The following is a 72,089-nucleotide window of genomic DNA, read 5'->3' on the forward strand; positions in this document are numbered from 1 at the left end:
ACAAAAGCTGTTATTTCGCGTGTCGAAGCAAGACTGACCAGCTGCTCTGATACACATGTTAAAAACAAGAAGATGCTAATATGAGAATTCATTTAAAAAAAAAAAAAAAAAAGAAAAGCCAAACAGCATGTGATCAATCATTTAAAAAAAAAAATCCAGTTGCAAATCTCGTATGTGCGCCGGTAAAACTCTCGACTTTGCAGCATTTTGAAACGAAGAAAAACACAAAGCTGTGAAACTGCACGTTGACATCCCCCCCCCCCCCCTTGTGAAAGCGATGCGGACAGTAAAGGGAGACGCTCGGCTCCGTGCGCACCTCAAATCAACGTGCACAAACAGAAGAACAAGATGAAAAGCACTGTGTATCAGCAAATACGCACAATTCTCTTTTCTTTGTTACATAGCCAGTTTACAACATTTCCCCACTGTGATGCACTCGGGGGGGTGGGTGTGTGGGGCAGGGTGAGAGAAAGGCCATGTGGGAAGAGGGGGGGTGCAGGTTTCCAGGCCGGATCATGAAGAAAACGCTTCCAACGGGTCCAGTGAGAAAGTTCGGACCTAGGTTCTCTCAGTGATTTTTCTTCCCGTTTTCTTCTGTTTCGGCACCGGCCCCCTGCTTTTGTCAGGACAAAACAATGGCATCGGAGAAAACACCCAACTGATTAAAACTCAGAGGATATTGCTTTGAGTTTCGGCAGAAAAACATAAGGGAAGATGGGTTCTTGGAAGAGGAAATTAGTGACAGAGAGATTGTGTTTTTGGAGAATCTTTGTTTTGAAAGGGGTGGGGGAAAAAAAAAAAAAAAAAAAAATACCAGGCCAGAACTGTTTTCAAAATGGCCGCCTGTCACGGGGGACACATGCTGTGTTCCATTTTAGGGGCCTCCTCCCTCGAAAGTCTGCAGATTGAAAATGTCACGATGAAGCCGAGAATTGCAGCCTTCTTTTGCCTAAATTTGGTTTACGTGTGCCGCGTTTGATCGTGCATCCTGGCGATCCCTGTCAACTTGCAAGTGTGTCAAGTTTACTCATGTGAAGCCGCTGCAGGATGTCAATAATGACTGCTGGGGATAAACAGGCGTTACAGATCAATGATAGGTATAGCATATGAATATATTTGCCTTTTTACTTGCTGCACTGTTTGTCAGTTGTCCACCATGTATTAAAGTGGTCTTTACCAACTGGCACAGGGTTCAAGAAAACGTCTTACATTGTTGTATGTCCCACAACCGCTGACTTTACGCGGGACAATGACCTGCCCAGTGAAAAGGCAGGGAAAAAACCTTGTGCCAAATCTTCAGTTTATGGGAAGCCCCAGGTTGTGGACTGTTAAGATCCTGCAGTGGAAAAGAGGTACAGTGCAACGTTTTGAGGGTAACTTCCTTGAAAATGTGGCTTTTGCAAGTTGACTAAAATGGCCCGAATGCGGCGTTAAGCGTCTGAATGGCCCAGAATGGACGCGCATGTGGAAAGCGGACATGCGCCCACATGTGCAACCCCCGCATTGGGCCTCTGCATTGATTGGACACAATCACACGCGTGAAGTCGGCGTGCATGGTCCTCTGAGGTGACCCCTAAAATGGGACTAGCTATGCAACAATAGGCATGTTAGGTGGAAGGCATTATGGGAAGAAGGAGTCTATGCAGTCTCAGAGAGGTGACAAATGTATAACAGTTTAAAGGAGGGGAGTTCCAATACCTCAGTGAATGCATGTTTTTTAGGCCTACTAGCAGCTTGTGTGCGACAATGCTACAAACGGTATATTGCCGGAGCACTTACATCTTATTTACATCATAGAGAATCTAACGTATTCCTCTTTCATAATATAGAATCCAAACCATCATCAAACAAGCGACTGATAGACTCGCCACAGTCGCACCCACATATCACAATGTCAAAGCAAAGGGCAACATAGGGCCAAGTGATGATTCTCGTTTTCTTTTTCAGAGTGCAAATGTTAGTCAAAGCTACATTACAAAGGTGCATGACAGACTAAAGATGCACCTGTCGCATTTGCTCGGTGGATACAGATTTGTGATTTTTTTTTTCTTTTCTTTTTTTTTTGTTCCCTTCTCGGATAAAGCATTTTTCTGGGGGGAATCGACTTTTAATATTTACAAGGATAAGAGAATTTGTTTTTTTCTCCAGGACCTACATGTACAGAATATATGTCAAATAAATGATAAGCAACAATATTAATTTTCTATGTGGTGGAAAAGTTATGTTACATAAATCTGAATAACAACACAGAGTAACGGTAATACAACATGAGTAAGAGAAGAGCAGCACAATGGACATAAACATGACCTTTTCCGTGTACGATGACAGGTGTTCTTTTGTTTTCGCTTCGCTTACAGCAGAAAAGCTGGCTGCTATAAAAATATCTTGAACATACCGTACGCCTCCCACGATGAACAAGAACATATTCTGGAGATGTCTTTATTTTGGCTATTTCTGGTGTGAAACAACAAAATGAAGTGGGTCAAAAATGTGTATATAACAATGATTAAATTAAGGGCTAATATATTAATACGATCCACATAATGTAATAAATAGAAATATAAAATAAATATTTGAAACGCAACGTGAACTCCGGTCGCTAACTGCAGTGAAGGTCTGTTTGACTTAGAGCATTAAGAGGGTTTAATAGTGCTGTTAGTAGCAGGTAACTACAGCACCAAAACTGATGGGGGTGACACCACTGAGCACTCATTTAGTGTAAAATAAGGAATTCATTGACTGTCAGTCCGTCAGTCTCCCAACAGAATGACACATGACAAATACGGCGTTGGGACAAGTGAAATACTGAGCGTATGTACTTGTTCCGTTACTCCAACAATTTCCTTTTTTTTCTTCGTTCCTCTGCAAAAACCTAAGAAGTAAAAGCTGACACGTTCCATCTCAGAGGTGGCTGTGACATGAATGTATATATTTTCATGCTGCAAATCTTGTAATTGAATTCAAGTATTCTACGCGGCCATAACGCTTGTCTTCTTTTTTCATCAGTAAAGATTTAACAAATTGAGTTCATAAAAAACTAGAGGGGAGGACAGGTGCAGACGCCTCTGAAAAGGTGGGTTCAGACTAAACATGAAGAGAATTTTAGAGGCGGTGCGATTGCATATAAAGTCGATGCAAAGACATGAGAGCCACAGGCGTGTCCACGTGAGTTGGAGATGTTTCAACCGGCGCCTATTCCGAGTCCTCGGGTCTCCAATTCATGAGCGATACAGAGACGAGAACCAACGGGAGAGAGGGCTGGGGGGGGGGGGGGGGGAGTAACAGAAAGAACTGGAAGGTTGTAGCATGTTACACCATCTGTACGTTGGTTGTTTAAGGCGAATATACACAGACTGCAAAAACAAGCCAGTGGTAAAAAAAAAAAAAAAAAAGAAAATGTGTGCGAATAATGCGAGGCAAAATTTAGTCTGAACACACCTTGAGGATCTCAGTCTTTCATGCTGCATTCATGTCCCACAGGAGAGAACGTGGACATTGGCTTCGGACTTGAAAGCATTATACACATCAGCTTACGGGAGCTTAAACCTAGTTGGGAACTTTGGGGTTGGGATCCCAAACTTCCAGAGTTCAGGTGGGATGTAGATATATATATATATATATATATATATATATATGTAGATATATATATGTCTTAAAACCCATTTTCCCATCATATGAAGTCATTATGTGATCACCACGTTGGATTGACGTTGCAATGTTTGGTTTGGTATAAAACATACTTTGAAAAATAGAATCATCGAAGCTTCACAGCTCCAAAGAAGTACAACTGTCAACCTTGTAATTGTCAACCGACAGTTTTTCCCAACTGACATGAATGCAGCATTAGCCTGCATGCTAACTAGGGAATTAATTAGGTCGTGGTCTAATGGTGTTTCTCGAGCAAAGCTAACTTTCCTCTCTGTTGCCTTCACATTTCTCTTGCACTAAGTTACTACCATGCTCCAAAATAATATTTGTCATCTTTTAAAAAAAAATGGGATTCATTAACGACATACTGTAGCAGAGCTTGCTCCTTGTGGCAGAAATAGCATTTTTTTTTTTTTTCCTTTTTTGTGGCGGCCATTTTGAACATCTGCACTACAACGTTGGATTTAGAGATAAGAAAAAAAAAAACATGTCTACCACATCGTACAAGGCAAAGTGAGTAAAAGCACGTGATTTCGCCTGCAAGTGGTGAAACAGAAACCCAAAATGTGTACTTTTACTAACCAGATTAAACCCAAAATGGTATGAATGAGGTGACAGTGCATAGTTTTGCAGGGCACTAAAATGTGTGCCAAGACTATATACAGCACTCATTTAAGATTCAATGACTCATCTACCAGCTGTGGAGAAACGAAAATCTTTCATTGCGTAAATATCAATATGATAAACATATCTGCCGGCATCCTGTTGAGTTCGATGGTTAGAAGCTGATATGTTACAGGACGGGGCCAGTGTGTTTAAGGGACCTCTCGTGTGTACTTTACTGGGATGCTACACAGAGGTGTGACGGGCGTGTCAGGGGGGAGAGCGCGGACGCTGAAAATGTTCGGAGCCGAAACGAACCAAAGAAAAATCTCTAAAGAACGCTTGTTGATGCCTCCGAGTTTCTGAAAGCTGCCCTGAAGGCACACTTCCAAGTCTGTGTGGGTAAAGGGCAGGCAGAGCGCAGAGGAATACGAGCACTGTCCACTTTGTCCAAGCTTCACCCCCGAGGGGCCAATTTCTTAGAGCCGGAAACGTAAAAACAAAGGCTTGTGGTCTAATTCCACTCCCGTTGTTCCCCTGTTACTTTATCTGCAGAGGAAAGCCTACGCAGTCTCCAGACTGTGTTTAATGTGTTTCATATATTAATATATTCGTGTGTGTGTGTGTGTGTGTTTGTGTCTGGTGTGTGGTGTTGTGGTTTGTCGTAAGGCCCTCAGATCAGAGGGTGCCACTGAGTCCCCCACCCCCCGGTGTGCTGCCACGGCGCTACGCCAGCGAGTAGATGGCGTTTACGGGCGAGGTGGCCTCGGAGCTCTCGTTGCCCTCCGTCTCGTCCTTGTCCTTCTTCACAGTGTACTGGCCGATGAAAGAGCCGTCCTCGTTGAACTGGCCGTCGCCGCCCTCGCCGTAGTCCACCAGACTGTCGTCGCTCTCCTTCACGTTGCCGTCCAGCGACGTCTGGCTGCCCTGCAGGGGCTTGTTGTCCTCATCGCTGCTGCAGAGGCAAATGAAGGGGAGAGCTGAAGGTTAGGAAGGGGAGCGGGACGCCGTTGGACAGTGTCGGCAGGAGTTCGGGACCCTGTCGCGCCCCCATTGGCATGGATTAAAAGGGGAAAGTGAAAGGTTATGGGGATTGCAGGTAAAGAAATGATTTATTCCATATTTTCAGCTTTTCTATTGACAACTCTTGGTGAAGTGACTGAATGCTCAGGTCACTCAGGCCTTGTCAGATGAGAATTTTTATTTTTTATGATTCATTTCTTTTCCATATTTTCCTTAAAGGATAGGTTTGACTATTTCCAATTCTATATTAATACAGCACTGTCATACGTCATTTCTTTTAGATTGGAGGTATAGTTATAGATCACAGCATTCACCCCTCCTGACCGTACCGGCCGTGAAAGCAGTTCCTTCGTAGAGCGACTACACTGTAAGTGACGGGGACAAAATCCTCAGTCCTTGTTCCATGAAAGTCCAGCCAATGCCAGGGTGAGGCTTCAGCCAAATCAAGGGGACACGTTTCTTCTGTTAGCTGTGTTTAGGTTTATTGCTGGTGTTTTCAGCGAACAGCAAATATACATGTGATGATCAAGGGTGTATCCCTCCCCAGCAAGGAAGCACTATCCATGGAAAAACAAGATCATTTCATATGAAAAAGAATGTGACTTATATATATATATATATAGATACCAACTCAGTTTGCCTAAAGCTCAAATTATAGCTCTCAGATTCCACTTTCCATATATTGCCAGGCTGATCTTTTTATCAGTCCAGTCTGGCACCACGAACAGAACCACGTGTGGATCCGCTTGGCTGTTTTGGAATACATCTGGCCCTCAGATATGAGCAGGTATTAGCTTCGGCTGAACTTTAGAGGGCACTTTTGCACGGATCAGAGGAGAGATTCTGTCCCACATCTCTTACAGCATAGTCAAGCCTCGACGGAACTGCATCGTGACCAGCACAGACAGAAGAAATGATTGCAATACAGCGTGTAAGTGTAGGTATCAGCATAGACTCGAGAAAAGCCAAACCTATAATTTAAAAACATCGCTGCGTTTGCGTTTTATTCCAAAGATGCTTGCTGGTCTACAGCTAAAAGTCGATTTTGCAGAATGCTAGTATTCACCTCAATGTTTGAAAGGAACCCCCGTCTCCTGAGAATTACGTTCATACAGAAATGAATTTGCACTAATATGTTTTATAGGAAATGTAACATTGAATGCACCTGCAAACAAAGTGACTTCTGTACAGTATAAGAACGTCCTGGACTGGAAAAAACTCCAGGTAAATATTCCAGGCAGAAATTACATTTCCCCCAAGACGTATTTGGCAGAGCAAATAAGTAAACGTACGGTATTTTGAAGGAGACAGGGGTAATCAAAAGAGATCAATACTGTCCTCAAAAATTCAAATAAGACATTTGCATACACATGCTAAATGTTGGCCATATTCTGACATGAGATCATGAGATCTCAGCTCAGAGCATGACCGCGTGTCTCTTTACTCTGATTTTAGGGGGAAGAAAAACTTCATGCACAGGAAGAAAGAGCTTACAGACTAGCATTAGCTTTCTTGTCTCGGATCAAGCCAGTAGCATAACAGCAGGAAATGCATTTGAAGGATGCAAACGTGAGGTATTAAGGGATTTTTTTTTTTTTCTCCTCCGGCTCATGTCTGTGCACTGCATTTCAAACATCGTGTGTTGAGATTCCCTTGGAGAGGACAGAATGTACACCGCATCTTCTCAGAATCATCATGCTCCATGCTGAAACGCTCTGGGAACCACATCCATCACTTGATACATTTTACATGTTTACCATACATGTCAATAATCAAGAGTACAAGAGGGCCATGGCAGACGCATCATGATTAGGGTTGCCACCCGTCCCCGTGTGATACGGGATCGTCCCGTATTGGAAAAATAAAATGCGCGGTCTCAATATGGGACGTGCTTTGTCGCTGGTCGCAGCTAAAAAAAAGGAATTTATTTTCACAAACAAACGTATTGTTCAGTCATCCACCGTAGCGGTCTCTGTGGTCTACCAGGTCATTTGCTATTTCTGAGTTTCTGAGAATTTTGAAGCTGAAACTGATCAAAATCTCACGGGGGACGGACTCGATTTGTATCCCCCAGGCATGGGGCCGCCGGCAAGGTGTCCCTTATTACTCCATACACTGGAGGCGGCAACCCTAATCACTTTCAAAGTCGATTCAAATCCAGCAAATCTAACTCTGATCGAACCCAAAATCCAGTATTTATTTTAGCAATCCAGTCCAGAGACGGTGAAACAGTCGACGCTGTCAGAACACAGGCTGACGTGTAACAAGGTAAAGAGATGGAAAGATGTTACACATAAGATGAAGAGAGTGGGAGCATATGCTAGGTAAGCGGTGGATGAATGCCAAGGAAAGGTTGTCATCGGTTATAATGCCACCTGAGAGAGAGAATCCTTAGTGAGAGGAAGACTTAATACAGTGCAGTCTGCAAGTGTGAGGACAGTGACACATTTTCCATTGTGTTGGCTCTGGCACACTGGATTTGAAACTAAACCATGACTATGAGGTTTAGGAACTGACTGCCAAATTTTAGGGGACAGATGGTAATTGGGTCAAGGATGTTCAAGAGTCAGTTCACCCAAATGACAAAAGCAGGCTGTATTTTTCCACTGACTTCTGGTGGGATCTAACCATAAACAGTTTTACTCGCACTGGTTTTGAGATATTCATCCCTGAGACTACTGCCTCGACCCCAAATCAATGGAGGCGAATGGACGTCACCTCCTCTGGATTTTCTTGGGAAAGTCCTTTACATTGTAATCCGTCCACATCCGGCTGTTCTAGGCAACCGAGAAAGTCGAGGAGGGTCTCATTTTTTAAGTCACATTACAATCCGTTCACACATTGGCAATAAAAAGTAATTAATACATTTAAATTTAAATTGTTACATATTATTGTCTTGACACATGGTCCAAAAATGTAGGGACTATGTATAAAAAAAGGGAAATTCCAAAACGATTCACCTAAAGTAAATGTAAATATCCTTCCCTATCCTATCCTTTCCTGACAAGTGACCCCATGTGTGAATATGCCATGGTAGAAGTAGATTGTAGATGTTATAGCTCCACAAACCCTCTTAGGGAGGTCAGGGTGGATGGTTGGGCATATAAAGTGTCCAGTCCAAGAAAGGTTTCTTTAAACCTATGACTAAAATCTTTCCCTAACATTGACCAAATAGGTTTTGTTGCGCAAACCTAAACAAACCTCAGCCATAGAGGTGGCTTTTTTTTTGCAGCCCTGATAAACAATGCTGTCCTTTTGACAGGTTTACTAGATCGGGAAAAAAATGCTTATATGGATCATTGTGCTTGTTGAAACACCCTCAAATTGAACCTAAAAGTCAGCACCTCATCGTTGTTTCATTTCAAATCTGATGGGCTGATTGTACAGAACCAACGCGGCAAAAGTGTGTCACTGTCCAAGTACTTGAAAGTGTTCGCTGTTGATTAAGGTGTGGATGTCCTCATAACTCATTAATACATCAGATGCGGTGCGCAGTAAGGTCAGCAGCACAGCAGCTGGTAGACACATTGCAGTAAGTGGATCTGTGGTTGGATTCCCTTTGAGTGTGCCAGAAGTCAATCAGAAGGACATCTCTCTATGCACCAGTGGCACTGGCTAATTAAATAAATCTGGACAAGAGGCAGAGCCTTTTTTAAACTCCCTGACCTGGCCGCATTTGCCAAGCTTGCTTTCATTTGTGTGGCCGTACTGCACCAGCACCTTCAGTGAGCCGGGCGGCTTTAAGAGAGAGCCTTTTATTTCAGTGACTTCAAAATGTCTTCAGAATGAAAGACGGCAGAGTCGGGAATGATTCAATTATCTGATTAGGTGATTTTTTTTTAGGTAGAAGAGCAGAGGTGGGGAAGTAAGGTGTGAGTTAGAGAATGGAGTGAGTTTCAGATAACCTTCCTTGCATAACAAAACGTAAACTCGCTCATCTGCAGCGTTCACGAAATCTCGTGAAAATTGCACCGATTAACATGACTATAGAGTCAGGAAGTCAATCCTGTGTTTTGTATTTTTTTTTTTCTTTTTACTTAAGCCTAACTTAGATTTGTATTGGGAACTTTGTAGGAGTTTGTTATTATCCAAGGGATTAACCATGCTTTGAAATGCTTTTATTTGATGTATAAATTTCATTAGCATGTTAATACATTGGAATGGCTCGAACAGACTAATCAATGAAATTGCACTGCAAATGAGCAAAAGTAAATTATGATTTTCTAAGAGCAGGATTAAGAGGACTCAGGTGGTGATACAGGAGATTCTTTCTCCTTTCATACCTTTCAAGAGACCTTTGGACCAATGAGGAAAATAAAGGACACAGACAAGAAGTAGGGTGGGTAGAACAGAAAGACAGTCATGAGACAGATGGACAACCAGACATAAATAGACAAAGACACTGAAAAGGAGGTCTAACAACGAACAGATCATAATCCTAATGACAAATATCATACCAAATAAAGTTTGAGCTTTGAATAAAATAAATGATAGTTCTTTTTTGTTATTGTCCCTATGAGAAAAGAGCAGCACAGCATGCATTGGGGGCATCAAATTCCAGCTTGTGATAACTTGGGTCTTGTTTTGTAGTTTAGCTCACAATTCTTTATTGCAAATAATAACACTGAAGTCACCAGTTGCTGATATATGGTAATGGGACTTCACTACGACAAAGTTTGACAGGGCAAGAAACACGAGCAGTCAGACAATCAGTAGCAGCTCAGTATCCTTATTACTACATATTTTATAATTCCTAACCTTAACGTTCTTGTCTGGCAGTAGGGCTGGGTTGTAAACAAGCCACCAGTCCATCCAGATTATCTAAACCACTTCATGTGGAGGTGCTTGTGCTTCTTGACCCGTCGGACTTCTTTTAAGCGATGTTGCCGCATTCCCAGATCTCAGCAATGAACTTGTGCTGATGGCCAGCTACAAAAACTAAAGACCCAGGCTTTATACATTGGATTTATCCTTTAACAACTGCACCATAACACCCCATGTGTTTTTCATTTGGGATGAACTTCTAAGAGTTAATGACGTTTAAATTCTTCCCACTACATCTTCTGGTAAAGTCTGTTGAAGACTTCTGAAGACCCTCGCAAAGAAGACAGAACGCAAGACAAGGCGGAGAAAACAGGAGAGGCTATGCACTGGAGGAATATTATGTCATGGAAAATTCCAGGTGTTTTTAGAATTTTCTACTTTCAAGATTCATGGATCCAAGGTCATTACTTCTTTTGGTTGGATCTTTGAAGTGCTCGTTCCGTCTTTTGTCCTCCATGTGCTCTCCCGTTGTTTGTTGCCTAAATCAGTTCCTCAAGGGCGTCAAATTGTGCCAAACATAGATCGTCCTGCCCCCACTACAACCCCAATTCATTTCCCTCGCCATCTCTAACCCCATGCACCTGGTGGCGGATGCTCTTTAAATTAACCATGCTTTGGAACGCATGTTAATACACTGGAATGGCTCTAATCTAATCAATTAAACTGCACTGCAAATGAGCAAAAAGAAAGAAAAAACAAAACGTCCTATAGCAGAATTAAGAGGACTCAGGTGGTGATAAAGGAGATTCTTCTCCTTTCATACCTTTCAAGAGACCTTTGGACCAATGAGGAAAATAAAGGACACAGACAAGAAGTGGGGTGGTTAGAACAGAAAGACAGTCATGAGACAGATGGACAACCAGACATGCAAAATAGGCAAGACACTGAAAAGGAGGTCTAACAACGTCGGGAACATTAACATTTATACATATTTGCTAAGGATGAGGGTGAATACAATGAAATCTCCATAATCCTAATGACAAATATCATGACAGATGAAGTTCGAGCTTTGAATGAAATGAAACCAAAGTTATATGAGAAAAGGGCAGCACAGCATGCATCGGGGGGCCATCTAATCCCAGCTTTTTACAACTTGGGTCTTGTTTTGTAGTTTTGTCCATCATTTGTATTAGTAACAATAGCACCAAGTCACCGGATGTGGGGACAGGGGACTCCACTACAACGGCGTCTGACAGGGCAAGAAACGCGAGCAGCCAGGGAATCAGACAGACTGTAACAGCCTCGTATCCTAATTACTACTCATCATACGATTCCTCACCTCATGATTTACATCATCCAATCGTACGACGTCAGCGTTCGTGTCTGGCAGTAGGGCTGGGTTGTAAACAAGCTGCCAGTCCTTCCGGATTATCTAAACCACTTTATGTGGAGGTCAAACTGAAAGTTAGCTCACCATGAAGTGTCACTTATAATCTACACAGGAAAAAGGTGCGCGCGCAACTACAGTAAGCAAAACAGGTCCAAGTTGAAGCAGGGACTGGGTCTGTAAACTTGTGACGGATGTTTACAATAGACATTTTGGCTAATAATTTTACTGTTCGCCTTTGTTTTCTCTTCCAAATGAATCTGGCTGACCTGGAGGTTTGTTTACAGCCTGTATGATGGTTGGAGTGCTTGTGTTTCTTGACCCGTCTGACCTCGCATTCCCAGATCTCGGCAGTTAACTTGAGCTGATGGCCAACTACGAAAAAAATAAAGACCCAGGTTTTGTAAATTGGATTTATCCTTTAACAGCTATGCTATAAAGTAAATGTTTGTCATGCGGGGTGAAAAGTAAAACTGTCTTGATTATAAGAGTTAATGGCGTTTAATTATTCCCACTAAAAGTGCTGAAGATCCTCTGACAGAAGACAGAATGCAAAACAAGATGGAGAAAACAGGAGAGGCTATGCACAGAACAAAATGTTATGTTGTGTAAAAGTCCTGATGCTTTCACTTTGGAGAATCTTCAACTTTCAAGATTCATGGATCCAAGGTCATTACTTTTTTTTTTTTTGGTTGGATCTTTGAAGTGTTTGTTCCGTCTCTTGTCCTCCAAACGCTCTGCAGTTGTTTGTTGCCTAAATCAGTTCCTTAAGGGCGTCAAATTGTGCCAAACATAGATCGTCCTGCCCCCACTACAACCCCAATTGATTTCCCTCGCCATCTCTCGCCCCATGCACCTGGTGGCGGATGCTTTTTAAATGTCAGCCGGCGGAGGAAAAACAATGCAATTAACCTCTAAAAGGGTGAAAAACATGTTAGCGCCTTAGCTGGGACAAAAAGGCGCAAGACCTCCCATACTGTTTGTCTCCTTGTACGGCGGGAGCAGCTGATCCGTTAAGAGCCTGACGTGGTCATGGATGCTTCTTTGCTCTTTTATATAAAAGGATGGAGTTCGGGGTCTTCGGGGATATCGGCTGATCCACATGCAACTCAGGGTAACAGAAGTGCACAGGCAACGCTGCACAATATTACACTAAGATCTATGGAGTTGTGTAATTACTGCTTCGAGCAGCTTGGAGACACACAATTAAAAAATTAAAAAAAGAAATGACAGTCTTTATTGCGTGGCAAGCGGCCATTGTCCGTGTGTTTTAATTGATGTCGCTGTGACTGCTAATGTGCTCTATATGTGACTCTATAAGAGACTAGAGCCGAGCCAAGGCTGTGATTAACCAGGGGCCTTTTATATCTAGTTCTGAACCTTTACACAGCCCTGAACAGCTGTTCTGCATTAGATAATGCATCTTACCTGGAATATGACTTCCCTCCGCACTGACCCATTGAGAATTACTGTGTAATTTAAAAACCGAACATTTATCACCAAGGTGACGGAGGATATTCTGGGATTAATGTGTTATTACAGACCCATTGTATCTTGATGGTCTGTACATAAACGGCCATGTAAAAATGTCAATTTGGACACGGAACTACTTGACGGATGAACAAACTGTTGCTTAACAAGAAATAGTTCCAATATGTTACTACCAAGCACCAACCTCCGGGTCAGAAAAGTGAAGCCAATGCGTTAGTGCCTTAAGCCTGTATTCTTTCTAATGGCCAGCAGGGGGCGACTCCACTGGTTGCAATAAGAAGTCCGATTGTATAGAAGTCTATGAGAAAAAGACCCTACCTCTCACTTGATTTATTACCTCAGTAAACACCTTCCTAATGAGTTTGTGTTCTCAGTCTCAGTTCTTCGACACAGCATGATGTTCATTTTGTAAATTATGTTCCCATTTAGAGAAAAATAGATGATAAAGCAGGGGGTGCTTTAGGGCGTGGCTACCTTGTGATTGACAAGTCGCTACCATGGTGACCTGAGGCAGGTGCCGGGCGCAGTCAAGTTGCCGGCGCAGGTTGGAGTGCACAGTGTTCTTGGGTTTCTAAGTCAGATCTATGAATGTGTGGGTTAAACAAAGTCCCTTGTTTTATCTGTGACCTTCAGAGGTGTTGGTAGGTGTATTTGGGCTTCTTTTATTTATTTCTTTGGACATTAGCCAAGCTAATTGTTTACCTCTGCCTCCAGTATTTATGCTAAGCTAGGCTAAATACCTCATACGTCATTTCGTTTGCATTATGTTCTCGGTTAAAATGGATTATTCCACAATCTCGATTAGGTTTGTCGACATGGAGATATTTTGGTTGTTTATTGGATTAACAGTTTGACACCCAAAGGAACCAAAGCCCGGCGCTGCACCCTGTCCATCTCTCTGCTAATCACATTTAATCACTACGGTGTCAGCTACTGTCCTCTGTCCATCACACTGTTCAAATGGTGCTTTCAAATCTAATGCAGGCCAGCTGGACTGATACTGCTGACATAATGAATGAAAACTGTACCCCCCCCCCCCCCCCCTTTGACCAAAAAGCCAGCAATGCGTTAATCAGGCAGATTGTCTTGTTTGTGCTCTCCACAAATAAGCTATACCTTACCCCCCCCCCATGTTCTCCCCAGCTCAGGGGGAGACATCTGCTCCCCCCGACATGCACAGGGTCAAGAGAGATGCCGTGCCGAAACCAAAGTACCTGTTCTCGTTTTCGTTCCTGTCAGGGACAGACGACCCATTTCAGCGTTGGGGAGAGAGAGGGACGAGACGTGAGGAAACAGGGTAGACAGAGGGAGGAAGTGTAGAGAAAGAAAAGGAAGGAAGGAAGGAAGGAAGGAGGACAAGCTCCACATGATGCATGCATGTAAGTCCTTGCATGCACACAAACACACACACAGAGCTGAGTGGACACCATGGATGGAGTCTGGGTCAGAATAAGGGTAAAGCAATGACCTTGACTGTGAGAAAAGGGCTGGGTATTAATGTTAGGCTCATTAAAAAAACAAAAAAAACAAACAGGATCTCACGTACTGGACGTGGATTAATCGCACACAACAGCACAGCACCACTCAGGTGATAATAAATGCCGATCGCACCTCTTTTGCACGTTCACATAGAGCACCTTCTGAATTCTAATGACACCAGATGCTCTGATGTGTCAAAAAACTGTAATTTCACACTTTTAAAAGCATTTTACACCAAATCTGAGCTACATAATGATAGGATACGGTATGTATTTATGTCCGTACATTCCCTAGTGCTTCACATATGTATAACATAGATAGTCTGAATGCTAGAAGAGACAGGATCCTTGCTGTTATGTGTATTGATGTGTAGCTATGTGTGCTGCTGTCTTTTTAATAGGATCCAATGTCAATAATATGATTCAGAGGCTTCATTCTAAGTCTGGAGTGTCTACAATTACAGGGAAAGGTTTTAGTGCCACTCTCACACGGCTGAGTTAGAACACGCACGTCTTCGATTAAGAAAGCGGGTTAAATTCCACGTGTTTTTAGTGGACAGATACAGAAAAAGACAGACTCATTCTTCATAAAGAAGAATGGAGCCGCAGAGATCAGTGGGACCTAGAGGGAGCAAAAGACACATCACTTACCAAGACGTACTGCACAAACACATTCTACAGTATATACAGTACATCCTCACATTACAGAAATATGGCCGGCTGTATGTGTTCCATTATTCTCGCAAAGGTCTACCGAGCAGCAAAGTGTGTGCCTACCTCACATGAGGCGAGGTTTAAGAACTGGGTTGTATTGTGCCTCAGATGCCTGAGCTAGAAAGCTTTCATCTATGTCTACACTAATGCGGATAAACATGAAAGCACTATTCAAGTGGCAAACACGGTCCTGCCTGGCATATGACAGTAGGCTGACTGCAGCTCACTAATGCTACTGGTCACATGACATTTTCAAATGTATGTGCAGGGCCTGTTCGAGAAGCTTCAGTCTGGGGGTAGCAAATGGAAGCTTGGAGAGAAAAGAAAGGTGCGTTGTCAAACGTCGGAGCCCTTCGCGCCGCGATTTCCAATCCCAATTGTAAAGCACACCTGCAGGCCTAATCGATCAAGTCCTTCCGTGCCCTGAAACCGCCTTCCTCCATAACTGAAGAGTTGTCTCGTCCGATCTGAATTTCAAAGACGAAAACCCTCCTCTGTGCTCGCATGACTTGGCGGTAACAATGCTGCATCTGGCACCAGTAATAGAGCGCTTTCTAAACAGGCGAAGTCTTGGAGCAAAGGCCCTCTGCCGCCGAACAAAAAGGTCTCATATCCGCTACGATAACTAGAGGGAAATGCACACAGTCCCAGATAACTAAGCTTTCCTGCAGCGGTTGCTGTGTTTTACTTGTTTTAAGGGTATCGTGTTTCCATTTCGGTCCCACAGTGAATCTTCGCTCGCATGTTTGAAGTAAGTCACAACTATGTAACCTTGAACACTTTGTTTTCATTATAAGCCCATCGAGGTCCGGCACTGAATTCAGCCACGCTGTTTGATTATACTTACTGGTAATCAAAGGATCCCTCCTGGTCTTTCTGATCTACTGGGTCCAAGGGGAGGTCTTTTTTGTCACGGACTGAGGAGGGAAGAACAAAAGTATAAACGTTCAGCATTGATGTCATGGCTAGATTTGATACACAAAAAAGCATCCGTGTGTTGAGGTTTTTCCTGGAGTTAGTTTCAACGTGAGATCCGTCTGTTAGTCCTCGTCTGGTAACTTAGTTCCATAGATTTGCCTTAAGCCTTCGTTTATTTAACTGTTAACGAACACTGTGTCCCAAGTCCATACTTATCCCCTAATACTCTGTACATCGTATAAACTGATACTATAAAGCAAACAAATGTGGACAGTTCACTCCTTTTTGCAGTTTGTGAAAGAAATCAATGGACCATGATACGAGATGCTTGCCGAAAGGCATCAATTGAAGTAATTCACGTATACTATAGTATGCATTTGGAACACGGTGCACTTTTTGAAACACTTACAAGCCTGTTTTAGTAGCAGTCGTGTAACACTGGGTTGCCTTTGTGCGCTCAAAGGTGCTTCGGTCAGTACGGCAGACACGTTTTAGTACCAGTTTGTGCGCGAACTCATCTCATTAGTCTTTCTTTCTGTCTGTCACAGGTCACTGTTATGATCCTTATTTGACTTTCATGTCGAGTTCATCACTGGGGTGTTAGTTCTCAACTTTTACATCGTTCAGCAGTTCAGCACATACCTAGGTATTTTGCGAAACCAGTCACGCAACCGCCACCTAGACATTATAGAAACTGCAAAACATTAACACAACTCTAATTTCCGTCGTTCCAAAGCATTCAGTTATCACATGTAAGCATCAACGTCGCATTTGTCTGAACAAGAAAAATGGATTGACTGTGGTGTTAGATAACGTATTCTACAAAATCCACAAATGCACACTGTTAAACACATTATCGGACAAACATCCCATTTGTGGTGTAAGTGGATCCTGACCTGGTATATAGAGGCCCGGTGCCTGTAGTTTTCATTTTCCTGTGCCAGCTGACATTAAAAACAGACGCTGACATTTTGAGTAACCAACCGACAGCTGTGAATCCCGGGGGCCGCGTCCGAATCACTCCCCGTTTGCTGCCTTGCTACCAAGACGCTGGTGGTTCAGATGTCTGGCATCTCAGTTTAGTAATCACTTCAGAGCAAAATTGAGTTTGGTGAGAGACGTCCAATCCGAGACCTTCAAATTCTGTCGCTGTGTTGGGTTATGGAGTTCGAGCTTTGTAGAACTTTTTGATACGTTCAGTAAATTGAATCAATTCCGAACCAAATCTCAGAAATAAAGTATTTATGTCCAGTGGCCACAACATGACCCATTAATACTGTTCAGGATTGTCTGGTGTGTCTCCGTGTTAAGTAACATGAAGTGTAAATTAACTGGGGGGGGGGGGGATATTTCGGGAAGCAGTGGCCCCATCCACTTTTCCAAGCAAACGCCAGTCAGCCTTTGACAGGGTTACATTAAACAACATTGAAGCTGCAGCGTCAGGCCTTACCTGGGTATTTGCCCCCGCGACTCCTCTTGATGAAGCAGACGATGAGGAGGATCAGGATGATGAGGGCGATGGCACACATCAGGCCAATGAACCAGCCTTGAGTGGCTATGTCTACCTGGTCTATGTAGGCTGGAGACACACACACACACACACACACAGTGGGACAGAAGAGAGAGAGAGAGAGAGAGAGAAGAGTGGAAACACAGTGAGTGTTTTTTGTGGACCACGATGAGTCAGAGCTAACACATCAGGCAATCTGCTCCCATCCCACAGCGCTCAGCAGAAGTCAACAACTCGGAACCAGCATCTCATCATTTGCCCCCGAAGCTCATGTCCAGGACGATCGTTGAACATCCATAACAATAAGGCGCTTGTCTTCTTTCCCATTACACAGTGTGGGAAGCTGTAATCAGACGAGCGTGGGGTACGGAGGTGTGTGGTGTGAAGATGATTGCTACTTCCAATACGCCCGTGAAAAGATTTCAGCACGGCCTTGAAGGAACACAAAGTATTTGACAGGTGCCAGGAATCATAACACTCTGAAATGTTACAGATATTAGCAGTGAATTTGACCCAATTACAAATGTGCACATTCTAACCAAAGCTGGAGGTCTCGTGTGCTCGATCGGACAAAGAAAGGTAATGTTTTGATTAAAAGAATAATGTTAGACAGCTAGTTTTTAGCTCATATAGCGGGGGCCATTTCGGAGGTCCATATCTATCAGACAATAATACCTAATCATAAAACTGCAGTATAACTATCATCCTACCTTTGTGGAATTAACACTGTTAGATTTAGGAGGCTAACTGTGCAGTTACTGATACATCGAACTGATTTTTGTCTAGTTTCTTTAAGAGTAGACTATTGAGTGCAAGATCGAAAATTTTTTTTGGGGGGGGGGGGGGTTTGCTTAGTTACACATACGTCTGAGCCTTCAGTCCCAGGTCAAATCCAGCAGTAATGTTGCGGCTCACATGCGTACATATCATTCTCCAGGAGCTCAAAACATCGACGGCGCTCGCCATTCGGTCCTCACTCGCTGTCTCACCCTGTTAAATGCTATAATTTGCTTTGCCATTGTTGAACCTCCACAGGTAATGAGCAGACTGGCCGTGCCTGGTCAGATCCAACATTGGGTGGCGGGGAGCTAGTAGCAGCCAGTGTTTGCTTGCCACCTATTAACAAGGTAAAAAGACTGGGCTGAGACATAAAAGTGTCCAAAGCACAGTCGCTAAACTGACATTTATCGCTACGTTGGGGCCAGTGAGCACACTTTGCTTTAGTCTAGTGTTATACCTTCTATAAAACTGAGTTTAGCAGGTTGCTGTTATACTTCGCACCGACCAAGTTGGCCAGACAGGGGTGCAATGACAGGAAGCATATTGTGTACCCTTCCACTTTGTGCACGAAACCCAACTTAATCATAATCACAATTGAATAAAGTGGCGGAACGCGGAGCAGTTGTCCATCATAATCACCAGAGTGCGTGTGCATGTCTCCAAATCATAAAGATCTGGAGCTGTACTACAGTGTATATATAGCTTATGGTCATTATTATACAATCCATGAAGTATTTACGTGTCAGTGTGCAGGAGGTCACAGGGAGCGCGAACGTACCCGAGTTCCATCTCACAGAAACAAAAACGTTATTTCGTATATAGAGGGGGGTGAAATGTCTTATCCTGACTGAGGTGAGTTGTGTCAAAAGAACAAACCATAATAACTCACCCAGCTGAGTTACTGTAGATACTACTACTGACGAACTTGCACCCAGAGTAGCCCACCTGGCTGGGACCCCCCCCCACCCACCCACCCACCCACACACTCCCACCCCCACCCCCACCCGCCGTTCCCCCTGGCCAGGTGGGGTCTCACCTGCTTTGGTCTTAAAGGTGACAGATTTGCTGCTGACGCTGTTGAGCTCATGGGAGTAAACCCTCAGATGGTACTTGGCGCCTGCGATCAGATCCGCCACTGTAATGGGGGGCTGCTGTTTCACCGGTATAACTTTCACCATGTTGTTGCCTTGGAGACACAAGAAAGGGGCCAATCACACTCCAGGGGGTGTGGCCTTCGTTCCACAGTAACGGCTGTGCTTACTAGCAAAGGTCACGGCATCACGATGCTTTGCAGGGAGACTGTTTTCTCCGAGTGATAGCAGGGTTACTGAAGTGAATTGAGACTGATAACAATGCAGTGCCCATCCCCATAATAAATATTCATTCACCTCTTTACAGTAGAGAAGCATTTACATGATGTAGTTTAATACTTCGAGCAATTATACCTAATGCATCTCTTTGAGGCTCAGTTCAGCCGACACACTCTGGATCATTGTCTTCTTTTATGGCTCTGAGACTACATTTTCTCTCGAGGGAATCATTTTCCAGAGTACACTCATCTAAAAATGGGGGGTGAAAAAGAAGAGGGCCACACGAAAATAGGTTTTCCTGCGGGGGAAAGCCACTACACCGTGGACATCAACGTCTCTGGCCCATGAATTGGTCACGGTGTTTCCTGTTTCCAGCAGGTAGAACTGACCATTGCAGAACTCAAGCTTTGTTCTTGGGTAACACCGGGGTCTTAGGTGGCAAAGCATTGTTTGTCTCAATTATTCACAGGCCCACACTTTCATCTCCATGAGGTCAAAACCAAAAAAAACACACACACAAAAAAAAAAAAAAAAACAGCGACAACAACCTGCGTCTTTCTGGCGGAAATACGCGCCTGTCATGGCATGGCCGAGCTATGGGCATGACTCTGAGGTTGCAGTGGGAGGAGGAGGAGGAGGAGGAAGAGGCAGCGCGAGGTGGTGACATCATGCACCATGCTATCAGCTATTTCACAAGGTGGATGTCGGTCAACAGAACTCATTCCAAAGCCATGCTATTAACACCGGCCCTTAAACCGGCCGAACGAAACGTCTGATGCAGAAACGAGAGAGGACATGCCAGTCTTTTTTTTTTTTTTTTTTTTTTGACATACTCAGCCATGGCTGATATTTAGTATTTAGTATCATATGGTGATCTTGATGATGAAATTGATCAATCCCATATGTTGCTATGTTACCGCTGCAGAAGTGTGATTGGTGGAAATGATTCACGGGGCTTCACTCCTCTGTATGTGCGTCCTGCTGTGACCCATTTTAAATTCAATTTCCCATGAGCTGGGAGTCCACCTCCTTATGTTCCACTGCACTACTTCATGTTTCAAGAAGTCTGTTGCCTCAGTGCCTAAATAAAGAGCTGGCATTCGAATAGTGAACAGAGTCTCAACCAAGGGCAGAGTGAAAACATCGAGAAGAGCTGGAATTACCTGTACTCTAGTAGTCATAATGTACATTTCCTGAGCACTTATTGGTGTGAAGATGCTGTCAGTAAAAGTCAGCACTGTCACGTACAGATGTTTAAAATGAGAAGCACGCGAGGAACGGCAGGGATTATTCCCTTTGAGCTGCTGGGAGGGATTTAATGTGCTGCAAAATGTTTAGTTTCAGTTATGGTAGCTTGATGGGGAAAAAAAAGAAAAAAAGAAAGAAAATGCAAGTATGACATGACTGTTGTCATACCAGTTGATTAGCTGTGGAAATGTGGAGGAAACATCGAGGCATCTAACAAAATATGTTTTTATGTTTATATGGGTTTTTTTTTTTTTTTGTATTTATAAAACAGGGGGAATTATAAGATATAACATTCAATCAATCCAATCCGATTCCTGGATTGTATGACGAGCATACTGTATCTTTTGAAATGCAAATCATGCATTCATTGTGGGCACACAAAAATCCATATGAAGATATGCGCCTCCACCATGGAAGGATGTATGTCACAGTAAAGTGCAAAGTGGTCCTGCCGTTATCATGTGTTGGTGTGGCCAATGGGACATTATGGGATTACATTTACGCAGCTCATCCTCTCACTTTTACTGCCTGAAGCTAGTTATTTTAACATGAACTCATTTTACAAGAGCTGTCTGAGAATAGGTTGGAATATAAATGTGTAGCTGCGTATGCATGTACAAATTATAGTACTTATGCCCACACCCCGAAAATGATTCCCGTTTTCTTTCCTTTCACGAGATTTCTCGTTCCCTTCCTTCTCTTCTACCAAGGCATCATCTTTTACCTAAACCCTCCTCTGACAGACATGCAGAGAGTCCTGAGTCACAGTCAGGGAGACAGGGGGAGGATGAGAGGGACGATGATGGGAGGTGGGGGAGTGTCAGGGGCTGACGGTCACTCTGTCTTAGAGTCAAAGCTTTCAGATTTGACCTTGGAGAACAGGGGATGGGTGGGAGGGGCGGAGACCATTAGATCACTCTCATCGCCCCCCTCTCCTCCCTCCCCCTCTCTCTCTCTCTCTCTGTTCACATTCAGACATCATTAAGAATTAAAGCCACTGCCCAAGTTCATGAAAAATACATCCTCCCTTCTTTCCGTCCTTGATCAAAGATCACAGACCGTTGAATAGGTAGAAGGCAACAACAGAGGGAGCCTTTCAGCGCTGGACTATCCCACCTCAACCAGCGCTGGGGCTCCGGAAAAGGAGGGATGATGTGTTTCACAAAAGCAGGCTTCGAGCGTGCTGAACACGCCATCCAAAGCAAAAGCGAGCGGTCATGGAGGCGTGGATGGCCGAAAAAAAAGGGGACACATTCAAACAGCAATTCATAGACAGCAAGCCGAACAGAGCCAGTCACAGTGCTGGTCCGACAAGAGCCACTTAAAGCCAGGCAGAGCGTTTGAAAAGAAACCATTGTGATGGTGCACTGCACAGGAGGTGTTGTGACATGACGGTGATCAACATTTTCCAACATATAAAGACCAAAGAGACAGAAAGAGTGCAAGAGAGAAAGAGTTCAAATTGAGACGTTCAAATATCACATCCTTAAGTAAAAGGGGTTGATAAAAAAAAAAAATAAACAACAGAGCAGCATCTAATGTGTATATAGACACTCATTAGATTATCATTTCCATTACTTGCAAGTGGTTGCCTAGAAGAGCTCTCCATTAAGGTTGTTTTGGGAATCAGTAAGACAAGGACACATTTCAGTAAAACCCTTAAGTAAGGAATTTTGGGCTAACAAAAAACTGCCATTGAGGTGTAATTGAAGTCTGTATGAAAAAAAAAAAAAAAATTGGCAATAATTATTTAATGAGGGGGCCAATAAATAATTCTTTTGTATTTCCATGAACAGGATTGAATGTCATTCAGGGATGCAGACAAAAGGAAATAGTTTCCATCTAATGGGGATTTCTGTAAATAAAGATGAACCAAACTGTATTCGAGACTGGGCAAGAGTGCTGTTGGATTTTGTTGAAGTTGCTAATAAATGTGGAAACATACAATATCAGCTCTTTTAAAGCTACATTAATCAGGTCGGCCTTTTCTCGAACGCCACAACAAGCTAAAGATCTCATACGTTTGGCAAATTGTGGCCTCACAAAATTGGCTAACGTGTGTAGCAAATACTTGCCCATTTACGCACCCCGGAAACAGGGTTGCTGAAGCTGCGAGACTGAACCAATCAGTAGTATCTGAGGGCCTGAATACCAAAACAGTGAGCTGAAAGATGCTAAAACGCTCCACAGCTGATGGGAACTACAGAGTTAGTGATGACTCTCTGTGGGTTCGTCACTACAATCAAAAACTACATTTTACGTAGTCCTTTGACCCACTGTTCGTATAAAAGATCTCTCTGAAATAACGCCCATTGTCTACTCCTACACTTAGTACTTAGTATCATGTTGTAACACCATTAATATCTCACCACTCTGGTTGTTTTACTCTCTCATAATTAAGTCCAGATCTAGCTTTAGGTTTTGATAGCTCAAGGTGGGCTTGGTCTGGTTTCTTACTGTCCAGTGTGAACTCTAGCACAAACTCGCTGCTGCCGGCCGGGAAGTTGTGTCTCCAGCTGACGTTAGCGTAGTTACTGTTAGGCTCCACCGTCAGATTCCAGATCTCCCTCCCAGGGGCCACTACACAAGGGGGGAGGGGTCAGGGGTAAAGGGTTAAAGGTCAGGGGCAAGGGGCAGAGAGGGCACAGTTACAACAACCACACACGGGGCTCCATTTAGACCTTATGGGTGGTGCTAGCGCTAAGGGAGTCTTCCTACAAGAATGGTGGTTTTGATCGGGAATGGTCCCGATCATGGTCCGCTCAAAACCAGACGTAAATCTAATATGTTCATGGACAGAAAATTCCTTCCATGAGAAAATTCCAGAGGATTTTTCAATTCATGAAACACTTGCAGTGCTTACTTCTGGTTTAGAGTGGACTCCGATTCTAATCCAACCTAAAAACCGCAGAAAAGGGTGAACTTTGCCAATATCACAATCCTCATCAATCGAAATAGGGAACCCTCATCACTCTAAAGTGTTGAAGGGTACTCACTCCGAAACTTCACATTATTAACATCCATTTATTTAAGCAACAAAAAAAAAAAAGTTTGGATTCTCTCTTCCTGACCAGGAGGATAGTTGCTGGCTACATCCCAATATTCTGAAGTAATTCCCCACTTTTTGCGCAGCAGGTACAGCACAGCTTATCGGAATGCAGCCCAGATGTAGTTTCCTGTTTTGTCAGGTGGGAGAAGGCACTCATCTTTTGAATATCCATGAAGTGCCATTCATGGTCGGCTAAAACACTGGAAAGACAGTAAAAAACCACAATGGGACAACAGCATGTACCCAACACGTTCTGATCTGCACGCTTGGTGGCGACCAGCACAGGAGGTGTGGTGGTAGTGGTCGCCTCGGTTGTTGTGGTGGTGGTAGGAGTAGTGGTAGTAGTAGTAGTAGTAGTAGTAGTAGTAGAGGTCGTAGTTGGAAGAGTGGTAGAGGTTGAGGTGCTAATGGTTGTAGGAGCGATGGTAGTAGGAGGAAGAGGAGCGAGAGGAGGAGGAGTAGTAGGAGAGAAAGCTGAAGCCACGGAGGCGTCGGTATGCTCGACTACAAGGGAGGAGATGGGAGAGAGCAAAGGGTTAAAGACAACAACAAACAGGTAGACACACACTAACACACACACACACACACACACACAGGAGAAAGTAAATGAAGGCCTGAGCCAAAACACACAAGCAGCACTCATCACCGCCTGACGAAGTCATCATGAGTCGGGGCTGAGTGGGAATCCTCACACTGCTTCATCATCGTCCTGCATAGACTTGGACGCCAGTGCCACCAAGAGGACAAATGCTGATACTACAGCGTGGCGCGTCACACTGGGCTTCTTGGAAGAGGATGCAATCGAGTGAAAACCCCAAACTAGCAATTTGTCTTCATGCATTTAAAGGCACTGGTTTTACATGCAAAGTGTCTAATTTTGTGTCTACTTTGGCTCTGGGGGAGACTTGAATTTACTGAACTTTGTCTAAGTCTCAGAGAATAACCCCTGATGGTGACCATGATGATGCCACCTGGGGGTTACCTTGGCTTGGACTTAAAGACTACAACTTTATAATAAAGCTACTATACTTTATAATAAGGCTATAAGTTGCATTATCGGAAATACAGTACCCCCCCCCCCCCCCCCCCCCCCCCCCATACTAGGAACTAAAAGCCACAATATCTCAACCTCTGCTGCTTCCATTTTGACAATTTCTGTAATCTGTCGCTCACAAGTACCCCAACCTTTTGGAAGTGCAATACTAATATACCACTTTAAGTATTGTTCGGCCCTGGTATTGAGCTGACTGGGTTTTTTTTTTTGTTGTTGTTGTTGTTTTTTTCAAAAGGACATCTACAGACCCCCGTCACCCCTTTACAGACACCTCTTTCACACACATCACTGAGAGGAAAATACAACACATTTTATGTAGCGGTGTGTCACATTTCATCCCGTGTCCTTGTAACTGCCTGTTATTCATTTTCTTTTTGACACACACAGCCTTCTGTTGTTGAGCAATCCACCTGTGTTGTGTCCGAGTCATACCCCCCCCCCCCCCTCTCTCTTCAAAGTAACAGTTCAAATGAAGTTTTACAGTTTCTCTCTCTGCTAAGAAATAGTTCAAGATGTATTTTAGTCTAGCCCCCCCAATACGGGGCTAGACTTCACACCTTTATGAAACTTTATGAAACCGGACGCCCTACGCTTGCAGTGAAAAACCACAAACGCACGGTTGCTTCTTCTCTTCAACACGGAAGTTGAAGCGCGCTTTGTTAACGTATGGAAAATGTATTTTAAAGTTTTAAAATGTATTTTATTCTAAAGTGCGCTTGTGCAGAGGAAGACCTTCTATGGATCTCCGACCCCCAAGAACAGGGGGCAAAGGTTATAAAAGGAAGAGCAGAACAAAGGCTCGGGACTGACTGACTGTCTAACTGACGAACAGCCGTCACTCAATGTAATATCCGCGCTGGGTGGGGGTTATCGGTTATAACATCTACAAACCTCTTCACTGTTCTTCTTGATGCTCGGCCATCCCTTGCGAACTAAGTAAGCTTTTCATCTGTTTCATAGCATTGCTGTCATGTAAATATGGGCTGTTCGGAGCGCTAGACAGGTCAGACCAGTTGTGGCAGCAGTCGTATGGTCTGGCTGGACCCCGATACTTTTTGAGTACCAACCAAAATGCGTCTAGTAGTATCGAAAACCATCAAATCCTGAAAGCTAGCATTGAATTGTTATTTTTCAGGATCTTTTTTCTTTGTCTTTCTCTCTCTCTCTTTCTCTCTCTCAAACCCAACCCGTCAAAGCAGATGACCCCCCCCCCCCACCTAGAGTCCTGGTTCTGCTCGAGGTTTCTGCCTCTTAAAAGGAAGTTTTGTCCTCGCCACTGTCGCCAAAGTGCTTGCTCATGGTGGGAACTGTTGGGTCTCTGTAATAACATTATGAAGAGTCGGTCTAGACCTGCTCTATTTTGTAAAGTGTCATGAGATGACTTTTGTTGTGATTTGGCGCTATATAGCTAAAATTGAATTGAATTGAATTGAAATTTTTTACTTATTGACTGATGAGATAGTACCTGATTTCACTTATAATTTTGCACAATCCCCAAAAGCAGGTATAGACAAAATGTTGGTGTCTGTTGCAAAACTCAGGTATTACACTCGTACTGGTAAATTGCAAACACCCAGCCCTAGTCTTTTCTATTTTTACTTTTGTGACACAATGGTGCCCCCGTGTGGGGCACAGGCCCACTTCAGGTTGAGAACCAGCACATCCTTTTCCACCGATTTCCACTCTTACTGTACCTTGAAGTTGAAGTAATCTCCAGCCAGTGAAGGGTCCCACCACTGATGCACCCACCCCAAACATTTCCCTCATACAACGACCCCCAAACCCCAGCCAGCATGCTTGTATCACCGGGCTGGATGCCAAGCATATCCTCAACCCACCGTGCGAAAGAAGAAAAAAGAAAGTAGGACAGAATGATGGAAACATCAGCGTGTTCAGGAGCCATTACCAGCCAGTGAGGTGCCTACCTCAGTTCAGCCCAAAGCTTCAAGCCTCCTTACCTGTAATCCCCAGCACTGTATGTACAGCTGACCGGATGAACAGAAGCAATGGGTAAAGATGGCAGAGTGACATGACTTTTGAAGAAGCTCAGAAGCAAGACGATCAAGCCAGTGAGTGAGTGAGTGTTGCAAGCCAACATCTGATGGAGTTTGGTTTATTTGTCATCGGCAGCGCACCCATCAAGTCACGTCCTTCATCAAAATGTTCCCCACATCTTGACATTCTGATGCAAGGACGTGCATCTCACGCACACCCCCGAAACAGCCGCGTCATTATGACATTGTGTCCCGTGACAGTGACTGAGAAACACACACGTTGCTACGCAAGCTCAACGTGTGTCTCGTGGCAGACGAGGAAGAGGCAGTGATGCTGTGTGGTTGCATTGTAAAGGTGCGCCATCAGGGATTGGTTCAGGAATCAGAGTTTGAGGGTCAATATACAAGCGGTTTGAAGGAGGACTGTACAGCAGCTATCAGGGTGCGAGTCCTCGTCATGAAGACCATCCGGTAGAATATAGAATATGATACCAGAGATTTAAAATGTGTGAAATATGTGACGTATCTATATATATATATATATGCGAATCATAGACGAAGCTTTACTGCATTCAAAGCCAATGATGACCCCGAGCACGTTGAGTTGGGTCTTCTTCAATCCCTGACGGCACACGGCAGCAGACAAACAGCAGCTTTACACTCGGAGGAGAGGGAGAGGTGGAGAGATGAGGAGAGGCAGACAGGCGGATGGGCAGACGAGGAAAAGCAAGAAAAACAGCGTAGACAGCAGTTCAGTCCAACAGCTAAAAGCTCAGACTGGTCTGAGCAAAAAAAATAAAAAATATGGGCTTAATACTTATGGGCTAGGTACCTTATAAGGGGCATTTGTGATTATTTTCTACATTTTAAAATGAGTTTAAACTAATCAAAATTGGAAATTATACATTAATCAATTACAAAAATAACTATATAGTAACTGATCCTCTTTAAATTAGCCATTTTTTTTTACATTAACCTATACAAGTCTTGTATATATACCTAGCACCCTGTTTATTTGCCTATTTATCTTTGGACATACAGTGCTTAACAAATTTATTAGACCACCTGTCATAAAAATGAGAAAACAAACTGGAACAACTAAATAGTCCTTATTCACATATATTAACCACAAATCTTAATATTCTGTACGACCTCCTTTGGCCCTGATAACAGCTTGCATTCTTGCAGCCACTAAAACAAATGTTTCTGTTCAGGAATGCAAGTAAATAACTGTCATTTGGCATCTCAATCAAAAAATAATAACGTGCTTTACTATTTTTTTCTGCTTTTTTGTAAAACAGTAAATTTGAGAATTCATGGAGAACAACAATAATTACATTTTAGCATTAAAGAGATCATTTTGATTAAAGAGCTTGGCTTGCACATACTGGTGGATTAACCATTACAGAGACATCAGATATTTTGGTCATCAGCAATACTGTTAATTTAGGGCAGCGGGGGCAAACACCTCACACTGGGTGGTGGGCTAATACATTTGTTAAGCACTGTTGTTTGACAAACCAACTCAAGGCCGCGTGATATGGCTGAAAGCTCCAGAAAAGGGTAGTCATGGACCTTGAGTTGGGATCGTTTTGTCAAATGCGTCAGACAGTTTCATCAAATCATTAGTGCCTTAGTCGTCGTGGTGTTAACCCTTGTTTTAGAAGATCCGTCCCTCAATATAGTGATGGCAGGATTTGGATCATGGATTGCGCCTTCAAGCTTTTATGGTATGTTGAAAATCCCGTCGTGGAGTAGCTACCTGTGGCGTACCACACGCAAGTCTTATATGTAAACCTAATTCACTGATTATGTAAAATACAAGAACACGAGGAAGCCCTCCCCCTAGCTCTAAAGGGTGTACCGTCTAAAACCCCCACGGGGTTAAAACTAGTTCAGCAACCCCCTCTGCGGCCTACCAGTGTCAGCTGCAGGGGGTGCTACAACTGCACTTGCGGTGGACTGCGCTGCTGCTCAGTGTTAAGATGAACAGATAAAGAGGCAACATGGAGGATGGTGGCGGGGGAAAAGGCGACAGGCAGACACGCTGTGCTTCTCACTCCCCATTACCTAGACCCGTAGAGTCAGTAAAGTTTTCTGCCAATGAAAAACAAGAGAAGGGGGAGACAGGGAGAGGGGTGTAAGAAAGAGAGGGACAACAAGTGGCTGGAAGGTCGGTTCAGCAGATATTCTCACTCACCGCTAGTGGTATCTAACCAGGCTATGCGCCCCGGTTTTGAGGTATCTGCCTCGGTCAAACTTGCCATTGGAACTCTGACGTCTGTGAGTTGCAGGGACACCGTTTGTGGAAAGAGGTTTTCAAATAAAATTTTGGTCGCGTGAGGAGCACAAACCCATTGACCTCCATTATACTGGGGCGGAAGAAAACCTGGGCGTTAAAGGAACACACATATATACTATCTACATGGCTAGATACCACTAGAAGCTTTCTAAATTTGGGCGAACCAACCCTTGAAAACAACCAGGTGTAGTTTTATTCATGACAGTAAAAATAATAAAGTATGATAACACGGCGGATTCTGATCTTCCTCTGATCTGCTGTGTGTCCATCTGTGTGTGTGTGTGTGTGTGTGTGTGTGTGTTTCACAATGTCGGTGTGCTGATAATGTCGTCCGTCAGAGAAAGGCCAGCTCTTTCTCCATCTGATACCCGAACAAAGAGGCCTGTGTTTGCTAAGGGGCTTCAACCTCTCTCACTTTCTATTTCTATGTCTCTCTGTCCCTCAGACGCACACAGGTTCCAGTGACTTACAAAACCGGACTCTCACAGCCCAGACACACACTATCAAACCAACCTAGTTCCCATCCAGAGACAACAAAAAAAAAGGTCTGGAAATGGTGTAATTAAAAGGGCACAATGCAGCAGAGGGAAGGTTGAGTGTCCTGTGCCCTATTGGGAAACAGAGTGCGAGACACACCGCGTGTAAGGAAGAATTCTAATGATAACCTGGGTCAGAAGTTAACCTGTTGCACCTCTAAGAATTCTTGGATTATCTGTGTCCGGCAAGTTGATTAGTGTTGTCACTCACTCATTCTACTCATTCCGTGGCATTCAAGCCAATTGGTTCTTACTGGGTCCTTAAAAGCAGCTCACAAATACGTAGTTTCAGTACTTTCCTAAAACAGCTGGGCAAAACAAACGTTCCTTAGACAGGAATAAATACAAGAACAGCATTTTGTTTGGAGGCGCTGAATGTGAGACTTCTTGGCAAGCAAATGGTCAAAAGTGGAAAGACTCACCTTCGTTGGCGAAGTGCGGGGACTCCTCAGCATAGACCTCGCCTGTTCCCACCTGGGTGCGCGCCGACAGGTAGAACTTGTAGCGGGTGGATCGGTCCGGCAGGCGGAGGGTGAACTCTGTCACGTTGGGAAGGAAGGACTCCAACTGGGGACGACCCGCCCTGGAGCCATTGACTACACACACACACACACACACACACACACACGCACATTCACAGAAGAATGACAGAAAAGGACAGATGGGTTGGCTTGCAATCAGAATTATTCCTCTTATCATCTCATGGGGCGGCCTGGTAGTGCAGCAGAGCGCCAGCCAGTCAACTATGAGCTTCCTCCTCAGTTATTCCTTTTGACAGACAGCATTTTAAACCAAAACTTCCACTAAAGTCAGTTAGATCCTTCAGAGCAACATTTTGAGTGCATTCATCTTCACTGTCACTTCCAAATTCAGTGGTTAAGATTTGGTTCAAGCCTGGTTGCGTGTTCATTCGTGTTGCTGTGATACCTGAATGCTACGGCCCACGAACGCTTATAGCTCATACTGAGTAGCAAATCACCGCTTGGTGTTTGACAAATAGCAAAACAGCAGCTCACCTGTTTGGTACTTGAGCAGGTATCCAATCAGGATGCCGTTGGGCTCCAGAGGTTTGTCCCATTCGAGGTGGATGGTGTCGAAGCTTCTCCGGTTAATCCTGAAGAACCTCGGTGCATCTGGCACTGCAAACACACACACACACACACACAAAATCACACAAATAAATATGTAAAGAGAGAGGGGACTGGGATTTAGGAAAAGGACAGGGGAGAAAAGAAAGGTATTCTGCCCAAGCCGCTTCCATCATGGCTGAAAGCTGGGGCGTTATAATGCAGTACCACTAATGGCCACTGGATGCTGGCAACCAAAAATCCCTAGCTCCAACACTCATGAATGTGTGGCCTTTAGCTCAGAACACCTTTGTGAAACTACATGAGATGTCAGCCTCTCTTGGATGTAATAATTCGGTGGCGAGGGCTGCGTCCTCACCTCCCTCCTTGGTGGTGAATTCCACCGTGTTGCTGGGTGGACCCTCAAAGCGGTTGTTGGCCACAACCATGAACATCTTGTATTTCGAGTAGGACACCAGGTCGCTGAGAATGCCAGACGGCTCGGCCACGGTGCTGTAGAAACCTTTGGTCTTCTTCTCCTTGCTGACCGCCAGGCCCGGAACCAGACTGGACTCACGCCAGTAGTACAGCTGGCGAAGGAAGGAAGAGGTTAATGGGAGAAGAAGTGCACGGGAGGAGGATGAGGAGGATCAAACAAGAGAAACTGTCAGAGGAGTTTATTTTTAGACCAACTCTGCCGTCGGTTCTCATTACAAAAATCCAGCCAGTCTCACTCTGTACTCCTTGAACTCTCCCTGCACAGAGCTCAGGTCCACGGGCTTCCAGTGGATGTTCGCCTTGGTGCTGTCGACCTTTGACACCCGCAGGTCAGTGGGAGCGTCGGTGGGCTCTGAACACACAGAGAGGGACACGGTATGTGTGTGAATAGTCTGAAAGCAGCAATGAGAACAAATCCCCAGCTCTTGTTGCTGGAGTTTTTGTCGGCCCGGAAAGCAGCTTTAGTCCAAAAATCAGTATCAGTGTTGTCTTTAACAAACCGATGTCGCGTGTATCTACTTACTGTCCTCTCCAGAGTATCCGATGGCCACGTTGGACTCAGGTCCATGTCCAAACTCATTCCTGGCCTGGATTCGGATCTCATAAGGCACGTAGGTTTCCGTGTTGTGGACAACATGTTTGGACCCCACCGTGGTCACATTGCTCCACTCCTCCCCCGAATCCTTCTGTCTCCACCACACGTTGTAGTGCAGGTTTGGGCCATTTCTCTCCAGATCAAGCAGAGGCTGGAAAAATTTAAAAAAAAAAATAAAACGGCGGAAAGTAAGATTTTGAATATTTTGTTTTCGCTTTTTCAAATTTTAAACCAACGCTTTACAAAATACTACGACTACTACTACTATCATCAGGCTTCTGGATTTTACTGTCACGGTTCCTTCTGTTATCATGACTACATACACTCTGTGTTTTATTGCCATTATTTACAATGGCATAACAGGCACTGAGTTCAGCAGGACTCTTACAAGTTGCGATGTCTTACCTCCCACGTGATCTCCATGTTGTCCTTCTTGGAGCCCCATCCTCGTAGACCTCTGGGTATGGCATCTGGGGCTTGTTTTAACACAATAGCACAATTCGCTCAGATCGACCAACATCAGCTCCAACAAAAGTGTTTATTTTAGAGTAACCAGTTTATTTCCACGGCTGCAAGATTAGAGCATAATAATTGGCATTTCATTTCACATTTAAGAGGAGGAGGAATTTCAGAGAAGTGGCCCCCGGCTAGGAGACAACAACCTGGACCTCGTGTCATTTGAGTTTGAGACCACTGTCCTACAGGCTTGACCAGTTTTATTTAAAGAGGACATTTCCGTGACTTCAAAAAGGTCAAAACTATTGCAACAAAACGTGGGTATCGCAGTCGTCAACAAAACTATACATTTCATGGAAAGTACATGAAATGTTCCTGAAGGCAGGAAAACTAAAACACATAACCAAATCATTTTAGATGAGTGCGTGTGTGGTGCTTCTCACCAGCTCCGCTGGTCTTGTACCGTGGCGAGGGCCTGCTGGGCTTACTCTGGCCCACCGCGTTAATGGCGATGACCCTGAACTGGTAGTTGACGAAGGGGGCGAGCTGCAGGATGACTGAGTTGAGGTCTCCGGGGTAAGTGGACAGGTCCTGCCACCTGCCCGGCTCCCAGCGGTCCTCCTCAAACTGGACCAAGAACTCTGCAGAGACACACAACTGTCTTGAGACAGAGGCAGACCACTTACTCTTACTCACAGTGGAAAAGTGAGGGGGCCCAGCAGGTGTTCTGGTGGATCACCAGCAGTTGTGGCCTCTGTATTCTGGTATGTCATTTCATCCCTTCATCTCAGTTTGTTTAATGACCCAAAGCTTCCTTTATTACTGCAGATATTTTGTGTATACAGTTCATTACCATTTCTTCCCTGGGCTTGGACAAACTCTAACCCTTCACTCACACTCTCCCTAAGACGAGTGAAAGCTGAACCTGTTCAACACAAATGTAGCTCAGAGTATGCCTGTAGCACCCAACACACTTTTGAGAAATGTGACAATGAGGGGCGGTTTAATCCAGGAGAGGTGGGAGAATCCAGGTATATGAAGAGCGTGCGTGCGTATACTGACGTGAGATTGGACTCCTGTGGTCGTTTCCGGGGATCCAGGTGAGGCGAACGCTGCGGGCTGCAGGGTCAGACAGATCCAGATCCATGGGAGGGTCTGGACGGTCTGCGGAGGAACAGGGAATCATCAGACCTCAGACATTGGCAGACAGCACACACTGTAATATACTAATATAGTAATACTAATAACATTAACAAACAACTTGGAGAATGTTCAGGCTTAATATGAGATTAAATCACATGACAGCATGAATTGTGGTGCATGCATATAAAAAGAAATCCACATAGTAAAACAGAAAAAAAGAAAAAGTCTGAACATAATGCACGTAATGAAATAATATCTATTATAAAAGGAAATGATAAGATATATGAATAAACATTATGACACAACAGAGGCACACGTTGAGATAGAGGCAGAGGACAAAAAGTGAAACAATAAAAAGACAAAGAAAAACAAAGATTTCCACCCGAGCCATGTGTTACCTGGAGGCAAGGCACTAGAGACTGAGGGGTTGAGGGAGGCTTCCTCTGTGGGGCGGGGTCAGGGACCAGGAAGTGGGGTATAAAGGTTAGAGTTTGCAGGTTAGTCTACCAGCCAGTCGACAGCGAGGGAGAATCAACTGTTAATCTGTCATTTAGCACACATTGTATTAATATCCAGTCGGCTTCACTCAGTTTGAGCCGATCATGCGGGCCTGGTTTTGTTTTTTTTTACAGATGAGACTCAGGCACTGATTACTTGATGAGTCACAGATATGAGGCCAGTTTTTCCTCAAAATTAGAAACAACGGGGAACCCAGCAGGTCCGCTGAGAGTCATATTTTCTGAGGACATGTCCTTAATCTCAAAGACGTGGACGTTTGAGCCATTTCTCAAGGTGCGTCCCCGTCTCCGAGAGTCTCTAAGGGCTGCAGACATGTCTTCACAAAATGGTAACGTCGGTTTAACGACGGCCACGCTTTTTTTATTTCATTTTTTTTTTGACTTGCTGTCATTAATGCTAAAGTGTCACATGTCAAAACAATGGCCGCGCATGATGCCCGAACTGCGTCTACGGGACAGCTCCGCTACAGCACTTCCTACACGGCTCTATATGCTATCTCAATATGCCGCATGCAACGCAACAGGTGAATCGACAGGAGTAAGTCGAGTTAAAGCTTGGCTAGGTTAAGCATTTTAGTAAACGGCAGCAACAGTAAAACATGCATGATTTCCATTTGAAGGCATGGAGCTGAAAAATAGTACAGCGTCAAAACTGAAGACATTTACAGTGGAAGGATTTCTGAGTGAGAAAATATATAAAACACCAACGACAAAAATGAAAGCATTGTTGTGCGCGTGTCAGAGAGGGACAGAAACGTCATTCTGAGGTGCTGGCGCAAGCTACTTTTCCTTCACTATGTTTCAAATGGGAATATTGGAACTTTTACGTCACTGCATTTAACCGGCAGCTGCAGTTGGTAGTTTCTTTACGGGCAAAAGGTTTTACATGAAAAATACATGAGCTACCGTGACATGTATGGGTTCAGAGAAATGTTTTTCGACCCCTTTTTTTAGTACACGGGGTCTTATGGTGCAACTCGCTCCAGCGCCGCTCTGTACGTGAGTGTACCTAACACAGTGAGGCGGGCCGAGGCCGAGTCCTGGTCTATCTCAGATTTAACAGTGCAGGTGTACGTTCCCTCGTCGCCCTCGTTCACATTGGGGATGGTCAGCGACTCCTCGTCTTTCCGCAGTCTGGGGGACAAACAGAGACGGGGGTGGATTACGTTCGAGTGTTTCAACGCCACTGTTTTCGTTCAGCCGCGAATCACAGGCGACATGTTTGTGGCCCACATTCGGCCTGCCACACCCCCACCGTGTACACAGCACGGAGAGACATGCTCTGTGCCATAAAGCCATCTTCCTCCCAGTTGACTCCAAATATACTGACATCTCACGAATGAATGTGCTTATCTGCCAAATACTGGACTTAATATTAATAATAATAATATTACCCTGCCTTATAGGGTAGCCCACCATGTAACTAGACAACAAAAGTGACAATTATTAACGCTGAGAATTTACCGAAAGACGGCTAAAAAAAAAGGAATTGAATGAAAATGAATAAAAGAAAGTCAACTTCCCAGCTGCTTAGGTATTTCACTTAATCACAGACAAACCAGAGACTAATGATCCACTCATGCTCGGGGGGGGGGGGGGGGGGGGGGGGGAGGAAGGAACAGCAAACATTTACTGACGTTAAAGTGCTAACTTTGCTTGGATTAGCCTTGGATTCTTTTTTTCTCTCTCTGTTAAAACACTGACTGGCGCTTTAGGGTCCCTGTAGGACGCAGTTACCTCCATCCCAGGCTGAGAGGCTTGTCATCCTTGGTCCAGGCCACGGTGACGGGTAGGCTGGGATCAGACTTCACCTTGCAGTCAAAGCGAGCCGTGGAGCCCCTGATGGCCGACTGGTGCTCCGGGGCTCGAACGATGCCGGTCGGCTCTGAGTCGGAGTGAGGTTGAGGAGGAACCCATGCACACACACACACACACACACACACACACACACATACTACGTGAACGTGCGCATTCAGAGGCATCCCGGGAAAATCAGTGAAAGGTGAAACACCAGTGTTGTACGTCCACCCCGACCTCCTCTGTACAACTTCTGCGCAGTATAAGAACTTTTTCTTGGGTGGATCGCTACAGGAAATGAAAAAAAACTGAAATGTAAAATGAAAAGTTGCCTCACCACCTCTGCAGATCAGTTCACCTGTTTTAATTTAATTTTCAATTCAGAATGCAAATGTTAGTTATTAAACAGAAGATGAGGCACTTTCGTTAAAGGCACAAGAGATCTGAATGTGAGTCCCGACAGCGCAGGCTGTTTGGCACGAGGAAGGAAAATAATTTCATGTTTCACATGTTCCGTCTGTCGTGCAATGGGAATCCACAAACCCTGTTGGAGCTGATTGTTGCACATGTAGACGTGCGCATTGTGTAGTCGCAAGACGATTACTTCGTTTTTCAGGTTCATTGTGAGCTTGGATGCTGAGTCGTAACAGGAGTCTGAGTGCAGCGGTGATGTAATGTCTGACCTTTGACCTCCAGGCGGACCTGGTTCTCTGCCGTGCCCAGGATGCTGTTGGCCACACAAGTGTAGGTGCCCTCGTCCTCTGCTCGGGCCCGTTTGATCACCAGGGTGCCGTTGATGTAAACGCGGTACTGGCCGCCGTCCAGCCCACTGCCCTGTCCGTTCTTAAACCTGTACGCAAAGAAAACACACGGACATGGCGAAAGAACTGAACATATGAACGAGCAAACTGTCTTGCTCAAGGACGCGTGGATGTGGGTTTCCAGTATTTTTTCCAGGATTCAAGCGAACAAAGAAGCATTAGAAGCTCACCAGCGTAAGTCCGGCAGAGGGGAACCGAAGAAGGGGCAGTCCAGGGAGGTGCGGTTGTTCTCGATGACTTTAATCAGCTGGTTTTTAGGGCCCAGTATCCTGGGAGGCATGTCTGCAAAGACAAGAGGGACCGATTCATCACTTCAAGGACTCTTCATGTCGCAATCAAATCAAAACAGACATCTGGTCTTTTAGTGAAAAACTGTATGTGTCATACTTCTTTCTCGCAGCAGACATTTTGACTTTGTCATGGCAGGGAAAGCACAGGTCTTAGTAGTGACATTAACAATGGCTCGGTTCTATTAAAGCTGTGACAGTGCGACAAGCGGGCCAGCACCCTGAAACTGCGGCAGCCGAATGGAATTCAGCCATCGCTCGTTTCACTATTTACACCTTTGCTGTTCCTACTGTGATATGTCAGAATGTCTCCTGTAGTGGTTTGAAATAATTGTTGCTAGTAACATACAACTAGCTTCTTTTAGCTTAGCATCTTGTATCATCTCTCTTCAAACTTTCTTTCATAGGAACGTGTTCATGAAATCTTTAATATAAGTTACTTGGTTTTCTCATTCTCCTGACATTTAACATTTTTTAACCCCCCCCCCCCCCCCCCCCCCCCCCCATGTTTTATGATCCCTGCGTTGTATTTATTTGGATCTTTATCTGTGCTGTTTTATCTACTGTTTATATCTTTCTCTGTCTTTTTTTATCCTCTTTTTCTATGGTGTTATCTTCTTACCAAAAGTGCTATGTAAATAAAGTTATCATTATTATTATTATTAGTATTATAGCTACACATATATATGGAGAAAAGGTCATTTGTACGTGTAAAACTGTGCAATCAAAACCTGATTATACAAAATGTGTCGAGATTCTTGCAATGAAAGGTGTTTGTGGAGATGCAAAGCAAGCAGTACCAGCTTTCGTGGATGATAACCCTTTCAGGTTCAGGTTCAGTGAAATGCAGTTTTACCCCCCAAAACACGGTGGCTATTCATGCAATACATCCCCCATATTCATATTTGATAGATTATATAGATTTCAGGGCTGAGAATGGAGCCAAGGCATACAGAAAGACGTGTCACACTGCCAGCCGATGTCGGACACTGCTCTGTTTACAGACTCACCGAGGACGCTGACGAAGGCGTTGGCCAGCAGGTAGCCGTGCTGGTTGGAGGCGTTGCACTGGTAGACGGCGCTGCTCCCTATCTGCACCGAGCGAAAGATGATTGTGTCACCCAGCACTGCCTGTCTGCTCGGGTTTGGGGGAGAACCTGGTGGGGGGGGGGGTGGGAGAAAAATGAGAAATTATAAAAATGAAAGCATCATCAGTGATTCATTCTCCAAGTTTTGGAGCTAGGCTTTTGACTCAGTGAGTCTTGACTGATACATTAGCACCAAATACAGCAGTGTCCCTCTATCTGAAATGCGTATATTACTTATTTGATATGCCAACAAGATCATAAAGTCTGAAGAACCTCCCAGCAAATGGGCAGTCCATGGTATGATCATTTTGTAATCAAGTGCTTTAAATCATGTTAAAAATGTGCCAGCTAAATGGCCAATCATCATAATGTTATGTATAATATAATGCCCTGAATCTAACCTAACAAGCTAAGCTGACAAATGTGCTGAATAGCAAACAAGACAGAAAGAGTGAAAGAAAGAAAGGTCTTAAAACATGAACTATACATACTGTCTATCGGCTGGCCATTGATCAGCCACTGGATGTTAGGTTTAGGGTTGCCGTTGGCCCGACACACCAGGCGCCCATTCTCATCCGGGGCTAGCACCAGGTTTGTAGGTTTGTCCAGCCAATAAGGAGCCGCTGCGGAACACAGGGAGTCGGGTTTTAGCGGGATGGACTCGCGAACACAAGCCACTGTATCTGCATAAACACGCGGCCACCGTGACCTCCTCACCTTTGACCTGAACAAAGATGGAGTGGCGTATGCTGCCTAAATGATTGTTGGCCATGCACACATACTCCCCAGCGTCCTCCTCCGACACGTTGATGATCTTCAGGGTCTTGTTGTAGTTCTCAAACTTCACCTTCCGTCCCGGCAGGTCGCCGCCCTTCTTGAACCACTTGATGGTGGGCGTGGGACTGCGGAGGAATGGACACGAGACGTCACCTCGTGGCGCTATCGCCATTCATTTGCATTTGGTTGCAGCGGCAGGAAAACTGCAGGTTCAAGTAAGTTCACGCTGCCACCATGCGCTAATCAAATCAAGATAAGCAGACTAAGCCACAATACATTCTATCGTTAAAGAATAGAATGATGACTTATTAAAGCAGCTCAGACCGGCTATATGATACACAAACAGATACGAATACAGTATGTGATCTTCGGTAGGCCAGTCCCATTTTAAATAATCCCAGACAAAGCTTGCAAATGAACAATTGTTTCTTTTAATTTCATTGTTTTCAAATGTATGTTATGGATGTTTGCATCTTTGTGTTTTTGCATTTTGTTGTTTTCCAGCATCCAAATATTTATTTTGAACTAAAAAGTACATTTTCCAAATTTATCCCGCGTGAATGCGCTAATTGTTTTGCTATCTCTTAGCATCTCATATATACTTTATATATATGATGATAAGAAACGCCGTGATTCCCCAGAGACTCCATGTTCACTCCCAGTCACGCCCACTTTTTAAGCAAACAAATTAGGTCCCTGAACGATTTCATAAAATCCTCACTTTCATAATCTGTTTCGCTTGTCACATTAGGGAAGCTGAAGGTGCTTTAAACATCAACAGCAAAACGCCTATGAATGACATATGTTGTCTATTTTTGCAGTGTCCTAGCACTACTCACTAGAATTTATATTTCATCTTGTGTGTGTGTGTGTGTGTGTGTGTGTGTGAGCTCACAGTCCAGCAGCGATACACTCCAGCAGCAGTTGCTCGTCTCGTAGCACCATTTTGGAGCTCTCGCTCCCCGAAGGTGAGAGGAAGGTCGGCGTGGACTCGGCTACTTTGCGGCCTGCAGACAAGGAACAAGGAGGGGTTTACACACACACACACACACACACACACAAACGCATTCAGAATCTAATCCAGGTGCACTACAGTCTATGTCTGTACCGTGACTCACTTCCTACAAGGAGCTAAACGTCCTCTTTGTGGGCACTGCCACATGAATCTAACACTATTATTCTGATCATTTCCTTGTGGCTGTGTTCCATCTCTGCCAGGCTTTTGGCTCTCTGCGCAGTCTGTTGTGAGGCCAAAGCAGCCTGCAAATGCGTTTAACACCCTCTGGCTTCTCTCACAGGAAGACATTAAGAGATGCAGAAACAACAACAGGGTCATTGATCTTGCTTTATGTTTGCCAAGGGAAAAGAGATGGCAAAGATTGCCATTGAAAGCTTAAATAAAGCAGCCCAGTTTTTCCGCTGTAATGAGATTAGTTTAACATCAGACTGAAGTATATTTAAGGTCACGTAGTTCACGGCATTAGACTTCAGCCGCATGTTTAACCCTCCCGTAGGGCGTCGCCAACGCAATAAGCCGCCGCAGCATTGTGACTGGTTGCCTTGCCAAAACTAGAGCCTTGAGAACAGAACCTTGGTGGTCTTTGGAGTTGGCTTTTAAGTGGCAAGGCCTTTTATAATGCTCACATGGAGTACAATGACTGGGAGGGAGGAGGCATGAGCCATGCTGAATGTAAAGGTGCTTTTATACAATAATTGGGGGGGGGGGGGGTCGGCATTGACATGTCGCTTCAGTTGGTTGGAACAAGCTTTTGAACACAAACTGTGAATAAAACATTTGAGCGTCAATGAACCAATCAGTCAGTTCAACTAAGCAGTCTGGGATGTGAGCAAACTGCCAAGTGCTGTCTTTGTTTACATGTCGCAACACCCACACACGTGGCATGTTAATCAGGCGTGTAGCTGAGTGTAAACTCACTTAACCCTGTTTTATATACAGCCAAGACACCCTTTCTTCCTTTAACATAAACTATACACTAGGAGTACTAACTAGCTAAGAGTGTTAAATCATTATTATCATGTTACCAGTCTTTTATTTTTTTTTATACTTTACATTTGGGCTTGCCATAAAAGGCAAACTTTTTAAAACAGATATAGTGTCGTTCATGTTTCGCAGATTTAATCTATTTCAACTGCTTCAATCTTTTACGTTTTGAATAAGAGTTCACCTGCTTATCAGTGTTTCCGCGTCCGCTGCCACTTCAACTGTTTTCATGGCTTAGACACAACTGGCACTTACACTGCTTTCGGCTGACAGTTCAACTACTTTCAGTGTTTACATACTACACCGCCCATACTATGCAAGCGATAATTCAACGGCCTACAGGGCTTCAACTTGAAACTAACATTTCAACAGCTTTCAGCTCTTGTTGTACACTTCAAACGACACTTCAAGCCCTTTCAAGTGCTTCAACTTAAACTGCAGGTCCCAGACAACATCTCAGCCTTATCCCCATCAGATTTCTTTCGGGCAATGCCTCCCGAAATCTCGTCAGATACTTTGGTGAATACAAAGTTGTCGTAACCAACAGAAGCGATGGCTAAACCTATGAAAATAAGAGCCAAGTTGTCATAAAACAGAATTATTCTTTAAATGATAGACTGGAATACCAGTTTACAATAAGAGCTTAGAGTTACGCTTTGATTTGGACGAACTCGTGGGGAGAGTGGGTCGACATTCGGCTCCAAAAAGGCTCGGGCTGACCTTGTACTACATCCAACTGTATGCAGCATCGTAAATGATGATTGACTGAATTGATAATTGTTTGCAGCTACTGAGTGAACCAATTCCCCCCCAAAATTGTGGCTTTCGTCACTAGTTTTTCTGACTCTTTGATCATTGCTTTTTTTTAATTTTTTTATTTAACCTTTATTTAAACAGGTAATCTCAATGAGACACGGGGTCTCATTCTCAAGAGAGACCTGGTAGAGCTCTAGACTTCAGTCATCAGAGAGCTGCAGCCTGCTGAGAAGTGTGTGGGATCAAATTAGCGTCAGCATCCTTTGTGATGCAGATCTGCAATGGGATTAAAGCATCTGTTAGCGGTTAGCTTCTCCAGTGGCCGGCTGAAAGACAGGAGGCGGTGGGAGGATCTGTTATTGTTAGGGACACTGGGAGGAAGAGCGACAAAGAGGAGGAAACATACAGAAGAAGGTTAGCGGTAACAAACGCCTGAGTGCTTATGTACACAGTCGCTATAGTGGGAGCTACATTGATGCAGTGAGCGCCCTGGAAACATGGTAACCACCCTGCTGATGTCTGTGTCATTAGAGATTAGTGATAAAGTAGCTAGCATGTGTGCATGAGTGTGTGTGTGTGTGTGTTTGAGTGGTCGCGTGTGAGCATTTCGACAGCCTTTACAGTCCCCATCACTCCCCCAGAGCAGAAGTAGGAGGCGGCGGACCCATTTCCATACATATATGACTATTAATGACGACTGCATGAATCCAGACTGAATATTCATCATGTGACCTAATCCCTCCTCTGTGTCTTCGGTCCCACTGGGGACTCCGAGCCGCCGGCCTGGTCTGTCACTAGGAGCATCTTCTCCCTTAGGATCCCATCTACCCCTGGGCTTCGCTCCCGCCCCTACCCCCACCCCCTCCCAGCTCAGCCAATTGCACATATGCTGCCACTTTGGCTGATCTGTTCCCTCCAGCTATGGGCTCGTTCAATAGGTGTATGGCATAATAGACACACAGATTCAATTCTCTGTGTGCAATATTCTTGAATTAAGGGTAATTTGTGTGTTAATTACTGTATGTTTATTCATTACCTGTGATCATTTAACCCTGATTGAAAGGTGGAATAAACAGATTACGGATTAAGTGAGATGAATACTTATTTCTACAGAGTGTCAGTGTATATTAGGGTCAGAGAGAGACGTCCCAGCTGCTCCAGCCTGTCATTCTCCTCTCCTGCAGTGGATATGATGCCATTTGATTTATTCCATGTTTAATGAATTGCTGACTTACTGCCACAGTGATTGATTCGAAGAAATTGGATTCTGCCGCAGCATTTTGCATTAAAGTGTTTCTGTTGCTGTCAGATGTATCGGTGAGTTTCAGTGGAGAGTTGTCGTGTGCCAAGACGGTCAAGAGAACATATTTCATTCCGATGGGAAGTAAACTAAACTTTTGATCCAGGAGGACCTTTGGGTGAGGAACAGTCAAACACAAAACACCGGCAGCTTCAATCAGCTGAAACTCATTTCTTCAGACACTGGTATTAGTACTTAACTGTAGTTTAAGGACAAATTCAGCAATGTCCGTCTAGTTTGCAAAATCGGAAGGAAAGACCAATGAAGGCCCAATAAGTGGTACATTTGAGCCCTGATTTCACTCAAAATACAAAATAAACCTTCTGTTGTGATCTCCAAATGGGAAAAAAAAAAAGTACGTCAATTTTAAATCAGCCAAAAAACAAACACCATATCTCTAAATTCAGTCAGCCAAACAGCCCGGATTTAGTGTAGCGATGCCAGTGATCTGAGAACATTTGATTGGGACGTAAGAAGCAACATTGCAGCTCACAAGTCTTGTGTCTTGTCTTGTCGAGGTTATATGATCTTCGTTAGATTGGTAAGGGCAATCTGAATGGTCTAAATGCAGTTTCTACCAGGACTAAGATTAAAACTCCAGTAGACATATACTGAATGCATGTAGATTTTGTGATTTTTCTCTCTTGAAAAGGGTCCAATTTAAAATATATTTATTCATTTTACACAGCAAAAGCATCGGAAAAAGACGTTGTGCCTTAAAGGAAACACAACAACCCATACTCGCCTTCCCACGCGAAACCCCGCGGTGGATTCTACACCTGTAGCGGGCAGTTAGGAGGTTAAATCAGAGGTCAGCGGATGACTTGATTGAGCGTCACTGAGCTAGCAGGTTAGTGTGCGAGCCATGTTACCGTGGGACACGACTAAAGAGGCGGAACAGGAAGCGGAGCTGTCGAGGCAGGAAGTAACTCACCACCATAGGGGTCAGTGGCATTGTAAGATGTGTCATTATACGGCTCCTCTGAAAACACAGGCAGACACAGTGGCTCATCAGTCCACACGAAAAACACACACTCACAGAACCCGTCGACCAACGTGTCCTCTCTATTGTGCAGCAACCTGAGGAGATATCAGTGAAGGTTATGATTTCATGCATCTCGTGTCATGTCATGACGTCGCCTCTAGATGGGGATATGTCATACTCCATTTGGGTTGGATTGGTGTGTGATCAAAACCAGTTCATACCCTGTTACCGCATGGATGTTCAATAAATGACTCCTGAAGGTTTGCAAGTCTTTGTGTTTGTGTGTGTGTGTGTGTGTGTGTGTGTGTACGTGTGTGTTCTACTCACTGGTCACCACTTTGAGTGTGAAGGGGTTCTTCTGCTGGATGGTGTGCGTGAAGATGAAGCGAGCGTTGCAGCTGTAGTCGGTGTGAGCGTCTTTGGCCAGAACGTTGGAGAAGTACAGGTCCCCGTTCAGACCCATGGACACTCTCTTATCCTGAGGGATCGGAGACATGACTGGAGGACAGAGGGAGGACAGAGGAGTCAGAGCAGTGGTCGGGGTTTTAATGTCAAACTGAAATATAAACTTAAGATCTGAAGAATATTCACATTCCATGAGTAATGAAACAAGACTTCAACATGAATGTGCTGAACACACATTATTGTTGTTGGAATAATACTAGTTTTCACGGCGTCTCTATATTTTATGGGTGTGTAATTCCTATTGATTCAAATTGAATTGTTTCCTAGGATGTTTCCCGGAGACAATTATGAAACAGCCGACCCCAATCACACACCGCACGCACTGACACGCTGCATTACTTCTTTCCAGAAAACTTACAAGGATATTATTAGCAAATGATTCCAAAAATTTGGACCCGTAAAATAAAGCGTTACTGAAGGAACAACTGAGTGGGGTTCAAGTTTGGAATCTCCAGCACTGTAAAAACCTGGGGGAAAAAAGTGCCTTGAACATCCAATGGGGTACCCGAGGAATTTAGAAATATATTTGAGGCGCTTGAGAAACCCTTGAAGAACATGCGTGAACATATGATGAGGTTACTCAAATATCCAAACGGGATACTCAAAGAACCTTTATTACACCGAAGGTGCTTCAGGCAACCTTTCCCTAGGATGAGGTTCCTGGAAGAACCCTCCACAATTTATAAGTTCCTGCAGGAACCTCTGACCACCACAGTGTGTTCCAACAAACACCATTTCTGCAGCTCACAGCTTCTGAAGAAACCCTTTGTAATTCAAGCGAGTCCTCAATCACCTTGGAGGGTTCCGAGAAGAACCCAGTGCCTAAAAGGGTTCTTCTAGGGTTACCAAATGACCCCTTTTACTCCTGGAAGAACTGAGGTATCTGCGACCAATATTCATGACTGCATTGGTCTACTGCCACGTTTTCCTTGGACTGGAAAGGCAATTGCAACAAAAATAAAGTAATAAACTAAAAGAAAGTCTCAGATTGCATACATGTAATGAAAACAGGAGTACATATTTTCAGGTGGGTGTTTACCAAACTGTCAGGGTCTAATGAAAAAATGGGTTGCATTATGAAACATGTAGCATCCGGCCTTTTTGGAGACTGATCCATGCTAGGGACCTACCAAGTCTGGACATCTCGGCCTCTACTGCTTCGGCTTAAACCATTCTTTTATTAATCTCTTTATTGCAAGTCCCACAGCTTTATTGAATCAATACTATCTGGACCTTTTTTGTTCCCGCTGCCATAGCAGCCCTGAACATACTGCCTCGCTGACACTGTTTTGAGCTGGGGATGCCAGAAAGGGCATGAAAGTATACATAAAGATTTTATGTATAGTCTATGTCTGTATGTTGCTGTGTTGCACTGGCTGTGAAAGCAAAGCTCAATGCCAAACTGCTTCAATAACCCTTTAATTACGCAGGCTTGTGTTTTATATATATTGTAATTGGCCACCCTGGCCACCATCACCAACTGATCTCTCAAGTCTTGCATGAAGGGCTGCAAATATCATATAAATGTAAAAGCAAAGATCCCTTTAAGGCCACGCGTTAGCTTGTAGATCGCTGGATGCGTATCTATATATATATTTATCTTTACATACAACTCAGTTCGACGTCTGTTCAAGTTAGCTCAGGCTGACGTGTCATCCCACAGTCGCCACAGGCAAGCGTTGACTTGCATCGCGCCCACACAGACGCCGAGACAGACCGCCATCCACCCTCGGTAACTGCACCAACTGACGTGAGCCGTATGGTCGTCAAGACAGTGCCCCGGGACCAATCAGCAGCCAGGCTGTTGGTGCGTTACAGTGTTGGGCTACATGACACGCTGATATAATGTACTGCGGTTGATCCGAGTGTGTGTGTGTGTGTCTGTGTGTGCTACAGGCTTTTCGCTGAGTGGGTAAAGTTCACTTAAGGTGAACTGGCTGGACATGATCTCTACACGGACACACACACACAGTACTGTAGCGTAGTCCACTTGGTTGAGAAGGACAACACGTGGCTCAAGACTGAAAAAAACGCTCCTAAAACTGAAAGAGACAAGAACGTGAGGGATGAAAGACCAAATTAAAGCATTAAGCTTAAGAGGTCACTGGAGACAAACTGCGATGAGGAGAGGGAAATAAAGCCTGTCTCTAGGTGACCTGAAAGACCGCTAGCCAACAAATAAAGTGCGTCTCTCAGCACCTAGATTGTTCTTCTTGGGGGATGCCGACTGACGTGACTTGAGGTGGTTGTAACGATGTCACCCCCAAGAATGACGCAGTCGACCTCCGAGCCAATGAGGTGTTCAGCTTTAAAGGCAAAAATTCCTTCAAACAAAGTCGCATTTGAGGAACACGAAAGCCAAACGGGTCATGATTCCCCTTCATTCCCCCCGTCGCTGTGAAAGCCAGTAAACACGCAGTTGTCTCTCCGTGAGATGATAGAACTGCACCCGATAGTGGGTGATAGTGAAGACAGTCGGCGGGACGCGCAACATATAGAGAAAGAGAAACACAGTCTGTGTGCTGTGTGTGTGTATTTGAGTGTAATTGGCGCTCACTGCTGTTCATCCAGAAGGTGAACGGAGGAGGCAGGCCCGGCGGGGGGTTGCAGGGTAGAACCAGCGGGCTGCCTTCGGTCACCGACACTGGCTCCAGCACCTCTTTAGGCCATAAAGGAGCCTCTGACGGACAGGCAGGGGGAGGGGGGGGGAAGGGGGGGGGGGGGGGTGGAAAAGAGGAGGAGAAAGGAGGAAAGAGATGAGAACATTGTTATATGGCAAGATGTGTAAGTAAATGCAGTATCTCAGCTGTAAGACACCATAATGCTTTCTTTGTAGCCTATGATGGTATTTCAATGTGTGCATTACGTCCAAATATTATTCTGTAATAACATTAAAGTGTGTGTGTGTGTGTGTGTGTGTGTGTGTGTGTGTGTGTTCTTGTGCTTTCTTACTGGAGACCCGGAGCAGGATTTTGTTGGACAGAGCCACTCCAAAGTCATTGCTGGCAAAACACTGGTACTCTCCTTCGTAGTCCTCCGGTCGCCCTCCGCTGCGGAAACCGATCTCCAGAGTTCCCGAGCGTTTTCGCATCGTCACCCTGGGATCTTTCCCGATGTTGAAAAACTTGCCGTTCCTTCGCCATGAGAACCTGAGCCAGACGACAGCGAATCAACCCAAGGGTTAGCATTACAACTTCTACCGATCCCTGGAATTGAAGTTCATTATTATTAATTCTGACTTTATTATCCGTAGCACTCTTAATCCTCCTCGAGTCCAGGGCTAATAAAAGACTTGAAAACACACTACCTGGGTCAAACGAGTCCAGGTCTAGCCATGCAGGTTAGGGGTCATTACGTATACACATATACTGTGTATCGAAACTGTGCTGCCCGGCTGGTAGAGTCTAATATTTGGGGGAGCTAAACCTCCCTGCTCCACGGACATCTGCAACTTAGCCTTTCTTTTTTTATCGTGGGTTTCTTTTCGTTCCAAATAAATGTTCTGAAGCAGCCATTTAGCCTTTTAATTGTTAATTATTGAGCAGAATAGGGACCAATCGAAAATGGTGAAGGAGTCTCGGTAGAATATTCATTTTAAGTAAGGCAATCCTACCCAATGTAGACAGTGGGAGAGGTGTCCATCTGTCTGAGTCGTCACTTATACGCTTTTAGAAGAGGTCTTAAAATTGGTCTCGTGCATTGCTTCTAGTAATGGAGCGATGGAAATCCCCAGGTAAGTAAAAGATTTGGGTGTTGTGATGTGTTCCAAGTAGATCTTATTACATTTAGACCCCGGTCCACCTGTCGTCCCGCGCTCTCTCTGAAACACAGTTCCTGTACATCTATTTTACACTGTAACCTTCCCGTTTGAATTTCAAACATCTGCAGGGGAGGTTACATATCGAAGAGTAACAGCCCTTGAGAAACAGCAGAAGTGACTATTGAATTAATAATGAATGAAAACAGTATTCCTTATAAAAGAAACTGTGGCATGTGATGAAAACACCGGCGCGCCTGTTAAAGAGGAGACAACGCAGGCGGGGGAAGCATGGCAAAGGTTATCTTGGCATGGGGGTATGCCCACTGGGATTTCGCCGTGTTAACGTGGACTGTTAATCGTTTCAACAGCTGGAAAATGTGTAAAAGTCCTCTGCTTGTCATGTGGTTGCCATCTTACATTGCTCAACGCCGCACGTGTGTGTGTGTACGTATTAGCACTGCCAACCTAATCCTGTTGCATGTGGCGTTTCCAGAGGGCGCCCTGATTAGCGAAGAACACGGAATATGCTTACGTAACCCGCCTCTATATTTAGTGGCGAGCGGGGATTTACAAAAGATGCTTCCTGTCATTTTCAGGGCGAGTTACAGTTGAGCTGAGCCTGTTTGAGGTGCAGCACAGCGCTGAGCCTGAACAATGGGCCACTATTGAAGCACTGGAGACCGGAGCTGTGTGTGTGTGTGTGTGTGTGTGTGTGTGTGTGTGTGTGTGTGTGCGTGTGTGTGTGTGTGTTGTGGCGTGTGTTGCGTAGTGAGAGACTGATTGTGAGTGAATAAGTGAACGATCCCTCTCGCTGAATGTTTCATGAGCATGAATAGTCAACTGAGTGCATTATTGGAGCACAATGCCTGTCCTGGGAAGGGGAGAGCCAGTGTGTGTGCGCATGGGAGAGTGAGTGCCTTATTGTGAGGTTGTGTAAGTGTGTATGTGTGTGTACACAAGAATCTGGGTGACTGTGCGTGTGCGTGTGTGTGTGTGTGTGTGTGTGTCTTACGTAAAGCCAATCTGTCTCCAAATAAACAATGTACCACTGTCCTGAGCTGGTCATACCCCCCAGTGATGTAACCACTGGAGACCCAGTGTGTGTGTGTGTGTGTGTTTGTATTACAGGCCTGCTTCTGAGTGTGAGTTGTGTGAATATTTCAATGCATGTGAGGTGTATGTGTGTGTGTGTCAATAAGATCTTTTTGTGTGAGTGCAGAAGAAGAAGAAGAAGAAGAAGAAGAAGAATGAAAATCTGTGAATGATTTATGCTCTAGCAACTGACAGTGGAAATATGGATGGTTGGATTCATCCCAGTCGTCAGTCACCCCCCCCCCCCCCCCTCCGAAGAATGTGCTAGTTTATGATTTTACAGTAAACAGTAGATCAGAAGACAAACACCACTTAATAATCAATCTAACACATGCGATTATGAATAGCAGAATTCTTTTCTTTGTGGCCACGAAACACAACCGAGGCTTGTGATTTTGCGTTCCGCAGCACAGTCCCGTAGGCCGGATTTGGAGGCGTACTTTAGGCATTTGGATTACACGTAACCTCTTTTTCAACCGGGGCTGCAGTCAAGACCACTTCGGTCGAGTCAGAATCAGAATTTTAATCCGTTCTGTCCAGTCATCTGATCACAGGTCACACGTTGGTGCCAGGTGTGAATGGAAAAAGCCTTCGGATAACTGTATTTTAACATTTAGTGGGTTTTGCAGGATCTCCTGTACACATTTCTTGGCAAAAGCCGTACACATCCTTATTGTGCATGTTTGCAGCAGTGATAGTAGTTTACTGCTGACGAGTCTACAGGCAGGAGAGAGAAAAACAAAGCACGGGACGCACAGGCTTTAATGGGCACGTTGTTTTCTAGAGAGGTGGGGAGAGTTGGACAGCCAGACAGAGTGATGGAGGTAATGGAAGGACAGCGTGGGGGGGCAGCCGAGAGAGAGCAGCAAAAAGCACAGCAGACTACTTGTCAGGGCAGGCGGACAGGCGTCACACTGAGTTTACAGGGCTGTTGGGGGGCAGGAAAGGAGCTCTGGGGTAAGACACCATTCAACTGAATAGGGGAAGGGGGTCACTGAAAAAGGAAGGCAAAAGTGAAAAGTGACAGACAGACAGACAGACAGACAGGGGGGGGGGGGGCAGAGTGGCAGAAGAGCACATCCGAGTGGCACTGTCACCCCTCATAACTCTCACTCGCCAGAGAGAGAGAGAGAGAGAGAGAGACAAGAGGACAAGGAGACATCAAGGACAGACAGAGCAGGGTGCAGGGAAGAGAGAGGACAGAGAAAGACAACGAGGGCCTGAGGGGAAAGAGTGAAGGATGGACAGTGGAGAGGAGAAGAGGAGGAGGGTGGACAAAGCATGTCATGGCAACTCTTTTAAGGGTTGATTAAAGGGTTAAAGGGTGGATTCACCCGAATGAAATAACAAACTGCCCGTGATGAGGTCCGCCTATTATCTAAGAATTATGGGGACACTGTTTTGGGAAAAAGAGATGTAAACTGTCGATTTATTTATTTTTTTATTTTTTTATTCAACAGTAAAATATATGAATTTGATTCCAAAAATTAAAGTTCACAACGTTCCCTAACCCTGAGACCCTCCGTGTTAGGCAATGAAATCAAAAGAGAATTTCCATGCTCAGATTTGACAGCCTTGCCTAGAAATGAAACCATTATTGCAGAATAAGACTTGAATTGTTATTAAGTTGAAATGTGGGAAGAAGAAAAAAAGAACAATTGTGGGCTGGATGCTACTTGTATATGTATTGTATTTATAATGTGTTATTTACTGTATAGCCTTATGAAGTTATCATCCGCTTGTGTCTCAGTTGCAATTGGATCTGCCCCTTGAAACAGAAAGCAATGAGCAGAGGACGGATGTGTGTGTGTGTGTGTGTGTGTGTGTGTGTGTGTACTGCTTACGTTGGCACTGGGTTGCCCTTGGCCTCACACTCGATGATGATGTTATCTCTGGGGTCGACAATGTAGTCCTTCACCGACTGCTTGACTATAGTGGGGGGTTGCTTCACTGTGGTTGGGGGGGGGGGGGAGGGGGGGGCAAAGAGAAAGTTACAGGAATAAGGTTGTGTACAGGTTACACACACGCACACACACATTCACACCGTACCAGTTTACGTGAAGCTCTTTTCTAAAGATCAATATACTGATTTCTTGTGTTACAGTAATAAAGCCCAATGGAGAGACAGTAGAAGGGGGGGGGGGGGGGGGGTCACTGGTCCTCAAATGCAGTGTTCAAGCGGATGTTTCCAGTTAAACCGGTTGTCAACAATTAGAGCAAAGTATATTTGCCAAATTGAATTGGTTGTCGTAAGGAACCTCTTCAAACTCACAGCCAGGCTTCCGTCTTAATGAGAGCAAATAAACCTATCAACATTACCATTTTACCTAAAAAGCTGCTTAACATTCAGGGATTCCCGCCCCACAGTTCTTTTCCTCTAGGATGGAAAGGGCTCTGGCGCTTTAAAGGATAAAGCTGGTATTCTTCTATCTTTTTCTTATTGTCAATAAATCCCATTAAAAGAGAAAACACGCATTAGACTGTCTCTCAATACTCCCTGACTACCCTGCCCTGCCTGTGTCTGTCAGCCCCAAGCCAACTGGTTCCTACTGAAGACGTAAATGTTTAAAAAAAAAAAAAACGGTTCAGTCATTTCCTAAAACTGATGACTGAGCTGATGACTGTCGTTTTTAGCACTTTTAGTGGCGGATTAATCCACATTCGGTGCTCCGGTGAGTATTTGGGGCAGCAGGATGGTGTATGTGTGTGCTCGTTGACGTGATTTTCATAGTTGTGAAGCTCTACGGAGCTCTATGAGATCAGGCTTTGATACATACAGTGAGATTTCTTTTTAACGCGATTTGTTGACAATAGCACGTTATAGATAGAATATTGCCTTACCTTTAAAACCATTTCCAATTATCCCTTTTTGGTCATTTTTGCATATATTTTACCATAAGGCCATTATCAGCCTCGCTCATCGGTCAGTAAACCTTCCCTCACATTCTGATGAAAGCCTCCCCAGCTGTGGTCTACTATACGTATTTTTTTGCTGGCTTTGGATCCAACACTGTACACACAAGTACACACACGGCACATACTGTACACACAACACGAGGCTCGGAGGAGCTGCCAGATTAAAGGAGAAGCTCGGCGGCCGGACAATAAGAACCAATTCCTGCCGAACAGAGAGGACATGACGAGATGAGAGGGCGGGTTTCCCTGTTGTTGAGGCTCTTCCAGCTAATCTCATCCACAACCGAAAGAGGGCTGTATTATGTATATCCCTCGTGTTGCCGGGGCGACTGCGCGCGTACTTTTATATAGTGTGCTTGGTTGTGATAAAAGCCAGGCTATGGGAGATAATTGGCATGGAAATGACTCCTCAACACGATGAGCTTATAAAACATCCTCCAAGGCTCACATTCTTTGAACTACCGCCGAGTTGTGATTGCTGTATTGCTATATATATATATATATATATAAAATATATAATGCTGGTATTATAACTGTGTCTTACAACCAGTGATCTGTTGGAATATACCAATCTGTCATTCACCGTCATTCATTAACAAAGGTTGGGGATTTTGATACAAGTGATACGGATTGCAAAGTGTGCGTCCCCCTAAATCCAACTGGTCAGCTAACACGTGTGTCCCACTGTAATGTCGGCTCAAGTTAGCGAGTGCTAGCGAGGGTCTGTGAGCTACCCAATGAGCTGGCGGGACAGAAACGTTAGCGTGTTAAAAAAAGAAACACTTACGGTCTTGCAGGATCTTCGCTGTTAGTCCAACGTGAAGCCAAAAAGAGTGGGGGGGTGGGGGGGGGGGCAGAGAGAAGGATGGACACATTGTACCGTGACTGTTAATCATATTAGAGACACATGCACATTTATAGCACTATGTTACAGCTTTGCATTCGTCATGTTATGTTATGTTATGTTATGTTATGTTATGTTATAGCGCAGTGGTTCCCAACTGGCGGGGTCACGAGTAGGTGGTTCAACTTCGTCAAATATATGTCATATATGTAGGTGTATGTAGACTTTACTTTTACTATTTTTCAATCTAGTTGTTTTCGGGGGGGGGGGGGGGTAACCTTCCCAACGTGCCACCCAGGGTGTGTGGGGGAAGGGAGGGGGGGAAGGGGAACTTTGAAGACTGGAGGGGCAAATAAGAGCCCTTTGTTGGGCAGTTGATGGATGTCATAAATGTGCATAAACAAGGGTGTCATGCTTGCACACTTTCGTTTTAAAACGATCGATGTCCAGTGTTACAGAATGACTCGGAATGTATTGGAAAAAATTAAAACAAAAAAACAAATGTAGTGAATTTCTAATTTCCCTGGAAATTCCCGGAGAGTAGTGGCACTGCTACCTGCAACTTTACGGCACAGGTGGAACACCAGTATGATAGAATGTGTTGAAGTCTTTGTTACTTACACTGAAATACAAAAAAAGAAATGTATCATGCAGTGAAGTGCTGGTCTGGGTTAAAAAAAAACACTTTTCCTCTCTTTCTTATTTGCATCATCTGCAGCTGTATTTGCCCTGCTCCTTTAGTCGGACCTATTCATGTTATACTGCAAAATATATATATAGTTTTAGTAGTCTGAACAAGCTTGAATGAGTTATAACTGCTATTGCAATGTTTCTTTAAATGCTGTTTTAAGCCTCGGTTGTACTCTGTTTCATTCAGTTTCCAGCTGTACTTAAGTTATTTTAGTTTTGCAGCGCAACGGTTAGTAGTCGTCTCTTCACAGCAACCGGGTTTGTCTCCGATGGCAGGCGGGTGGGCGGGAGTGGGTGGATGGAAAGAAACAGAATGGGTATGCGTTTAAGGGAAAGGCTGCACCAGTTGAGAACCACCTGTTATAGCTTACAGGTATGTTGTATGAGAGAGAGAGAGAGCTGTGAGCTATGGAGAGAAACTGAGGACTCACCTGTAGGGAGTTCCCGTGCCGGTAAAAGACGAGCGGCGAGGAAGAGAAAGACAACACAAAAGTTAGGCTTTACACTGCAACACGGCGTCATACGCTGTGTTCCAATTGCAAATAACTGATTAGTGATGGAAGGAGGGAAACGTGATCACATCGCTTGGCTGTATTTGGGAGGCCAGCACATGAAGCTTCAAAGGGCTCTTTGTTAAGATTTGTCTACGTGATCCAGATGTGTTCGTTTAAGTATGCACTGAGGGGGTAACTGTGCCGTCATTTTGGTTGGTTCATTACTTTCAACCCATTTTCCAGGAGAACTAGAAACAGGGGGCAAAAAAAATAAACAATCGCGGTCCGAGACGATGCCCTGACACACTGTTCCAGTTTTCACACCTGACTTTGTGACTTTGCGCCACACATTTTTGCCCACTTGGGCTTTAGTCAGGCGTTAACGAACGAATGGGGAAAACTGAAGTAATTTATTTGAGGTGAAAGAGAAAATCATAGACAACATTGAGGATTCATGTGTCAGACTAAACCTACCCACCAAATACTCAGAAGTCTGCTGTTGATGTAGAGGTGTCTACCCTATATATGCAGGGTTTTTTTTTTTGGATGTTTAAGGTTAAGGGACAAAAAGAAATCACTTGAATTTACATATGTTTGTGTGTTCACAACGTGACTGATTTCTGAAGGAATGGCCCCAACAGCCTGATGAAAAGACGGGGATTGGAGACCGTCAGCTAGTGTAACGTAATGCAACACTGAGAAATGTTTCAACATTCGTCTCCCACCTCCTCATTTCTCGTCCCACCTCCCGAACGCTGTCCTGCAAATGTGCAAAAGATATTTAGCAGTGATCTGGACTCGCCAGGCTGCTTGTGATTTAAGCCTCCTCCCCACTGACAGGCACGCACGCAGTGGCGAAGCGACCCCGATGTCGGGAGCTTGACCTTGCGTTTGTATGGCGCTCGCAGATGAGCCTCGGTATAAAGTGTGTGCCGTGTGTGCACATATACGCATGCTTGCATCCCATGCTGCGATGCACTGTCATGTGGGTTTTGCCCGCACTTAATGTATATATTTGATATATATATATATATATATATATATATATATATATATATATATATTTGCCAGCTACAGCAAGACTCCACCGACCTATTTACTGAATTTAAATAGCATTCATTGCATGCCACATCATCATGTGGAGATGGAGTGTGTGCGAATGTGTGTGTGTCCTGCAGGGATCTGCCAAAGGCACTCGTCAATTAAAGTCAGGAGTGCAGTTTGCTTTGAAGCAGACGAAGAGACATAAGGAAAAAAGAGGTGGGGGTGGGGTGGTGGTGGTGGTGGTGGTGGTGGGGGGGGTCATGTAGCATCATTTTGCCACACAAACGGATCACTATCAACTAAAACTGATCAGTACATCTACCAAAAGGGAACCGGTGGTCTTTATACATTTAATATCTAATGGTGCAATTTAAAGTCCCATATTAAAATTTAACATTGTTCTTGTGTGCAAGTACATTGAGAGCTACTGGATTGCAAAAAAAGAAAAAGAAAAAACTGAACTGAAGTATTTTGGAAAATGTTAGTACAGCCAAGGATTTGGAGCTTAGAACCGCTGCAATTACAGATGAGGTCTGGAGCGCAGGGTTATTAAACGTCGCTTGTAATAAGGTACAACAACTGACGTTTACAAAGACAACTTGATTCTGATGAAGACAAGCAGCTTGTAAAACGTCTCACCCCTCCAGATTCAAAGATTTAGTCTTTGTTTTAATGAGGACTTTCTCTGTTTATTCCCTGTTCTACGTTTTCATTTGAGGGATGCTGTAAATCCCATCGTGCGCAGAGGCCCATAAGAGAAACACGACAAGCAACAAGAAACAACAGCGCGTTGGCACATTTGATTCCTAAAGGTTTGTATTTGTTCAAATTCTTGCACGCTCAAGTCACACGTCAAACCCCGACAGTTGATCACAGTGTGACGAATACATTAAGGAGAGGTCACTGGGTTATAAGGGTATTATCCAAAATGGTCTGTGTCCGGTAGGGTGTGCGCGCATCAGATCAATAGAGCATCATAAGTCCGGGGTTGAAAGGTCAGGCTTATAAAAAACAGGGCGAGAGAGATGGCGCCATGGGGGGGGGGGGGGGGGGAGAAATAGAAGACAGAGCAGCTGACAGCCGACTGCTGCTGCTGGTGTGTGTGAGTGTGTGTGAGCGTGCGGTTGTGTATGGAACACATAAGCCAGGTGTCCTTGGGGCTCTGTCAGTATCAAATCATTTGTCATTGTGCAACTGTGAGACATTTCGTCTTTGCTGTGAGAAAGGGGTTTAACGGCAAGATCCAGTCAGGCTTTTCCACAGGACAGAGACGAGAATATGTGTGTGACTGCGGGTCGCGCGGGGGGGAATACGCGCGAATACGTGCATGTTGAAATCAATGGAGACCTATCATCTTTGAATCTGCAGCGGGGGAACCACCCAGAGCGACACGCTACTACCCAGGGACAGGGAGCAAGTCCTTTCTCATGATAATGAAATGTTAATGCGATCGCTGCTCCAGCTCCGGCAACACACTTAAATTTTTTCATATTTTAAAAATGAATGGATCGCAGTGCTTTGAAACCAGCGTTGTTGAAGTTGGAGGACATTTTCATAAATATATTAAATCATGTCAAATCATTTTTGTCTTTTTTATTATGTGATAAGAAGTTTAAAACCGGTTTAAAATGTCATTTGTTTGTGTTAACTTTAAATTGAGATGGACAAAGGTTTACTCTTCGAATGAGGCCTCGCCCAGTGCAAATACAGTTAATGCCCACAGTTTCACTCTCAGACGGCCCATCCAAATGCAGCAGTGCTTACGAGCCGTTAGAGGGCCGCGATGGTAAGACTGAGATTTGCATGTAAAAACCTCAACCTTAAAGAGTTACTGCTCAAACTGCAAGACAAAAAAAAAAACATCAGAGAGCCAGATCGTTGATCTTTCAGGCGACTAATGAGGCATCGTGATCCCCCTCCAGCTGCGCGTCAAACGACAACCAATTGGGCAGAAATTCGTCCCCATTCTAAAATTAGTCTGGGGGTGATACATTAACAAAAAAAAAAAAAACAGGCAGTACAGTGCAGAGCTCCATTGACTACTGTGCCGTGTGCGCTCGTGTTCTCTTTATTTCACATGTTGTTGGCTTCATCAAACCACTCTTAGCTCACATTCTTCCGAAGGATTAAAGTCTCTCAGCTGGACACTGTACAAGAAAGGCTGCCAACAGAATGACGACGCATTCGCCACTTGGCCTTTATCGGAATAAAGGCCCGGGACAAACGCTCAAAAGCATTTTGCAGGAATTGTCACGAGCAAGGGCACGTCTGGGCGAGATGCGTATCCTACTACACCCACAACGCCCCCCCCTGTTCGTGGCCTTTCTCTCTCTCTCTCTCTCTCTCTCTCTCCGCCATGTTTCCTGTCCGTATCTTCAAAAATATTGTCTCACTTGCAGTAAGTTCTAAAATTATCTGCCCTTTCCTCAAAAAGGCTCGGAGCTACGCCTTTTAATTTGACGAGGCGAACCGCAGCAGCTTCCTTGTTCTCTGTCAGCTCGTGTCAGCAGTGTACAGTTTTTAAGAGTTTGTGAAATAAATAAATGAACGTGAGCTAAAAATGGTCGGCAGAATCTGACACCGAGTGGAGAATACCTAATGACTGCCATCCTTGTTTGTCCCAACTGCTTTTATCCAGACAGCAAGTGAACGGGACCCATCTGAGTCTATCTATCTCAGCCGATTTCCCTATAACCAAATCAGTTGTCGTAGTTTTTTGGCATTTGTATCACCACTTCCTGTGACATATTGCGTTTAAGTGGATTGCAGAGTGACTTACGGTCTTGTGGGACTTCGATGGGTGCCGCCTCGCGCCACAGTAGCAGCAGCAATGACACGAGAGCCAGGGCCACGTGCCCGCCCTGCCCCGACATCTCTCCCCCTCCAATTGGCCGGCCTCGCCCCTCGCCTCTGCTGATTGGCTAGATGCTTCTCCTGACAGCCACGCCGAGGACTCTGTGAGACACAGAGGCAGATGGTTAGGATGAAGACAGCGTAGTAGGCCGTACTGTACATCTACAGTACAAACTGTTAGTGTGTGTGTGTGTGTGTGTGTGAGTGTGTAAACTGTGTATGTATTCTGGCACGAGAGTGTGTGTGTGTGTGTGTGTGTGTCGACTCTGGCCTACATTTTACAGCTGAGTCCCTGTGCGGCTCCCTAGAGAGAGCAGCCCAGAAACAAAGCCAAGGAGAAGCTCTGTGGCTCTGATTCATGAAGTGGGATCAGGCTCGCAATCACAAGCCGCTTCCCGGAGAAAAGAAAAAATTAGAATGGTTGAATCATCTGCCCAGAAAGGATGGCGGAGGAGTGGACTACTGGGCTCATTAATTTCATCATTCGAATGCCTTTCGCTACAATATATGTTCTCATAATTGTTGAACTTACAGTCACAAAAGGGTGTTTCTCGACTTAATAGGACGGCGAAATACTTCCACATTACCACTTACTTCTCCACGGAAGCTAACAAATTGAATTAACCCATCTTACATGTGAAATTCTTCATGTAAAAATGTAACAGAGGAACAAAATGGAACTCCACCGAAAGCAAATACCACCATAAACATGAATGTGTTTCCGTCATCATCATCATCATCACTGATTGAATATGGTTGAATATGACGTGGTGCCGATGCTTCAGTGTCCAGCGTTAAAGGTTTTTAAGGGTGGGTGACTTTTTAAACTTTGGAGAGGCCCTGCCATCTGTCTTCCCGGCATTCACTCCCTGTGAAGCCCGGTCAGATGATGACGTCAAATGAGGAGGGGGAGTTTGTTTGGCAGTTGGCCCGTTTAGATGCCGTCAGTGGAACGTCCACATCCAGAAAGTCCTTGTCTTGTAACGTGGTGGATGACAGCGCGGTGCCATTAACTTGTGGACTGATCTTGTCAATTTAGTCTCAAAAGCAAGGTAGAATTCTTGCACTACATTCATTTGGGATTAAAGAGATTCTGTACGTTTTGGATCTTGTTCGAGTCTCAGTCACAGTCACGGGTCGTGGTAGGTTTTTGTTCGTGTTATCTCAGCTCCACCCACGCCAAGCTTCCTTGCCTTTTGTCCAAATTAGGACTTTCTGGCCTCAGTAGCTGGCAAAGGTGGCAGCGGTGAACCTACATAGAAGCTTTGGGTTGACCCTGCAGGAACCTGCAGGCCGGTGTCAACGTGGACACCGCTTCCGTGTTTTTTTCTACACTCGGTGGTCTACTTCCTGCCACATCACTTCCATTATTGGGCGCCTAGCCCACAAGCCAAGGATTTCTAATTTACTCCCCACCACCTCCACATGACAGCCAGATCTGTGTACCGGAAACCACGCCAGGACCACCTGCCCACTGTTAATCCCTGTCCCCCATGCTGCCGTCCCCCACCAGGATCAATCCTTCTACTCGGCCTCAAATCACACCAGAGCTCAAAGCTATGACAGCACGATAAATTCATAAAAAAAAAAAAAAAAAACATCAGGTGGGAGTGTGGGGGTGGGGGTTTACCATGAGGCTGCCATTTCAAATCTCCAGAAGAATATGGGAAAATTGGAGGGTGGAGAATGTGACGTGACACAAAGGAGGTGCACTGGGCACACTCCGTCCACCGTCTGAATGAAAGTTAAAGAAATGTATAATTGAATTACAATTGACATAAACAAAGGGGGGGAGTCAGTTTGTTCGACTGTTCTCGACTTGTTACTGCTTGTCACACAGCGATTGGGCTGTACGTTTCTTTGGCCAGCCGGATGAAAATGCTAACTTCTGAGCTAACTCTGGCTCATTTACGTGTTTTTCTTTCCTGTTTTCTGTTTTCTGTTGAAGCTGTTCGGGAAAAGTTACAAAGACTCCCTTAAAAAAGAACAAAAAAAAAACGTTTTTGATAACTATTATTTAGTAACTGTACAATTATTTCCTGATGATCATGCAAACATTTTTGTTGTCCAAAAACACAGAATTTAGCGTCGGCCTTTATCTCTTCAAGAACTATGAGCTGTGAAATAACAGACGGATTTCTCAACAGAGGGGACACAACAGCTTTTTGGCCTGAGGGCAGTAGTCAGATTTCACCCAAAACCTGCAAACACCTACCACACACACACACACACACACACACACACACACACACACACAAACACACACATGCATAAACCATCTGGTGGTATGTCAATCCAACACTATTGAGCTAAATAGCTAATCTGCCCCTGGGGAGCTGATACCCCAGCGTTGGCTGGCATGAGGTGCCAATCACACACACACACACACACACACACACACGCAACATGCATGGATGCAGACGCACAGGGAGGTACAGTACATGGTCACACATGGATGAAGACACACCCTCAATCCTCACACACACACACACACACACACATGCATAAAAGCACACATATCTCTGCAGCCCAGCTGTTGTGAAACCTGACCAGTGACTCCCCATCTCTGTTAATTACTGAACTCTTTTCGGCACACACAGGCACTCACACACACACACACACACACACACACACACACACACCAAAGAGGAAGAACAGAGGAGGGAAGGGATTAGGAAAAGAGCAAAGCCACACAGCCCAGTACGAGCCTTAAGACAGGAATCTGCTTTGAATTGCAGATCTGTTCCCGGCAGAAGCCGAGATAAAGGGGAAAGAAAAGGAAGAGAGACGGAGAAGAGAGGGAACGGCAGTGAAAGCACTGAAATAGGTCAGCGTTTCTCTCCACGTGTGGAACCCTCTCTACACCACTGCAGTGCATTATAAATGATCGCACACAGTGATACACTGAGTGCACATGCAGGCGAGAAAACGGGCCAGTGAACATCACATACTACATGCTACACATTGGAAAGAAAAAGCAGCTATACTACAGGCTATGCATCTATACAGGGAAATAACGGTATATTGGATGTACGTACACAAGAGTAACCAGTTTAGAGGTTTGTTTCAACGCTGGTCATTCTCAAAGCTGCAGTTATTTATGGCGCTGTAATGGATTTGATATGTTATGGCCACTCCAGTTACATACAGTACATGAGAGAAAACAGAAAATACCTTCCAGTGCAACAACCAGCGTCGAACCCCGACTGTCCATTTCAGACAATGCAGCTAAAGGTTGGCATAGCCGGGTAAGGCTTAGGCTGTAAACAATCACGCCAAGCTGGTCGGGAGGTAAATATAATGCTAATGCTAGGCTCAGTTCTAAATACGGCGGTGTCTCATTTAGACTTTCAACAGCCCCTGCTCATCAGGTTTCCCAGCACAGCCGTGAAAACAACACCGTGAACACCAGGTGGCTCAAGGCTTTTTGATTTATTGACTCCAGAGGCTTTAATTCTGAGCTTTATACGTTACAGAGAGAGAGGGGGGGGGGGGGGGGGGGGGCGAGGTCAAGGTCCGAAGTTGGCAGCCGATTGACTTTCTGACAGAAAGGACTGAGGCGGCTTTGTTGTGAAGGGCAACATTTTCCAGATGGTTAACACGGGGCGCTCTTCCCTCCTGTTTATTTCACTTTAATTTCATTTTTAGTCAGATTACGGTGCCTTAAATTCCTGACGTTAAAATGGCCAGGAGACATATACAGTGGGACTACACGTTCAACTCCGGCCAGTGATCGCTTTTGTTGTTTCACAACCTGCAGTGGCGTTTGATCAGCAAGGGCCGGAGACGGACTTCCAGGATCAGGAACGTCATCAAAGCGCCACACAACAGCATAAATGTCATAAATGTCGTCAAACGAGAGGAGAGGAGGCAAATTCTTGCATCCTAGCCTTTTCCGTTGGCTCTCGAAAGGCGTCCTAGACTCCAGACTACACTAGACTGTGCCATAATACACCGGATTAGCCTATTTTTATTTCTGATGTCCCATGTTTGACAAATCAGGCCATTATCGGGGCTGAGATCCAGGCGTCAGACCTCCCCCAGCAGGTGAGACACATGGTCGCCTACACTCTGCTCTGTATCTTAGTACCAAATCGGGGAGAATCGAGGTTAGCTTGTTTCTTAATCTGGCACTGGTTGACATTGTTTTCAAGGGCCCCCGTCATCGGGCAGCACCAGCAGAGCAGCATTTCGTCCCTCGCTTGGTCGGTCACGAGGAACTGGTGCAGGTCCTGGTCACAGCAGTGGCTCAGAGAAATGAGGGGTCCGTGCGTGTGGGTAAAAGTTTTTTTTTTTTTTTTACAGGGTAGTCTTAGGGGGCACAAACATTCATGCGCGGGTCCCGCCCCCAGCTGACAGCACGCTCATGTGTTCGGCTGGAGGCCAACCAAAACACAACCAGGTCAGAATGAACTTAGTTCGGCCTGAGGTCCACACACCCCAGGCACGCATTATCATCACACACACACACACACACACACACACACACTGAGTACTTCTCCTAACATCACATTAATGGGTGCGTCATAGAAGCCATTAGACAAACGGGCGAGACTCCGTCTGGCCTCTCCCGCTCGCCTCTCGCGCTACAGGCTCTGACAGAAGCAGACCGCCCTGTTGCAGGCCATTTTCTAAAATGAACACGTTCATTTGCATGAAGTGTGTACAGTATGTGTCGTGTATCGGTGAGCGCTGCTTTAGTGACCTTCCGCCAGAAGCGCGCTCAGAGTGGACACATAGAAGAACGATAAATATGTTAACCTACTTCTAGAAACTGCGGGGGAATTAGCGCACGCTTGCCAAATCAGACCGTTGATGCACACTTAAGACTGTAGATATTAGGTACCGTAAAGTCTGCTGAAGTAAATTACAATTTCCCAGAATGAATTTCTTATCATAGCCCTCGCAGGTTTCATATTTCTTAAGAGAGGCCACTTAAAATGCAAGAGCTAAAAAAAAAAAAAAAAAAAAAAATCCTGGCCATAAAGTGAACTGTGAAGGCGAACGCGATTAGCATGATTGAGGCCTGGTGATTACAGCTGCAAACACAAGGCCTAATCAGCTGTTGAAGGTTTCCATTTGGGCTCATTTTAGGATTATTTCCCTGGTTTTCACAGACTTGCAAGGAATTAACCATTTATATTAAAAAAAAAAAAAAAAATGGTTAAATGGTTTTACAGTTAGATTTGGACCAAAAAGGGATCTGCTCTTTTACTGAAAATGTAGAATTTCTTCAAACGTTTATATATTCAGCCGTGCCCGTTCCCCAATCCAGCGCACACACACCAACTGCCACTGTTCTATTGTTTCCAGCACTGGTAGCTTCCATAAGAGTCATTTTGGATGATGCTGAGTGCTAATGGTGCACAGATATGTGCTCTTCTGGGACAAACACAGTGACATTTTAGTGTGTGTGTGTGTGTGTGTGTAAACATGTCCCAAAACTGGAAACCCCCCCCCCCCCCCCCCCCTCATTTCACACTCGAATCCCACTTAATGATTGTGCGTGTGTAATTATGCATGTGGAGTGCTATGAATTTTAATGCCCACGCCTGCAAACAGAGCAGGCCTCGGATCTTTGCGAGTGCACGGACGCTTGTGTGTGTTTGTGTGTGTTTGTGTGTGTGTGTGTGTGCGTGCAGAGCTGCATCCTTGTCCTGCTCTCGTATCAGCTCCGGCGTCCCTGCTCCTATGTCCTCAACGCAGCTTTTTACGACTCATTTATTTATTGGATAAGCGCAGTATACACATATGTCACCTACAGCCACCACGATTTCAGTCTGTGAAGAATCCCAAACGCTTTACCTTCTTGCTGTAAAAAAAGATTGTTCTAAAAACAAACCCTGCACATGTCTCTTGGACAACTCTTGTGTCTCTCTGAGCCAGCAGCAGAGCTGGAGGCATTAACACATTAACCGACCCCTCAATCATTTTTCCCTGACCTCCACATGTTCCCCCAACACGGCATCACCAGTTCTGTTCTACAAACACCCCCAAAAATAGCCGTCCACCCATCACACACAATTATCCTCAGCACCGCAGTACTCTCATAGCTACTGGGGAGCACTGCACACACTCATAAATAAATACTGCAGGTACAAAGCAAGCCGGCAGTCAAAGTAAAAAAAAAAAAAAAAAAAAAAAAAAAAAAGCGACGGTGAACACATGCTGTTTCCTGCTAGATGGTGACAATTTCCTGTTAAAACTGCAACCACTTACACTAAAAAACACGGGCAGATCGTCACCTCCGCTTGTAACCAATAAAAGACGGGTCTGCGGCTGGTCAGGCGTCCACGCTGTGCGGTCAGAGCCAGCAACAGAGAACCTTTTCCGAGGGTCTCTCCAATCAGGAAACGTCAAAGGCAAAAGGCTCAGTCGGTCCTCAGCTGGAAAGCTTAAGGCTCACTTTCGAGTGTAATATTCACCGGCTGGATGTCACCTGTTGCCAGATGGAGTTTTATCCCCCAACTCAGGTGCTTTGTATTTAATTGGGGCTGGGGTCCAAATTGTTTGCTGGGGCAGGTTGGGATCGTCTGGGCGAAGCGTTTCCACCAACGAAAAGGTGGGACATGTTCCAATCAATCAGCCCCTCCCCTCCTCTGAGCAGTATGATTCAACAAGTGTCGTTTTCAGCTCTGACAGAAACGTTTGTCTGATCCCGGTTTTTACTCTGTCATAGCTCTGTGATAAAAGACTTTTAACATAACATTACCTGAGAGACTTTTATTTGTTTTTGATTCCTATTATTTATTATACTGATAAAGACCTATTTATATGCACATATATTTATATATATATATATATATATACACTGATTTAACAGAAACACGGTACTTACGTTCACTTGACGTGGACACTTATCGCCTGTCTGTCCGCCCCGCGCTGTCGTGACCTGATGAGACACAAAGAGAAACGCTGTTGCAACCTCTTGACAAATGGCGACGTGCAGTTCACGCATCAGCATTAAACAGGAGGCTTCACACCGAAGTTCAACAGACGGGGAATCAGCGTCCACGACGCCAAGCAACGTCTGTGCTCACGCGGGAGGTTGCGGGGTCAACCCTTGACAGGCCGCGGGTGGAATACTGAAAACGTTTGCAGCTCAGGTTTGTGGGGCAAAGAGAGACAGTCTGCAATAAAAGAAGTCTGAAGAGGAGACTCCAGTCAGCTCGGGAGTCTTTGTTAGTCTGAGACGATACAGTAGAGCAGACAGCAGCGCACGCACACACACACACACACACACACACACACACACACACACACGTCTCAAGACTGTCTGCAGCAGTGTTGTTTTATGAACTATGTGTTTGTGCTTTTGTCTGTACGCCAGCCACTGCCCTCAGGATCACAGGATGCTCTTTCCCTCTTTCTTTTTGTCCTCCGTGTCTGTGTTGTTGCTGCTGCTGTTGCTGCTGCTGCTGCTGCTGCTGCTGCACACACTCACACGTGCACAGAAACACACTCTAACACAGTTTGCCTGGAGGTCTGGCGGGAGAGTCTCCATGGGAATATAAAACACGCAAAAACACACTGTATCTCCAATGCAGGGTTTTTTTTGTTGTTTTACTTTATTTCTTTGTATCCGCCAACACAACAACACCACACAAAGTCATTGTCAGCACACACGAACGATCGATTTTCTGTTACGGTATGTTTTCGTGTCGTTATGGGCTGCTTGTTAAACATTTGTTTAATAGTGAAATATATCTACCGTTTAACAGATGACTAACACAAGATGTTACTGAACATTAAAACGGAATCTAAAACACATATGTTCTCTGCATGAATCTACTGAGGCCTGTCTCGGTAACCTAATGTAATGGGAGGTTACGTAATGTGCGGATGCGGTTGCTTGAATCACAGCACATCAATAATGCACAATAGTAAGAGCTCCTTTTGTTTGGATTAGTTCGTTTTGCGGCGGAATTTATTTGTGAATTATGTATGAATGTAAATGCATCTATCAACGTATATATATATATATAAAAAAAGCGGTTGAACTTTCAAAGTGTCACTATTTATAAGCTCTTACATCATCCTTAACTTGATCTGATGGCTAAAGAGTTCATCCAATATGTGTTGAAGCAGTGCACCGGACCCCCCCCCCCGCCCTTCAGACTACAGTATGGCACATTTTGAACATCTGGGGGAGAAATGTTTAACTGGGTTAAGTGCATTACCAAAGGGCACAGTGGCAGTATGCCCTACTTGAGGAGAACGTGCTGCGGCGCTGTGCAACATACACGCAGCAGAGACTCCTCGTCATCTTGATTAGCTGCGCTCGGGAACCCCCCCCCCCGACGACGTTCTCTTTGAGCCCAATCTGACCTGACCCCCGCAGCGGCACAACATCAACAAAAAAAAGAAAAAAAAAACAAATGACGAGTGGCTCACTGTTTTTTTTTGACCGCGAGTTTCCTGCTGAGTAGTTAGAGGAAGTACTGGACTACAAACACGACCCCCAGCTCTCTCTCCACACCTCCTCAGCCCCCAGCACGGCCCACATTCTGATTGTGGCCAGTGCGGTTGAGTGTCGGTCCCATTTAAATTTGAACCGTGGCAACGTCATGTCATGGCTGGCCAGAAATGGGGCCACATGGCAATCATGAATTAAGCTTGAAACCTTCGGGGGGTTCATGGTGCGGCGTCCCTAAAACAAGTGTTTGTGTTTGCATGTGTGCATGAATCTGATAAATGATCGTTCGTTTAGTTAATGAGCCCCCCCCCCCCCCCCATGGTCTCAGAGACGATAGGGTCACTCATGAGATGGCCTCGCACATAAAAGAAATGTTGGGAAGTAAGCATCGTACCTCAGCGCTGAGTTCGGATACCATTTTGAGTACTTTTACTTGAGTTTTAGTATTTCCACTTTGTACTATCGTACACTTCTATCAGTTGATGATTCTCACTTGACCAGCTGATTCTCACTTCAATCAGCTGGATCAGCAGGATACCCGCCGTCTGTGAGACCAGGAGCCAGCTGGTTTGTGGGGGCTCATGTGTCGCTTGGTTTTTTCCACAGGACTGGTCTTTCTTAATCTGGTGAGAGTGTCGTAAATGCCAACAAACAGTACTGCAGTACCTTCTGCTATCATAAAACACAGTGCAAAACGCTAAAACGCTAGCAGGGAGCAAAAGGGGGTTCGTTAATAAAATGTAATTAGTCCTAAAAAAAAAAAAAAAAAAAAAAATCAATTACTTCACTGCAATCAGTCAGCTGCTTTAATTCGCTGCTCTCTCTTGAGCTCACGCCATCATCTTTAATTTAAGCTCAAAATAAGCACGGGTTGTGAAATAAATGACTCTCAGTAACTTCCTGTGAATCCGGTGTACATGCGGCCTTAACGTCATTACGGCGCATTAGCACTGATCTCAATAGATGGAGCCTCCATCGTATTGTCCTGCGGAAGTGCAGACCGTCTTGCTACGTCACCGCATGCATCATTTACAAGTGAAAATATGGACATCCTGGATTGTCTATTGTACGCTCTTCAGTCATCCCAGTTAATTAGTTCATTGAGCTTGTCGTGCTTGCTCTCCTTGTGTTTTTTAGGTATGTCTATTTCTATGTGTGTCCATTGAGAGCAATGAAAGACTGGAGTCACATCCTTGTGCGTGTAGACACATCTGGCCAATAAAGCTGCTTCTGATTCTGACTCTGATTCAAAAAATCACAAAATAGATTATTGAGGGCATGAAACCAAAGGTCTTTAAGGAATCATAATAGCCTTCTCAAGACCTTTGTTACAAAAGCATGGATTTTTTTTTTTGGGGGGGGGGGGGGGGGGTTAATTTTTTTTAGCTTTACAATAGTTGATTTTTCATTTTCCAGGCGTTTTGCTGTATTCAGTTTGGCCTAACTCTACCACCAACAGTCTGGTAATCCCTCTCTGTGTACTTTGAGTGTTAAAGGAGCCCCCCCCGACATTTTGCACAGTTATGTCCAGCCTCTGGGTAAGATGACAAACGTGCCCTAAAATGTGTTCCTTTAAAAGTAAATGACAGAGGAAGTGGCATGTGTCCAGCGGTAAACTAGGCGTGTTTCCACACCGACCGTTCGCAGCAAAGACCGCACTGAATGTGTGAAGTGAATAAGGCAAAGACTGATGCTGTCGACGCTCTCCATCAAACACACCCCGGCGTGGCTCTCTGACCTGATTTCGACAGCCTCGTGGGAGAATAAGGAGTGTGTGTGTGTGTGTCAGCGTGGGCACATTGATGTCTATCACCTGCTATTCCCTGCTGACCCAAAACAGGTCTGGCACTCACCAATTCACTAATGACTGTCCCAGAGGTATGTGTGTGTGTGTGTGTGTGTGTGTGTGTGTGTGTTATGTACACTTCAATACATGCATTTTACCTCCCACCCCACCATACATCCACAACCTCTCTATCACCCTTCAGCTATGGCCTTTGAACCCAGTCCATTACTGTGCTACACACACACACACACACACACACACACACTGAGAGGTCATGGCAATAAATAGCTCATACACACACAAGAAGGTCACGGGTCACATGCTAAAGAGGTCGGGGGGTGGGGGCTGGGGGGGGGGGATGTCCATGACAATGACATCATTTCCTTAATAGATGATTTTTAAAGGGGTTGCCATCACAACCGCTCCCAGGAGCTGATGGGATAACTGGGAAAAGTGTGGAAGGTGTGTAACATCACCATAAGCAGTGACTTGTGAATCCAGATTCAATATCCAGTAAAGCAGAGAAATAGTGTGATTGTTGTGCTGTTTGTCAATGTGCTCGCTATTATTTTCACGTGGGTGTCCTGTCCTGTAACTAATAAGCGTACAACAGCGCCGCAGATTGTTAAACCTGTTTCTCCTACCTCACTGGCAAACCATTAACCTCAGTGCATTCATGCCGGGTAATCCATCACAGCGGCTGCATTTTGCGATAACATCTGCGACAGCGCCATCCTCTGCGCGGTAATGCAGTCGAAAGCGTGAACTTGCGACTTGTGATGCATTTGCGTGCGGGCGGCGGGGGCTCTGGAACGTGAGACACGAGAGTTCGACTGCCGAACGGCTCGAGAATCTAATCCGGGGGCCCCCCCCCACAGCCGATAAGCAAACACGGACTCTGTGCATAAAAAATGCTGCCGTTTACTGTTCTGCCTCCAGCTTTATGGAATTTTCTCACTCACCGAACACAAAAATACCAACACTTGACGTCTGTCACTGTTAGGTGTACATGTAGTTGTTGTAATTCCTGGGTTCCTGGAAGGTCTTCACTGTCCCATAAGTATAAATGGAGCTCTCACGATCATCATTTGAATCTCCATCCATTAAGGTAGACCTTGAGGTACAGTTGAAAGCTCAGGAAACCACTAGTAAGTGCACCTTGTTATTTGTCTCCAAGGTCTAAAGTTAACTTTCATGCGCAGTCTGACAGCTGTTGCTGAATCTTTTCCCTCCTGAGGCAAATAAACGTCTAAATACCTTTCGGAATTCATTGGCATGATAACGTTAATGGTATTGTGCCGCTAAATCACAAGTTCCCTTTAGAGCGCCTCACTCTTACTGAACCCTTCCGCTGAACACCTACAGACCTTACGTATGTGTGTGTGTGTGTGTGTGTGTGTGTGAAATGGGCCCTTCTTTCCTCAACAAAGCCCCGCTCAATTAACCCTCAGCCCCTCCATGGAAGCAGAGCCGGGACGAAACAAAGCGGTGTTGCAGACCCAGCCCTCCGCACCGAGCACAACCTCCAGGGAAGGTAAGATGGCGGAGGCGAGGATGGAGGGCGGAGGATGGAGGGGGTGCGGGGCCAACGCGTGGTTGCCAGGCGATACGTGTGTATATGTGGATGTCATGCTTGGCAGGAGCTGTGGCTCGATGTTGCAGAATGACCTACTTATAATCGAAAGGGAAGGAAAGAGTGAAAGGAAGGGAGAGAGAGTGGGAGAGGAGAGGAGGCGAGGAAGAGGAGCAGGTTCCCTGGTTTTGTTTTATAGAGAGAGACAGAGACGGGGATGGACAGAGGGGAAGAAAGGGGTTGGAAAATGACAAAGACGTCCCAGAGGGTCGGAGCAAGAGGGGAGAGGTGAGAGGGAAGAAACAGCAGAGAGGGGAAGCTGTAAAACAGGAGAGAGGAGAGGATGCAAAGTTGATTGACCGGTCAAATACGTGTGTGTGTGTGTGTGTGTGTATGTATGTGTGTGTGTGTGTGTGTGTGTTTTTCCAGCCCTGAGGGGAGGCGCCCTGCGGCTCGATCCCAGATAAATCAATCCCAGAGTTCCCAGAGTGATGTGAGCTGAAGCACTTCCTGTGTCCACACAGCCTCTTTTATGAGGCTTCTTAATAAATGATGACTGCCACCTGCAGCGACGGGAATGCCTGCAAGACACGTCATCAGCACGGTCTGACGGACCCGGGCACGGAAGGCTCGGTGAATTTGGACTAAAGCTGATATTTTGTGCTTTAAATCAAAACGCCTCCCGCAGAAATGTTTCCTACAGAATTGTATTTCTGTTGGGTTAAAAGTGGAAAATCACTGACACTGAAACTATGAAACCCAACAATATTACTACTGCGACTGCTGCAGCACTACTGCCACAGTATGCTTGAATTAAAACGTTGCAGCATGTGGGGGCCTCAATATTCAACCCGAGGTTCCAAAGGAAAATATTAACAGTTGAAGCGGGAAACACACGGAAAAACACAAGCAGAGCAGACAACAAGACCACATCATGTCAAGCCATCCAAATCCTCTGCAGCTCTTCCAGAACTGTGAACCAAAGTCAGCTCACACTGTCTGAACAGGAAATACTAGAGGCGGGAGGGGGGGGGGGCAATCAGTTCGTTACCCCCTGTCAGTTTCTACCCATCGCATCCACAAAGACAGGACGGAGGCAGACAGATAGATAGGGAGGCTGGTGGGGTGGGGGGGGGGGGGGGGGGGGGGCAAGAGGGAAAGAGGTTAAAGATGTAGACAGTAAAAAAGATCAGCAGACCAGAGAATGGAACAACAACCCGAGAGACAGAAGAGGAGAGGTCAGAGAGAGAGAGAGAGCCCATTAATTACAGCAGCTGAATCCCAGTGAATCAACCGTCAAAAACAACACCAGCGTCATCTACCAAAAGTGCGTTCAGGGCACTTTTATGGGGTCGCAAATAAAATGCCGTTTCCGATGCGAGCTGAGGGGGAGCGAGCAAATCTTACGTGACGGAGTCAGACAGAGTAAGGGGGGAGAGGAGGAGCAACGCGTGAGGAGTAACAGATCGGGGGTTCAGAGGATAAAGAGAGGAGAAGAAGAAGAAGAAGAAGAAGAAGAAGAAGAAGAAGAAGAAGAAGAAGTGGTGGTCTAATTTTATTGTACCTTTGGTGCTTTATTCTATTTTTTGTAAAGCACTTTTGTTTTCCCTCTTCTTATTATTATGACAGAGCTCAATATGCTGCATCTTCCCCTTCTCCCACTGACTCCCGTGGCGTTTCCCTCCTCGACCCCCTGCGCCCCCTTTCCACAGTGAAGCAAAGGCCGAGGTCGGGGTGTGAGCTAAAAGTCATGACACTGAATTTAGTTCCCCCACATCCTCTCTGATCGGCCCTCACGTCGACACGGTTCCTCAAGAGTAGGAATAGGTTTGCCTCTATAGTTTGGCCGATATTTGACTTCCCCCAGTGGACTGGTATCACCCGACGACCCCTGATATAAACAGAGCTGATCCAGGACGTGCTGGTACGCTGGAACCACATTTGTGTGTTATAGAAAATGCGCTTTTGACAGAGCATAAAAGGTCTGTGTGTGTGTTCTGTCATTTCTATTCATGTCAGATTTCCTGTTCATCAACAGCTCAAAAGCAATAAAACATTTTTTAAAAAACAGAAATCACCAGGGCCTGTTTGCAGCAAGGCTTGACAGTTTTCTTCTTTGGTGTATTTCCATAAACTTAGCCAAAAAAAGCAAAAAAAAAAAAAAAAAAACCTTTTCCATATTTCATCTGAAATATTGAAGACCCCCCCGCTGACATCCAAATGACGCTGAAGACGTCCCCTCTCACCTTTGTCACCA

General features: G+C 44.9%; 1 protein-coding gene across 3 annotated transcripts; it reads right to left on the reverse strand.

The window, feature by feature from the left end:
• Positions 1 to 4,977: 4,977 nt before the first annotated feature.
• nfasca (neurofascin homolog (chicken) a) lies at positions 4,978 to 58,077 on the reverse strand. 3 transcript variants are annotated; one of them, XM_070902976.1, is made up of 35 exons: positions 57,984 to 58,077; positions 52,920 to 52,937; positions 51,061 to 51,166; positions 47,317 to 47,513; positions 46,922 to 47,044; positions 44,227 to 44,397; positions 43,849 to 43,896; positions 39,752 to 39,863; positions 38,797 to 38,981; positions 38,571 to 38,702; positions 38,002 to 38,148; positions 36,875 to 36,986; positions 36,567 to 36,733; positions 35,824 to 35,971; positions 35,096 to 35,220; positions 33,967 to 34,011; positions 33,488 to 33,589; positions 32,869 to 33,066; positions 32,375 to 32,445; positions 31,898 to 32,120; positions 31,611 to 31,726; positions 31,256 to 31,466; positions 30,826 to 30,948; positions 30,228 to 30,405; positions 27,007 to 27,022; positions 26,490 to 26,502; positions 24,158 to 24,397; positions 23,332 to 23,454; positions 19,353 to 19,502; positions 17,477 to 17,605; positions 15,956 to 16,025; positions 14,131 to 14,148; positions 13,049 to 13,057; positions 10,862 to 10,873; positions 4,978 to 5,206 (listed from the first exon to the last, which is right to left on the reverse strand). In XM_070902976.1, the coding sequence occupies exons 1-35, from the start codon at positions 58,075 to 58,077 to the stop codon at positions 4,978 to 4,980; spliced, it is 4,161 nt and encodes a 1,386-aa protein (XP_070759077.1). The 3 variants fall into 3 exon arrangements, with proteins under 3 accessions (XP_070759077.1, XP_070759075.1, XP_070759076.1); XM_070902974.1 differs by lacking the exons at positions 10,862 to 10,873; positions 13,049 to 13,057; positions 14,131 to 14,148; positions 26,490 to 26,502; positions 27,007 to 27,022 and adding exons at positions 16,669 to 16,704; positions 29,042 to 29,068 and having other exon boundaries at positions 24,167 to 24,427; positions 30,232 to 30,405; XM_070902975.1 differs by lacking the exons at positions 10,862 to 10,873; positions 13,049 to 13,057; positions 14,131 to 14,148; ... (1 more) ...; positions 27,007 to 27,022; positions 43,849 to 43,896 and adding an exon at positions 29,042 to 29,068 and having other exon boundaries at positions 24,167 to 24,427; positions 30,232 to 30,405.
• Positions 58,078 to 72,089: the final 14,012 nt, after the last annotated feature.

The sequence above is a fragment of the Enoplosus armatus genome, chromosome 3 (assembly GCF_043641665.1).
Source record: "Enoplosus armatus isolate fEnoArm2 chromosome 3, fEnoArm2.hap1, whole genome shotgun sequence".
In the NCBI taxonomy this organism is placed as follows: domain Eukaryota; kingdom Metazoa; phylum Chordata; class Actinopteri; order Centrarchiformes; family Enoplosidae; genus Enoplosus; species Enoplosus armatus.

What these genes read in the sequence shown, in the direction of transcription:
- nfasca (XM_070902974.1), bottom strand. Translation starts at nt 58,077, where the DNA reads ATGTCGGGGCAGGGCGGGCACGTGGCCCTGGCTCTCGTGTCATTGCTG. An exon ending in AAGGGCAACCCAGTGCCAAC is followed by an intron (nt 47,514 to 51,060) that starts GTAAGCAGTACA and finishes CGTCTGGCTCAG; the next exon opens with GTTCTCATGGCGAAGGAACG. An exon ending in CGGATACTCTGGAGAGGACA is followed by an intron (nt 31,727 to 31,897) that starts GTAAGTAGATAC and finishes CTGTGTGTTCAG; the next exon opens with AGCCCACCGACGCTCCCACT.